This window comes from Leucopleurus acutus (assembly GCF_964270905.1).
Source record: "Leucopleurus acutus genome assembly, chromosome: 2".
In the NCBI taxonomy this organism is placed as follows: domain Eukaryota; kingdom Metazoa; phylum Chordata; class Mammalia; order Artiodactyla; family Delphinidae; genus Leucopleurus; species Leucopleurus acutus.
In genome coordinates, this window is record NC_139143.1 from 44225096 (window position 1) to 44297184 (window position 72089).

Sequence of the window (72089 nt, forward strand, 5' to 3'; positions counted from 1 at the left end):
CACACTTCTCCCTATTCCTCTGGCTAAATACTTCTAAAACCAGTGAACATCATATATAAAATAAAAATCTGAAAGGTAAAGAGAAGAAGGTTAGGGACCTCAGGACTCAAGGAGTGACATGTCATCAAGGTAGTATCAGCAGAGACCTAGGGGGGATGCTGAACTTCCACTCTGTTCCAGCAATAATGAGGCACCCAGCACTCCACAAGTGTCAACAGTTGAATGGGGATCCTGGACTTTTACCCGCACCTGGTGGTAACCAGGAGGTACCCCCCGCCCCGTGCAGTATGAAAGGGGCCCTGCTGAAACAGATCCAGAGTTTCATAACACAATACCCAGAGTGTCCAGGACACAATTTAAAATCACCCGTAATGCCAAGAACCAGGAAAATCTCAACTTGAATGAGAAAAAATAATTAGCAGATGCCAACACTGAGACGACAGAGATGTTGGAATTATCTGACAAGGATTTAAAAACAACGATTATAAACATGCTTCAATGAGCAATCATAATATGCTTAAAATAAAGGAACAAATAGAAAGTCTCAGTATAGAAATAAAGATACAAAGAAGAATCATATCCTTTGCTTGGGCCTTAAAAGAACCACTCACATTTCTGGAATGACCAGTCTCACTTTGTGCCTGGGCCAAGGTGCCTACCTCTCCCTGGAACATCCATATCTCCTCTTCTCCTTTTTAATCCTGCTTGTCCCTCAGGGTCAGCTGAGATGTCACCTCCTCTGGGTAGCCTTGCATGACTTCCATGCCCTTCCTCCTCAAGGCTCCCTACACCACAGCACTCACACTCAACGCTAATTATTCTGTCATCTGTCCCTCCACACCCACCAAGTGTAAAGGCTTGACAGAGGGACTGTGTCTTATCCCAGGCCTTGCATAGTACCTGGCTTAAAATAAGCACTCAAAAAATTTTTGTTGAATAAATGAATAAATCAATGAATAAATGGAAACTCTGCAGTGGCCCTCTCTCTTCTAATGAATAAATCTAAACTCTGTGGTCTGGCATTAAATACTTTACACAAACAGTGATACATATCTTTCTGGTACCCAGCTTCCCTCCATATATCCTACTTTTCTGCCACACTGGAAAACACAGTGTTTTGAAAGTACTTTTTACATATCTGTATCCCTATCTCCACATACACATATGTATGTACTTCTGTCAGCCTCAAATATCCTCACCCATTTTTTTTTTTAAACAAGATGTTGGGGGTAGGAGTTTATTAATTAATTTATTTATTTTTGCTGTTTTGGGTCTTCGTTTCTGTGCGAGGGCTTTCTCTAGTTGTGGCAAGCAGGGGAGACTCTTCATCGCGGTGCGCGGGCCTCCCACTATCGCTTCCTCTCTTGTTGCGGAGCACAGGCTCCAGACGCGCAGGTTCAGTAGTTGTGGCTCACGGGCCCAGTTGCTCCGCGGCATGTGGGATCCTCCCAGACCAGGGCTTGAACCCGTGTCCCCTGCATTAGCAGGCAGATTCTCAACCACTGCGCCACCAGGGAAGCCCTCCTCACCCATTTTTGCCATCAAATTCTTATCCATGTTTACAACCCCACTCAGATATCACCTCTCCGTGACCCAGCCCCTGATCTCCCCCACTAGAAGGGGTCCTGCCCCCCTCTGGATATTAGGCACCTCATTTAGTCTCTTGAGTTATTTCTCACTTTCTGCCTTGCATTCATTTTTGTTGGTTTGTTGGTTTTTTGGTTTGAATGCACTTGTAGTATTCTCTCCAAGATTTAAAAATCTGTGGGGTTGGGACTTCCCTGGCAATCCAGTGATTAAGACTTTCCTCTTCCACTGAGGTGTGGGTTTGATCCCTGGTGGGGAACTAGGATCCCGCGTGCGGCACAGCCAAAAAAAAAAAAAAAATTTGTGGGTTCAGGTGAACTCATATTTTGTTCATCTTTGCCTCTGCCACTGAGCCCCTAGCACAGTCCCCTGTTACTCTCTGAGTTTCCATTTCTTTTTCTGAGATCATGGTACCTACTTCATAGGATTTAATTTAATTTTTGATACAGCATCTCAATGTTGGTACAGTCAGTACTCAGTAAGGGTTAGCCATTATGATGATGATGATGATGATGATGATGATGATGATGATGATTTGAAGCAATAAATGATGGAGCAAGTCCTATTGGCTCTACCTTGAAAACATCTTTTGAATTCCACTTCATCTCCCCACTTCCACTATTATCGCCCTGCTCCCAGCCATGACCATTCCTCTTGATACCATCACTATAGTCTACTTGGTCTCCCTGCTTCCCCTCTCTTGCCTGTCTATCTCTATTCTCTACTTAGCAGCCAGCACAATCCCTTTAAAATATAAATCAGATCATGTTACCTCTCTGCTCAAAATCCTCCAGTGGTTTTCCCCATCTGCTAATAAAGCCCAAACTCCTGAGGCCTCAAAGGCCAGATGCGATTTGGCCTGTCACCACTCTTCCCCTCACTCCCTCTGACACAGCCTCAGCCGTCTTCTCGTCCTCCTTCACCTAGAGCTTCTTGCACTTGCCAGAGTTTGCATCACAGGCGCCTGCACTTGCCCTTCCCTGTGCATGGCCTGATCTCTCCCCCACTTCATTCTAATGAACTGTGTTTTCAATTCTTACCTCCTGGAGGGTAACAACCACATGTAGATATCAACCGTTACTCTCAATCTATTTTATACTTTCCATAGCTCTTAATACAACCTGAAAGCATATGGATAGATTTGCTTAGATAAATGTGTTTGTTTCTCCTGCACTGGAATTGTAAGCTCCCTGAGGATTTGTTCACTGCTCTGTCCCCAGACTCTAGAATGGTATCTGGCACATGGTAAGTGTTCAGAAGACTTGCTGAATGACTGAATGCTTGCTGTGGGCTTCTTGGGTGAGGGCTGTAGGAATTAGAAGCAGCAACCCGTTGCATTAAATTGCTCAACTGCTACTGGGTTTACGTGAAGAGGAAAGGCAGGATTGTTCCACTTAGAGGAGTTGATGGGGGAGGGGGTGGGGGCAGACCTTTCACAGACAGGAGCACAGTAGCAAACCCCATGGAAGTGGAATTTCCTAACCAAAAGACACTTGCTTGTTTGGTCTGTTTTCTGTAACTTTTGCTAAATACTTTATACATTTTTAATGCTAAAAAGCTGTGTAAAAAGCTGTGTCTCCTCTAGCATTCCTCACCCCGGTATGAATGTGTTTACTCCACATAGCATGTCCTCCCATCCTCTGGCTGCCTAGGTCAGTAAATACAATCGATGTACTATAATTTATAAGTAACACTATTGAAACTCTGATCCCTATGGAGGCTGTAATCTGCCCTTCCCACCCTGTCCCCACTCTCAGCCCACCCCCGTAGTTGCATTTGTGTGTATTCGTGCCAGAAAATTAAATGTTTCAAAGGTTTAAATTTTAAAGGTGTTTGCTATATATAACTGTTCTGCATTATTATAAAGCATTTTCAGCAAAAAAAAAAAGGGCCACTCCATCGCCGACCTTTTTATCCAGGCTTAGGGGATCCTCCTCTTTATCCATTAAATGAAAATCTAGCAGAAGATACATCTAGGTATGCTTTTCCATAATGAACTACGTAAGAGTCCAGGGTCAATTCTCCAGGGCTGACTTCAGGCACAGCAGAGTGAACTAAGGTCCCAGGACCTGCCTGGCTGCCCAGGCCTGGGAGAGCACCCATTGATGAAATGCTCCAGAGGTGAAGCCCCAGACCTATCCTGACACTGTCCTCTCCAGCTTCAGGACATCCAACTGGAGGAACCCTGAGGTCCCAGCAGAAGATTGGGAAAAGCTTCGGATCAGGACACCTGAATTCTACATGATTTGGGCCAGCTACAGCCCCTCTCAGGGCCTTAGTTTGTCTTTAACTGTACCATAGGGAGTCTAGTTGAAAGTATCTTTCAAGTCTCCTCCAGCAGTGACCGTCTATATTTAAATGAGCTTCAGGTGTGGGGCTGCTTAAGGGCAGGGCAGTAGTGGAGAGAAACCCAACATGGAGGCAGTTGAACTGAAGCTGAGCGGTAGGACCCCAGCATGGCCAGCAGGTGGAGCCATTGCCACACTAGGATGCTCACACCAAAGGTGGGAAAGTTTGCTTTTCTAGAAAGCAGTGAGTCCTTCAGGGCAAGCTGTCCAGCATGAAAAAGAACCAGTCGCCACCCAACCCTCCCCCCTAACACACACACACACACACACACACACACACACACACACACGCACACACCCCTTCCTCCCAGAGCCTACACACTCTGACAAACTCGGGGCAATATACCCAGCCTCTGGGCCTGAGGCTGAAGGCGTTTCAAAGACCCAGCTGCCTTTTCTCCTCCTCCCTTGTTTCCTGGGAGTCTGTACCCTGTACCACCAGCCTGACCTGGCCAGACTCTCCTCCCGTCCCTCTCACGGCCGGATGTGTGACCAGACAGAGGCCAACCTGACTTCTCTTTCTGATTACCATCTTCCCTTTGACCAACCCCCAGCCATCACCTTCTAGGGAAACCTCAAGATTTCCTCCCTTTGCCTCCCCTGAGTCCTGGGGAGGAACCTCTGGTTAGAACAGTTGGAGAAAAGAAAGGGGGAAATGGGGGTAGGGCTGCTGAGGGAAAAGGTCTGGCTTTGGCCAGATAAGAATCGAAGGATCCTTTGTTTGGCCCCAACTGCTGCCACCACTGTTGACACACTTAGGAACGTTTCCTGAAGCTTCTGATTGTCCAACAGCTCTCCCTCCCCCACTTCCTATGGTAGGGGCTGGGGGTGGGGTGTCTGGGCGCTGGGGGTAGGGGGGCTTACAGATGGTTTTGCAGTTAGGCTGCTGTCTTAAGGCAGAGGTGGAAAGCATCCCCTCCAGGAGTTGGCAGCCAGATCTCTAGAGAGAAGTTCCCATACTCTCCTTCACTGTTCTGCCCCCAGCTGGGGATGGGGATGGTGTGACTATAATAGAGGGTGCACAGGCCCGGGCTCCTTCTCTTTGTTTGGCATCTTTTACACATGGTGACCAAAATGTGCCTCTATTTCAGAAAGGTGTTCATGAAGGGTACAGCTCCTAAGTCCTCAGCACCCTCCAATCTGAAGACCCCGCTGCATTCTGCCTGCTTTTCTTTCTGCGACTAGAAACATCAGCTTCCCTGAGGGCATCCCTGTCTCCCCCCCAGAGAGGGGAGTAGTTAGTAGGCTTAGACAAAAAGCAGCATCCTGGTTGGTACCTGTGTCCCCTGAGCTGGTCCCACCTCTTCCCTGGCTAGCCCCTCCCTACCGGGTCCCTGCGTAGTCTGGCCAGGTCTCATGGGGAAACCGCTGCTCTGGTCTTCAGGCACACCCGGCTGGGACAGAACCACAGAACAGATATGTTTCAGTATCACTTTAATTACAGTATTTACACACACCATTTTTTATTCAGGAAAAAAAAAAATCCACCCCATCTTCCTATCTCTGGAAAGTTCTATTTCCAACCGTCATTGAAACCAGGATCCCTTTTCACCCCTCTGGAATAAAACAGAAACAAAAACAGGACCTGGGTCACTCACAGAAAAGGTGGCTTGTGGTGAGGGTCCTCTGAAGACGTGCTGGGGCCCTGACCACATGGGTTGCAGAGCAGTAAAAGGATTAAGGGTTGGGAAGGCAGAGACAGAAAGGAGTCTGCTGGGAGGCTGAGGCCACAGCTCAACCCAGGAGTCAGGGAGAGGAGGGAGGAAGCCGTTGAGACAGAGGTTAAGGTCAGAACCTAGCCTCCGTGCACGAGTCTTCCTCAGAAGCACACAGGTCAAGAGGCACAGCTCAGAGATCTGGTCCCACGGTCCTGTCCACTCTGAGCCACAGGGAGAAGCAGCAGCCCAAGCAGAAGCTCTGCGTGGCCCTGCAGAGATAAGGGCCAAGCTATGTGCCCTCACCCATTTGTGTCCATGTGTGTGCACGTACCCCAAACACACAGACACAGGACATGGTTCTAAAACTTGGAGGTGGGGGCGGGCAGGGCCTGTGGAGCTCAGGGAACTTGGAGAGCAAGAGGGGAGCTGGTGACAGAATCCACAGTGCCTTAGAGGGGGAATGAGGGAGATGGTTTAAGACAACATGATTTTCTGGCTATATCATTACAAAGGAGCAGGTGAAAGGGGTTCCTTTGGTTTCCCTAAAGTAGAGAAAGAAAATATAACGAAGAAAGAGTAAAAGGCAAAGTCTCCTGGGAGGAAATGACAACCCAGAAAAGCCTGTGCTTTCCCCTGGGAGTTCCTATAATGAGGCAGAGAGGATGGGGAGGGAAGGGGCCCCTGTGTGGAAGCTGCAAGCCCTCAACCCCCCCAAGGAGTTTCTCTGCACCTTGGCTTTCCCTATCACACCTTTACGCAGAGCAGCCCAGAGGCTGGGTGCAGGGAGCTGAATGTGGAAAGGGCAGGAGCTACCTGTCTCTCCCCAAGGTGGCGAGAACCCCTTGGCCTGGAACAGGGCAGGGTCCCAGGAACGGCCTCCGACGGGGTGTGCAGTGGGAAAGGGTGGAGGATAAGGGAGGCTCCCCCAGCAGGGAGACAGCACGTGCTCAGGTGCAGGGAGGGGCTCCTTCCCCAGACTTTGCCCAGTCTCGCCCCGCCCACTCGCCCCCTGTCACAGTTCGGTATCAGCCACCACGTGTTGTCTCGCTGAATGGCCGTTTCTGGAGGTGGCCTGGCCGGTGCCGTTCTCCTGAGCCCCTTGATTCACACTGGCCTTTCCCTGAGCCTCAGGGGAGGCCCCAGGGCCTGAGCTATAGCCCTGGCCTCCACCGTTCTCCGTGTAATAAGGGTCTTCGCCCTAGATGGTGTATAAATAAAGGAGCATTATCTCGTAAGCAGGGCAGCAGGAAGGGGGGGTGGGAGGAAGAGGAAGGGAGTGGGAGGGGAAGATGGAGGTTGCAGCTGCATGTGCAGACTCCTTTCTTCCTGAAGAGCGATCAGGGTTCCAGCTCCTAGAGGAGAAAGGACAGAGGAGAGGCACCACACCGTGCCACGGCAGTTCAAGAGCCAGCTCCCGGCAGAAACTAGGCAGTCCCCAGGGTGCAATAACCTCCCCAGAGAAGGTAAAGGGCCAACCCTGGCCTTGTCCTCTCTCATCCGGAACACGTCAAGAGTAGATTTTCCCTCCATGTGTCCCCTTGTGAGCCACTTGGTGCCCGTGGGCTTTTAACATGCTTGCAAATAAGTGGCTGATTTAGCAGCCTGTTCTGGTTTGTATCCAGCTAAACTATCCCAGGGAAAATAATAAATAGATGACACGAACCATCTGCTACCACAGGGACCAGGGCCCCAGTTAGTGCCCCCTCCCCAATCTGCTATATATTGTTTTGACTTGTCCATGGATACAGTAATGTGAATACACGCATATTCCCTTGTGAGGGCACAGAGTGCCTTTTCTGGTATTTCTCCTCCCCTTCCATGGCATTCATGGACCTCCCCAGGAGACCTAGTTTCCCATTTTCTTTGCCCTGGACCCTAGAACTGACCAGCCTTTCTCCTGTGGGGCTCCAACTGCGGCGGTTCATCAGGAAATAGCCCGCGGTGCCCAAGACAGCCAGCAGGATCCCCGAGGTGACCAGTGCAATCAAAGTCTTTCGGGAATAGCTCTGGTGGCTCCCGACATCTTGTTCAGTGAAGCCTTGGATGCCCAGCTTGAAGAGAAGAGACAAAAAAGAGAGCCTGTCATTTGTGGAACATGGGTTCTAGACAAGGAGCCCAGACCATGCTAGACCCTGTGTGTGGTTCAACAGTGAATAAACCCAAGAAGACATGGACCTCAGGGATTTTCTAAACAGGACTTAAGACTGGAATCTCTTAATTAAGCTGCACTGTAACATTTTGTTTCAAACATAGAAGGGAAAAGGACTATTGGAGAAGGGTGGAGAGGTAGGAAGGGCAGGTCTGGAGAAGATAATTACTTTCTCCTCTGCTCCAGTGAATTCCCCTGAGACCCCTCATCTCACAGAGCTTACCTCTTTCAGGTCAGACTGGTGCTTTTTCAGAAGTTGGAGCTTGCTGGAAAGTTCTAGAATTAGAAACAGAGGTTGCTGGATCTAGAAGCTGGAACAGCTCATCCTGTACTATTCTAGAAGATGCTCTGATGGTGAGGGTCCATCTCAGGAGGGTCTTTCCCAAACTCAGCATAGCCCTGCTCCCTAGCATCTGTGCTCTCTGAGTGAAGAGGCCTGATTTCTACCCAGGATCCTCTAACCTCAGCCCCTCTTCCTCCCTAGACTTCAAGACAGATGTGCCCCTTACCTGTTCTGTTGGCCAAGACCAGCAGCAGGCAGTGAGGCCTCACCTCAGACTGGGCCAGGAGCAAGGAGCACACCCCGGCCCTGGCCTCACCCTGCTGCTTCCCACACAGGACTCGGGTCAGTTCCTCTCCATTGTCCTTCTTAAACTCCTCCTGGGATGACAGAGAAAAACGGTGAGAAGGAGAGGAGGTTACTAGTATACTCTGAACTGCATCCGGAGTCTCAGGCAATAATTCTGATTAAAGTTACACTGTTACCCTCAAAACAAGAAGAATCCTTTTTTTCTAAAATTCCAACTGAAGAAAAAAATCTCGCAAACTTCTTATGTGCAAAAACATAAGAAGATAAAAACTCCAAAATCTTCCAGGACCAAAAGGTGGTCTTAGGTGGCACTGTAAGATGTCCGAGGATGAATTTAGGAAACATCATCTCACTGAAGGATTGCCCAGGTAAACATATACTATTCAAATTAAATTCAAAAGAAATTACCCAAAACAGAAAATATTAATAATGCAATACTAATGAAGAGACAATCCTCTGTTTCAAGGTTACAATAGCCCCAAATATTGAAGGAAAAGCTAAGGGAGGTGAGGAAGAGAGAACAAATTTATGACTATAGACGCAACAGGATCCTCGGTCCCTTCCCTCTTACTCTCCAAGGGGTCTCCCAAAGAGCATGGCTCAACCTCAAGTGGTGTTCTTGTCTAGTCTTCCATTCCCCTTTCCCACTAGAAACATGGAACCCAGTTTTACAGGAGGGCGACAGATTGCTCCAGGTTGCCGACATAGGACTCAGGCACTCAGACTCAGAAGACAAACTCTTGATTATTCTTCAACAGTTGAGTCCCAGAAAAGGGATGAATTGGAATCACTGACTGTGCCCCTCCAGCACCCTGTGCTCAGACCTCCAGGATTTATTTCAATAGCCTCCAAAGGGAGTGGCCTCCCCTGCACAGAAAAGGAATCAAAACCAAGACTTTCTCCTCTGTCCAGATGGCAGATGGCAGGGGAGGAAATGCCTGAACGGCTCTGACAGCTTTCCTGTTAGGGGAAAACTGCTGGGGCGTGTGAGGGGCATCAGAACTGAGCCTCCGTGGAGAAGAAAGCTTCCTGTTTGTGGAGCAAGACTGTTCCTCAGGGCAAGGCCAGAGGGCCCTCCCAGCTTGGAAAGCAGCCTGGGTATTTTCTTACTGCTATGGCCCGAGGCAGGAAAACCCAGGCTCCTTTGCTCCTGCACAAGACAAGGTCAAGATTGGCCTCACGGGGCTTCCCTGGTGGCGCAGTGGTTGAGAGTCCGCCTGCCGATGCAGGGGACACCGTGCCCCGGTCTGGGAAGATCCGACATGCCGCGGAGCGGGTGCGCCCGTGAGCCATGGCCTCTGAGCCTGCGCGTCCGGAGCCTGTGCTCCGCAACGGGAGAGGCCGCAACAGTGAGAGGCCCGCGTACCGCAAGAAAAAACAAAAAAACAAACAAAAAAAACATTGGCCTCACATCCAGCTTTCTCCTGCCAGCTAGAAATCGAGGCTTTGGGGAGGCCAGAGAGCAGGGCTACCTAACCTCCAGATCACAGAGAGAAGCATCCAACGGTAGCCTCAGAAGGTCCCCAAGAACCAAGGTTACAGAGAAATGAATTCTCAGGCCACGGCTGCTTCCCCCTCAGGAAAAGGATAGACGATGCAGGTGTCCAAGGAAGTCCTTGGATAGAGGCTCTTCACAACAGCATTTGCTGTGGGGAGTCTGGGCTCCACATTTGATGTGATCAGCTGTCTTCTTCCTCTCTGGGCTCGTGTCCCTTTGGAGAGCCCTGCCTTGCCTCTCCGTGAGCACCTCACCCTCCCCAGCACCGCGCCTTCTGGATGAGGTGGAGGGAAACTCCTGCCTGGATGATTCTGGGCTTCTGAAGTGTCTCTGGTTGACATGTGTCTTGTTCCTGAGAGAGGCAGAGGGACAGGGCTCCTGCATAATCTAAACAAGCCGAACAAGGCGGCACCTCCTCAGTCTGCTGAGTCCTCAACCAGATTCTGCTGTTCTGACAGTGACCGCGACCCGAATATGAGACACTGTGTGAAACCCTCTGCGCGTGTGTCAGGTAGGGGGGCGGGGGGGCGGGGGGTACAGGTGTGGCAATGAATTCCACGTGATCAGAGCTCTCACTGTATATGCACGGCCATGAAGATAAACGATGCTTCCTATGTCTCAGGCCCTATTTAACTGCTTTACGCATGGTGACTCATTTAGGCCTCACACAACCCTACGAGATGGATACTATTATTCTCCCCATTTTATAGATGAGGAAACTGAGGCACAAAGAAACTAAGAGGTAACAGAGCTAGTTACATGGTAAGAACCCTAAGAAAGGCACAGACAACTGCTATGGACATTCAAAGGAGGGTGAGCTTACATCTGGTTTGGGGTTATCAGAACCATCCTGAAGAATGGGTAGCATGTATGCAGAAGAAGCTGGCAGGGAAGGGCCTTGGGAGTGGGGGTAGCACCACAAGGAAGCCCAGGAGTGTGTGAGCCTGTGACCTTCACAACCCTGGTTGCAATGAAGAACATGGCTTTCCCCCTTGGATTCCCATCCTTCAAGACTCAATTCCAACTCACCTACTCAGGGAAGCCAGTCCTATCTTCCCTTAGACTGGGTATCAGCCCCTGTTCTGCTATTAATTAGATTCTTTGCAAGTCATGCAACTCATCTGAGTGTCAGGCTCCTCAGCTGAAGACTCAGTAGGGGTGGTGACTGAAGAGCTGCTGTATGAAGAGTGCCTGGCAAGGTGCTTGGGACCAAATCGGCACTGGATAAACGGCAGCTGTTACTATTACTATTAATAATAGCAATACCTCGTAGACTATATTGTCCACACGTCGATGTTTAATCACATTCTGCCTTACCGCTACTGTCATTTCTCTGTGACTAGACTAGAAGACTTCTTAGTGGGCGGAGTGAGTGTACATTACATAATTTTGAACCCAGACTGCTCGGAGCATAACACCAAACAAATAAGAACTCAGTGAATTGTTGTTCGTCTTAACATCCCAAGTGGTTTGGCTTCTACGCAGGGTTCCTCCACCCCTTGTTTAGTTTCTTGGACTCAATTCAAGGGAATTGAGCGCCCAGCCTCCCTCCCACTCTGCAATCCAACAGCATCAGTGAATTGTGTTTGGGCCTGGAGAGGAGCAGGTGGATCCTGAACAAAGCACAATGCTCCTCCGGATGCTTGAAATAAACATCCTCCCCCAAGGGAGGCTGTGGGCAGACATCATGGGAGAGCAGGCAGGAGGAAGCCACAGCCTCACCATTTTGCTCATGAGAATCAGATTGGTGGACCCCTAACTACATCTGCTTGCACATGTTACTTTGTAAAAATAATAATCATAATAAAACCACCTAACCTTTCTAGAGTAGCATTCTCAAACTTTGCAAAGACTCTTAACATGTTAAAGAAGCATATTAAGTATGGGAGTTGGGAGAGAGAGGGACAGGTATTTTTCTAAATGAACGTTAAGATATTTCCCAATGTTAAGATTCTAGGCTAAATCGCCTCTCTCTGTCCCTCCCACCCTCTCTTTCAATAAATGTATTGACTGTGGTGTGAGTTTGACAATGCAGCTAAAACACCTATTTTCATATAGAGACTGGAGTCATTAAAGGACCTGTTACAAGTCACACAAGTGGGCAGCTGACCAAAAGTTAGTCTGTCCCAGATCGCAGGCTCTTTCCAGAAGACACACTGTCTTAATCAGTCCTCCGTCTGTAAGTTATTTTTTCTGCATGGAAACTGACCTTTAGTGTTGGGGCAGAGGGCAAGGAAAGCGAGGGCTGGGGATATTATCTGGAGGCTGGAGGCAACCTGCCTCCAATGAAGCAAATGTCACAGAACAAGGGTGATGTGAGCTAGCGGAGAAAATACAACTTCTGCATATAAACATATGTGTTTCTGAAGAAAGGTAGTTCTGAAAAACAAACTGGAGGGCAAAGGACTTGAATAGAGATTTCTCCAAAGAAGATATACAAATGGTTAGTGAGCACATGAAAGGATGCTCAACATCATTAATCGTTAGGAAATGCCAATCAAACACACGTCATGCCCATTAAGACGGCTACTATAACAAAAGCAGAAAATAACAAATACTGGTGAGCATGTGGAGAAACTGGAACTCTTGTGCCCTGTTGCTGGGAATATAAAATGGTGTAGCTATTGTGGAAAACGGTATGGCGATTCCTCAAAATTTTAAAAACAGAGCTACCATATGATTCAGCAATTCCATTTCTGGGTATATACCCAAAAGAAATGAAATAAGAGTGTTGAAGAGATATTTGAACAGACATGTTCATAGCAGCATTATTAACAATAGCCAAAAGGTGGAAGCAACCCAGGTGTCCATAGGTGAATGAATGGATAAACAAAATGGGGTATGAACATACAATGGAATATTACTCAGCCTTAAAAAAGAAGAAAATTCTGACACATGCTACAACATGGATGAACCTTGAGGACATTAGGCTAAGTGATATAAGGCAGTCACAAAAAGATAAATACTATATGACTTTACTCATATGAGGTACCTAGAGTAGTCAAATTCATAGAGACAGAAAGTAGAATCATGGTTTCCAGGGGCTGGGAGCAGGGGGGGAATGGGGAGCTGTTTAATGGGTGGAGAGTTTCAGTTCTGGAAGATGAAAAGAGTTCTGAAGATTGATTGTACAACAATGTGAATGTACTTAACACTACTGAACTGTACACTTAAAATGGTAAATTTTTATATTATGTGTATTTTACCACCATTAAAATCATTCTTTGGTAGATTCCCCTGGACCAATAGCTATAGCATAAGAGAATAAAGTAATCTCACGTTTTGGAAATTATGTGGGAAACCACAACCACAAAGACTAAATTAACCTGATATTGCAGCGGAGAGAATGAAAGTCAGACATAGGGTGGCGCGTTCTGCTAATGAAGATTCTGAGATGTGGTAACAGGTGCTTGACAGGAGAGTGGGATTGCCTTCCCTCCCTGTGGCTGAAATAGGTGATTTCTGCCTAGAGGTGAAGTATGAGGAGCAAAAGGAGAGTAGTTGGGATAGAAATGTCTACAGAATGCATGTACAGAAGACAGGCCTAAGTAATCCCCATAGCAAGAGCTAACAGGTAGGATACTCACTATGTCCAGTGCAAAATGAGTGTCTGGATAGCTGAGAACAATGCATGCATACTTCTGTTATGGGAATATACTAGATGGAAGAGCATAAGAACATTACATAAGTACTCAAGGATGTGATGTTAGAGGAACCCATGTCTTTCATGCTTCTCGTTAGGCCTGAGTTTCCCTTGATTAGAACCGGTGTGGTAAGGCTCTCTGACACCAAAGGTACAAATGCAACTTAAGGAAAATTAGGAGACACTACACCGCTTTGGAACAGATTGATTATCAGACAAGCATGCAGTAGGACTCAAGGAAAAGGAATCTGGGACACAATCAGGAGCTGTGGCCCAAAATTCTGGAACAAGGACTGCTGACTGAGGAAAATTACCTTGGGAGGCAATGCTACTTGGGGGCTGGGGAAGAGGAACCCTTAGGAAGACAGGGGTATCGACGGTGGTGGAAGGAAAAGGAAAACAATAGCACTACACAGGTGCTGCCATAGAGTTGATTCATCATGGGCAGTGCAGAAGCCTTCTTTAGGATATTGGAGGAATTGCTATCTTTTCACATCCCTACTTGCAGATCCTCTCCAAACTGAGTAGAGTGCAGACCTTAGCTGTGGCACAGAATAGAGTAGACAGTAAAGACCTCAGAGAGAAACAGACTGCAGCACAGAAAGAGGAGTTATTTCTGGAGTAGCAGTAAGTTTCTGGCACTTGTCTTGTACAATGACCCTCGTTAAATGTGAACTTTGAAGAGCAGTGGACAGACATTTAGAATGAATCCTCTGCAGTTAGCTCTAAATCGTTCGTACAAGGAATTAGCATTCTGGCACAGACCGCTGTGATGCACAAGAAAATAAGTGCTCAACCAAGATGATACAAAAAGAGAGCGAGAAGATGGTCATTTTTCTTGGCTATAATTAGCAAAGTGTTGGGCAAAAAATTTTTTTTAAATGACTAGAGTTGAAAATCAGCGTCAGAAACACACAGAATGTTACTTGTAGGTTATATATTCATGCTTAACTATTGTGCAGATTGCACTTAGTTATTCCATTGTGTGAACCTATGTCTTCAAAATTTGTGTTGTTTTTTAAAATTGTAAGTTAAATAATTTTCTTAAGTATTATTTTAAAAGAGCTGTGAGTCACAATGACCCAACTGATAATGATGAATAAGATACCGATAGTCAGAGTGGACAAAATAAGTAACTTAATGCCCTCTACAGACTACAGTATTTGCTCAGGCTCTTTCCAGTCTATGCATGTCACACATCATATATATGGTTCCCTTAAATGGATTCCCACCTTGAAAGAAAACTTTTTTTTTTCTATGAGTAAATACCACTCTTCCTGTCATCTTATCCTTCATCCAGGAAATTGTTACTGTCAGGAAATTGGATTTACTGAAACAAAGCAAGGAGGTCTGCTATCATCATTAAAAATTAACACCATGCTGTACAGTTTACCAATGCAATAAGACATGAAACTGAAAGAAGAGGCATAACTACTAAAAAGAAGGAGAAAAGCAACATATTATGAGAAATAACACAATAGCTTATGTTAAAAATGAAAAATAATCAGCTAAAATACTCCTGGAATTAATAAACAAGTTAAAGAAAATGACTAGACCCAAGATAAATATTAAAAACTCAACAAACTTTCCAATATACCAGAAAAATCAATTGGAATATATCATGGAAAAATCTATATTATAAATAAACCTTAAGAAATCCATAAAACCTAAGGAAAAACATTTTAAAAACTAAAAAAAGAAGATACTGAACAATACCAAAGAAAACCAGAAAAAAATAGAGGGATTTTAGAGCAGTTCCAATTAAAATTTTAATGGTTTTGTGTTTTTTTTGAATCTTTAATAGGTGTTGCTATAGTTTTTCTAAAAGAATAGATGAAAAATGCCTTTCATTTTTATAGTGTAATAAGCAAAGACCTGCTTGGCTGGATATTAAAAGTGCCATAATATAAAAGTATAATAATTAAAAAATTTAAAACAGGCCCCCAAAAAAGACAAACTAAACATATAAAATCTCTCTTTAGAACATGCCCTAGGACATATAAAAACTTAATACAAACTAAAGGAAGCATTCCAATCAATAAAGGAGAGGATCATGCAATAAATAATGCTAGGGGAAATGGTTATATGGAGAATGCAGCGTTTACAGCAAAAAAATTCTTTGTATATTAAAGAGTTATATGAAAATAATAATAAATAAATTGATATTTTAGGTGACTAGTTTATATTTCATGAAGAATTTCTTAACATAAAAGCAAACTTAAATCTGAATATATATATTATATATATATATATTATATATATATATAAAATGTACAATAGAGGAGGGAAAAAAGTAAATTTAAATAAAATTGTCTTTGCCTTCTTTGTCCACCAGATGGGGCCTCTCACTCCTTAAATCCAGAGCTCAGTATTCAAAGTAGCCTGTCCATGTTAAACTCCCCCCACCCTCTCCCAAGTCGGTCAGTCCAAGACTTGCCTTCAGGACATTCAGAGGAATTTTGGGAAGAGAGGGAGGGGTAAGGAATTGGGGATGGAGGTGGGGGCTTTGACTTACACAGCTGGAGGTCTCATTTAGCTCCAGGCAGATACCTTGGGTCAATTTCACTTCTTTGACTCTGGAACATTTTATTTCTCCCTGTATTAAAAAAAAAAAAAAAAAAAAGTAAATAAGCCAGCATCTTTGCCGGGCATTTCTTCCCCACCTCTTTTCTGGTTTGATTTCTGTGAGATACTCTTTAAAGAGGCTTTAAAGAAAGGGAATTTAAACATTTTGTTAGGAGACTAGGAATTTATGTCATATTCTTCTTTTACCTCACTTCCTAACCCATCAGATAATCAAAACTTTTGTTACTAGCCTGGGCTTGCAGGCAAGTAGCTATTTGTGACCTTGGTAAACATTTGCTTGGATGGCGCAGAAATGGAAGAGGGGAGGATCTTTTCCCCTTTGAGCTGTTTTCCCTCCAGTGAATTACACACTTGCAGCGAAACAGATAATGAGGTGGCCAGGTAGATCCTGGTGACACTCATTTTCCTCCTGGTCCCTTAGAACTCTCCAGATTTCTATTCTGGCTCCTTTAAAAACAGAAACCAGGCAGATCCCCCATGCCTGCCCCCAGGCTCCATGCCCTCACATTTTCTACTCTTCCTGCTGAAAGCTGTTGATAGCCACAGGCCCAAAGGCTGAGAAAGGCAGGTTGAGCTCAACACCCCTGTTCTGCCTAGTTCCTCACTGCCTCTCTACTCCTGGCATACCACCAAACCCTCTTGCATAGAGGAAATGGTATTTGCCCTAAACATTTTGGGAAAAGCAGAGCCATTAAGTAGAAGATGGTTTCCAAATATGCCCAAAGGCGAGTGGTACCCTAGTCAAAGATTGGACCAAGAGGTACTGGAAAGAACCACAGAGAATTAGATGGATTTCTGAGAATCCTCTTTACTCTCTACTTCCTAGAAATATAGTACCCACGGCACAGATCAGCCTTGCTACCCAACTCTACCCCTCTCCTCCCTTTTCTATCCCTTCCAGCAATATTTATGCTGCACATTTTTCACACTAACTCCTATACGACCCAAATTCATTGGTTGGGATAAGCAGAGGTTAAGGGGAAGAGAGAGCTTGCATACATATGAAGTGAGGGGGCAATCTGTCATTTTTGGCCTGATTCACCCACCTTGATGGTACTTGGGATAGGAGAAAATGATGTATAGGGGTTAGTGGGAGATGTCACAGGGCTGGTACTATTGTATGGGGAATCTGAAATATTTCCAGGTAACATGCTGGGCTGCAAGGTCATCTCTGAAGTTGTAAAGTTGATGGGGGTAGAAGACACTGTGGTGGCTAAAGAGGTCTGTGACTGGACAGAAGAGTTCATGGTTCCAGGGACTGGGGTGATCCCAGAGGTAGATGTGAAATTGACTGTAGGCTCTGGAATTGACCAAAACAGAAGTGTGAATATATGCGCATTGGCATAAACACACACACACACACACACACACACACACACACACACACACACACACACACACACAAACACATCTCAGTTCATTGACATAGGCACAGACTTCAACCCAGAAAAGGGAATTTGGGGAGTTAAGAGTTACTTCATGTCTTAACCCTTACCAACTCATTTCCAGCCAGCTGTTGGAACCATAGCTATAATCACAGAATGTATTAGAGATGCCCTCAGGGCTCTGAAACTGAACTGGAAACTGGTCCACCCTAGAGATGTCAAGACCCCCAGTTTGAACCTGTACACAGTCTGTTCACTTAGAAGAGCTCAGAGATCTCTACAGAGTCCTCATCAGATCTTTATTTTATCACTAAGCTGAGCTCAAAGGGTGCAAGGAGCATTATAAATCAGGATCAGCTGCCAGGGTGTTGAGAAAGCTGTCACTACAGGAAGAACTGTCTAGCGCTTACTTCAGGGTACCCTAAGCACGATACTCAAGCCACTATTAAAAGGGGCTTGTATGCTTCCATCTGTGGCGGGAAATAGAGGGTGGGGGTATTTGCAAATAACCTAATGCTTTACCCTAGTGCCAGCAGCATCCTTCTGGGGCCCGAGACAAACACTCTTTACCTGAGATGGCTGCTGTGTTCCCATTGCTGTCCTGAGAGACAGCGTAGAGGCTGATGTTTCCAAAAGTACTTGATATTGTGCTTTCCTGGTTGGGTATAGTTGTAGGGACAGTTGAAGATATTCCTGGGGTAGATGTCTTTGTGGCAGTAGTAGTCAAGTTCTCTGTATTTGTGAACCCAGAGGCTATAGAGAAACAAAGAAGAAATATCAGAACTCAAATCATCCTGGAGCCTCATGGCATCACCTGATTCAATTTCTTGGCTTTAGGTAGAATCCATCTAGAACATCCCCTGCCACCCCTGGCAACAGAGCAGAACAAGGACATCCTCCTGGACATGTGACTAATTTCTCACTAGATTTTTCCTAAGGAAAGAGAGAAGGAAAAGTTTGCGTGCACCAAACATCTAGTATAGTATTATTTATGGAAGGGAAAAGTTGCAAGCAACTAAATGAATTACAATAGGTTAGATGTTATATGCACTTAACATACCATAATCATTGCAAATAAAAAAATGCAAAAACTATAGCAGCATAAGAATATGAGGCAATGCTCATAACATGCTAAGTAAAATATTAAAATTTCAAATTACACCTGAATAAGTATTGCCAAGATCTAAAATGTGGGGAAAGATGTGCCTCTATTTCCTTTTTAATGTATCCTTCTCTTCAGCCAATGTATTAACTCTTGGAATAATCACTAGATTGACACCATCTCTATGTAATCCTTTAAAAATCTTCTATCCTCCCTAGATTCCCCCATTCCCCAAATCCTTTCATTCTTTCCTTTTATTGAGGAACTGCAGCTAGCAACCACAAGATTTCTTTCGGGAAGCTCCGACCTAGGAATCTAGCTGATGGACTAGAGAGCATAAGGCTTGGTTCCTCAACAAATGTCCTGGGAACAGAGAGCTTAGTCCTGGCTCTGTCAATAACTCTGTAATTTAATGTGTGTGTGTCTCAGTTTACTAATTTTTAAAGTGAGGGGTTATTGGGAAAATCAATGAGATAACAAATGTTAAATTGCTATAGTATAATGTTCCTGGAACTAGTTATTCTCTGAAAATTTTCCTGCAGGTTCTTACCCTTCCATGTTTCCTGTGGTACCCAGCAGTGCCATCCTTAGACCCAGAAAGGAGAAGCTACCTGTCTGGACCCTGCACTTTAGAGCCTACACTCTGTTCCTCTTCCTGCCCTCCCCGTCCCCAAGCTACGAGGAGTCCATGGGGCCAACAGAGGTGTACCCTCTCTTCTAGATCATGTGTTGGGACCAGAAGTCCTAGAACTTCTTGCCCAAATGGCTCTTTGCTCACTTAAGGACCTGCATGGGCCTGTTCTCCCAGTCCCTCCTTCCAAGGGTGAACTGCAGCACCAGGGTGTGTGCCTCCAAGGCCCAAGGGTGGCCAATGGGTGGCTGTTTGCAGGGAGAAGGGTTAGAGCCTAAGATCTAACCCCACCTTGTAGGTGGGGTGTCCCTTGCCTGCATGCAAGATCCCTTACAGTATGGACCAGAGCCATGAGTAAGAAGAAGAGAAGAGGGTAGGCAAGGGCCGAGGACCACCTCTTCCTGCTAAGCCACATTGTGGCATTGAACTCCAAGGCTCTGAGAGTCCTAAATTCAAATCTGGCCTTCCAGGTGGCCGTGAAGGTAAGTTTTTCAAGGTAAGAGGATAGACGATATTTTATTTACCATATGGTTGGCCTGATTTATAACTTTGAAGTATTTAAAACCTATAATATGTGGGCCTCCATTGTATTCTTAGCTTGAGCCCTGTAAGTATTAGGGGTAGACTTGGTATTCAGAGCTCATACCCGGCAGTAGCATCCTCAAGGAAAGGCACCTGAAGGGCCCAGGCCACCCTAAAGCTTGTCTCTAACTTTACTGATTGAAACCTAGGCCTGTATTTTACAGAAGTTTCCGGGTAAATAGCAGTGCAAAATGACCCCTCTTCTTTTCCTCAGCATCAAGGCGGATGTTAGGCATTAGTTTCAAGGCAATGAACCTGAGGCCAAAAGTCTCCCCTAAAGGTGGTGGCAAGTCTCACTCTCCCTCATCTGCCTCTCTTCCCAGCCTGCTGCAGGTAGGTTGATACTCATGGTGAGTACAAAACTCATATCTCAAAATTATAGGGCAAGTGTGCAGGAGGAGCAAGTGATATTACTATCTCCGTTTTAGAGAGAAGAGTTTTGGCCAAGAAGGAAGGCCATCATTCATGCAGGGCAAGGAGCAATGGGGCCACTGAGGTTTAGCTGACTCTTGAGTAGAAGTCGCAAGATGGTCAGGGGGTCCAAACTGCCAAAGATCAGGATGCATCTTCCATATTTTGGAGAGAAAAGTATGGGCTCCTCTCTGGCTGGGATAGGGGGCAGTAGCGGGGAGGGGGTAGTGGATTTATCAAAATAAAATAGGTGGGGAAGCAGATCCAGTCTTCTTTTGTCCTTAAATAAGTCCCTCTCAGCAATCTGACCCTAAGGTATGAGTTCAGTTCAGGGGGCAGGTGGTGGGAACATTTGGACACTGAATTGAAGGACCATCCTCTCAAGGTACCATATTTGGAGGCACCACTGGAACTCCCCCTTGACATCACTCTTCCTGCCCACCCTTTTTTCTTCTTCCCACCAATACATCAATTCTTGGTAATCCCATCTGGCCCAACCTGGCCCAGCCCTCTTCTCTCCCCAGAGAAAGCTGGGCCTGGCTGAGGTGATGTCATGCTTTTGAACCCCCTCCCCCAGGGCCTCCTTCACCCAGACAAACAGTTTTGAACTTTTCCAGATGTGAAGAGAGACCTGCTGCTAGCTCTGAGGACAGATGTGCCTGTTCCAGATGAGTGAAGCAATCCTGGACCCAGGCCAGCTACTGAGCCACTAGGGTCAGGCTCCCGGCTGCGGCTGCCCCCTCCCACCCATCCGTCAGCCAAGAACTGAGGAACAGGTTGCAGGATCTGTCTGCAAATGGAAAGGGAACCCCAATCTCAGATTTATGTCCCTGAGCCCAGGGTGAGTGGGGAAGCCTCTGAGACCCTAGAGAAACAGGACAAAAAGAGAAGGCAGAAAGGCAAGGCTGAGCAATGGGGTACATATGAGCTGGCGTAGGGCAAAGGGACACCTTGGCAGAACCCTGGGGGCCAATCCTGACCTACACTGCAGCACAGAGGCTGTCAGTAGAGACTGGAGTCTCTTGTTTTCACAGTCTCTAGGGCTCCCTTTCTCGTGCTCCCATGAAGAGATGGGTCTTGGAGGAATGACATTTATAAGAATCAAGACTGACCACAGATTTGTTCTTATCCTATATTGCCCCCCACACCCATGGCATTAAACCATCCAATACTGATCTTTCTTTATCTGAGCTTCTTATCCCCAACTCTGTATGGAAGTCATAGCAGCCTACCAGCCAGGTCCAAGAGACAAGCGATGAAACCTCCACCCCATTCCACTCTACACTGGAAGAACAGCCCTTACCCCCAACCCAACAGAGCATTATACTACAATTTAAATTTGAATGGAAGGCTATCTTCTGTTGTTTACTTCTCACTCCATCTTTATTAACTGCGTCTCCCTAAGTACCCTATTTGCCCCTACCTACCCTACTTGATCTCAACCCATGAACTTGGGACAAAAGGGGACAAGGTATCAGGAAGTTAGCAAAATGAGGATTCCAAGAAGCCAAATAGATGTCACAAAATTCATGTTGTAAAAGTCATGCATTTAACTTACAGGTACTTATTTCAGAGGCAATTATTCTTGTTTTACACACAATTCTAACAAACTTGTTTATCTGATATCCTAGCTAAAGCTAAAAATTAGAAAGAGAAGCAAACAATAGAAGCAAACAATAAGGAGAAGCAACAGTTGAAAATGAATAAGCAGCAATAAATGAAAAACAGACATGAGTATCAAAAACCACGCTAGTCTGGAACCATTTATGGTAGGAGTAAATGAAAATATACACCTTCGTAGGCATTAATGATGCCACTGAGTTGCACCATAACCGAATTATTTTCATGATACAACTGAGTCTGAAGGTTAAAGCCCTTTTTTTCCTGATACACTAAGAAAGCAGAAACATAGGTAATATGTTTTTAAAAGATTTCTGCCTACAATTAGTAAATTAAAGATTCTTTTAGTCTTTAAAGGGGGTTTACAAATCCTCAGAGATCCAGAAAGTTCTGCTAACTAAATTACTAAATTCCTGTACTTTAGGAGAAGGTTTTTTCCCCCTATATTTGGTCTTGTTTTTCACAGACCCTCTGAGTTTTAGTTTGTGCTGGTGCTGTTTTTCTTATCTCTTAGTCAGTCAGCACCGTTCTGCCCATCCTTTCAAATTCTAGCACCTGGCCCAAGAGGAATTTCTTGGAGGAGATCCTGGGTAACTTAGATGCAGTACTAGGAAGAAGGAACAAGCTGGCCTCTGCTGGGAGCCCACAGCCTGCGTTGATGGTTGATGAGAAGACAGGAAAGCCTCAAAACAAAGAGCTCGGGCTCTGTAATTGGACCCTGTTGAAAGGCTCCTCTACCGAGTTCTAGCTACATGGCCTCGGGAAGCTTCTTCACCTCTCTATACCTCACCTGTAAAATGGAGATAAAAATAGTGCCTACCTCCTTGTTGTTCGCAGGAATAAAGGAGATGGGGGTGTAAAGCAGTTGCCTGTCTGGTAAATGCTCAAGAAACAGTGGTTATCTTTAGGACAGGTCCCTTTTTTCCTGCTTCTCAGAGACCTTAAGATCATATATGCTGTTTCCTGAGTATAGGTCTTGTCACCTTGGTTACATCATAGGTTTCCTGAGTGCTGGAACCATCTCTCATACTTGTCTGTATTACTCAGGGCACTGAGCACAATCCTCTGAGTTCACAATAAGCACTTGGGTTGAATGGCAACTGCACCAGGAGTGTTCACACTGACCACCTCTACGTAGGACAGTGTTCACACTGACCACCTCTATGTAGTACCATGCCATTCAATGCTATATTTTAAGAGGGAATTTATTTAATTAAGGGCGTGCCCATGAGATGATAACCAGAATTAGGAAAGTTCTAGAAACCAAGTCATATGGTTGAGAGTTTAGTGCTATTTCATCTGGATCAAGGGTTGGCAAGTATAGCTGGTGGACCAAATCAAACCCATGGGCTGTGTGCTGTTTGGCCAGTGAGCTAAGAATGGCTTCTACATGTTTAAAGTGTTGTAAAATAAAACAAAACAGAGTATGCATCAGAGACCACATATGGACTCCAGAGCCTAAAATATTTGCTATCTGGCCCTTTACAGAAAATTTGCTGATTTTTGATATAGAAAGGAAGAATTTAGGGAGAGAGAATAAATACCTTTCTTCAAGATTCATTTCACTCGTTCATTCATTCTTATCTTCCCGAAGCACCACCAAACTCAGCATTGTGCGGAGCACAAGCTAAGAGAAGATACCTTTCTACTGCTCGGTGTTAGTGTCACTAGAATTTAAATGAATCCCTGCCCTCAAGGAGCTTATAATCTAGTGGAGCAGACGAGCAAGGTTGTTAAGGATTGTCATGAAGAAAGATCAGATTAATTCTGTGAGAGTTTAAGGAATATAATTGCAGTTAATGATCAGAAGATATATAAAGGCTAATTCACTGCAGTACAAAAAAAGCTAATAATCATGGGATTTTTTTTTTTTTTTAATAGAATGAACTACTCTGGGAGATAGTGAGCCACCCATCTTTCCTGGGAGCATTCAGGAAGCATCCCTGCTATGGGTCTCGGTGGGTTTGGGTCATGTTGAACTAGATCAAAGAACTGGGCTGATGCCTTCCTACACTGCAGAGGCTAAACTGAGGTGTGAGCATAAAAAAGTGTCTGTGGCCTGAGTGTTCCCAGGGTACTGAGACTCCCCTTTAGTATTCAAATAGCATGTCTTGGCCAACATCCACTTCCTGTGGGACCCCAATATCTTGAGCTTTCCCTGGGGGCTACGTCTCTCCCAGTCACCTCTTTCTCCATTTTCCTAATTGCCACCGACCCCTGTCTCACAGCTCTGTGCCTCTCTGTCCTTAGGCTGCAGGAGTTCTCGTTCTACACTACTGCACCATGGGCTTGCCAAACACCCATTCCTTTATTCCCCCCACCCCACCCCAGAGCACCACTAACAGTGTTACAAGGTCAGCGCGTGTTTACTGAAGGTTTGAGATCATGGAGGGAGATTACAGCACAGCCCAGAAGAGACAAAGGCATAATCTTGAAATCCTAGGCTAGACATTCCTATGCTAAACAGCCGGGCCACACCATAAGGAATTTTCCCAGACAGGTCTTTTCCACCTTCCACTCACTACTGTTCCCTACTGCTCCCAGCACCTCCCCTCCTCTCTCTATGTTCTCCTGGCCTCTGGAGTCCTTTAGCCTTTTGTCTCTAGGGCCCATCAAATACAAAGTTCTACTTTATTTTATCACGCTCAGCAATTCAGCCTCCTGTCTGCCACTGCACATCAAAGGTTTGTGCAGGAGTCTAGGTTTTTTCACCCAAAGACTCATTAAGGCATTTTCTTAAATAATGGAGCTGGCTACCTAGAGATGCTGCTCTGCTAAGAAGGTATCAGTGGTGGGTTCTTTGGGTTATTTTCCCTCTTAAACCAGGAGCAAACTTCCCAATCAAGCCAGAGGTTTTTCCTTTGTATTCCAAAGGGAAGTGATTCATTTCAGTGGTCTCCGGAGTGTAGGTCCTAGGAAGTACACCCTGGTATACATCCCTATTTATTTGTATCACATTCTCTCAAGATGCACGCGTCTTTCTCCTTAGCAAAGTCTAGGGCCTTCGGGACTAAAAATCGTAGATACTGTGTTTTTATTTCTTAGCTGAGGAAGGAAGAGAATGTTCTCATTAGGGAAGTCAAAGCCCAGAAAAATATGGAAATTCTGCCCTGGCGACTCCAAGCATTTTCTTTTGGAGGGTGTGTTTTATTCTTTTTCCACACCTTCACATTTTCAGTTCCCCGCACTCGGGGCCATTTAGTGACATCCAGCAAAGTCAGTGGGAGCAGGAGGCCCAGGCACCCTGAGGGTGGAACTGGGTAACCATCCAGCTCTGAAAGTAAGTCCAGGCCCTCCTGCCCAGGATCTAAAGGAAATCAGGCAGTGAGATGGTAAGAAGCAGAATTTGTGGCTCCTTTGCATTTGTTTTTGTAAGACTCTGAGCCTGAGTTTATCTGTTGCACTTTGGCACTTCTTGCCCTGAGCTTTTGGAGACAAAGACTCAGAGAAGGAAGGAGATGAGAACTAGTGAATGAACAGGCCCAGGAGGTGGAGCCAAAGGGATAAGAAAAAGATGCCCAGGCTCGTTTTATCAGTCAAACAGGAATGTTGCCGAAGATTTGCATTTGCAAAGGCTATGCCAGCTGGGCTGGCCCTACAAGGGGGAGAACTGGGGACCACGGAATTAGTCAGAGGTCCCAAGGCTGCTCCTTCTTGGTCGCCATGTGGCAGAGAGTCAAAGGGTGGAGTCCTCTCCCCTCCGGAAAATATCTGATAAAATTCTTTTCCCTTTTCTTTTTTCCCCTCTTACACGTAGCCCCAGACAGGATATGGGTGTGGGGTCAGCAGACACGAAGGACCCAAAGGAAGGAGAGGAATGTGAAGGGTGGTACTTGTTAGGGAAAAAGGAAGGACAGCCTTGGAGGGCTTGGAGGAAACAGATACCCTGGGGCTGACAAATGGGGTTCCCTGATTACCTGAAAGATTTCTCTTTCCAGCTGGTGGTGTGGCAGTGCTACCTGGTGGCCTCTCAGCGCCCACCCTGACTCTGGTCACCACCCAGAGCCACCCCATCTACAACAGAGAAAGTCCACTTTTGGTTGGCTGCTGTACCCAAGCCCAGGCTAAGTTCTCACAGCGACAGAAAAAAGACCTTCCCAGAACAAAGCTCTTTGGCAGGGTCAGTGAGGAGAAAACCACAGAACCCTCTTCTGCCCTAAAGTTCACAGTAACAATGGCACAGAATTTCTGCAATGCTCCTTTGTTAGCATTTCAAGGTACAGTCACTCACTCATTCCAGTCACCCCACAGTATAATAGAAAATGACTCCTAGTATTATATAAAAACAAAAGCTAGGAAGCTCTTGGGGAATGCATAAAGCTACACACTGGCCTTAGCAGTCTGGCAAGATTGAGCATAGGGACCCAGGCCCCACCGCTCATCCCCAAAGCGGAGACACTGAAATTCTCAGCATATCTGCCCAAGGTTTTGCAGAGGTTAAAATCGCCCTCCCCGTCCCCACTGCTGCAGGCCAAGGCGAGACTGAGACTGGCCAGCTGAGGAAATAAGAAAAGGGTGGGCCTCACTGGGCCCAGGACCAGGTCATCATGAGCTGTGAAGCCAAAGGAGAGTGGAGCATCGGATAGGAATCTGAGCCGCTGGTCAACTCACCCCATTGTGAGGTGGAGCCAGCCCTCAGGGCAGTTCCCCAATCTAGGGCTTCAACGGACACTTTACTGACAGCTTTTTCCCTGCCCCGAAGGGCATGTCTGGGACTGTCAAACAGGTCAACCCAGAGTCTAACTTAGAGCTTTCTCCAGCCTGGAGTCTCTCTCCAACTGGGTGGACCCAAAGGGGGACAGCAGAGGAGACTGAGAGCAAAGAGGCCTAGCTGGCTGGCCCAGGTCACTCTGGGGGGCCATGGTGGGTGGCCTTTAGGATGCAATAAGAGTAGGGAATTGGGAGTCCTAGAGGCCTGGAAGCAGAATCTGGAGCCAAAGGGAGAATAACTTACAATGTTTAAATCCTTCTAAGTGCAGTGAGATGAGATGGAGAATGTTATCCCCAAATGAAAGCAATTAGGAATAAATATTTATTGAGCGCCTACTAATTTTTCTTTTTAACCAAAGTGAGTGCAAGAGCTTAAGAAGTCAGGGCGGATGTGGATAAGCCAAGGAGTGTCCACCAGTTTGCTGATCTGTCCACTAGTTTTAGAATTTGGAGAAGAAGGGCAGGGGGAGAAAACTCCAAAATGTAACAAGTCTGAGTTTGTGCCAGGGTGAGGGGTTGCAGTGGGGAGAGGAAAGCAGGGCACAGAACAAACTCCATCTACCCTGTGCCTTCTCTCCAGTGGCATGGAGAAGAGGGTGTCAGAAGACGGAGCGTAACTTAGCTTTGCGATCTTAAATGCAAGAATATTTTCACGGACTGTTCTTCATTCCAAACTCCCCATGTCACCTAACTCAGCCTGCCTCCTGGGCCTCTGGACCTCGGACCTGGGTCCTCATCCCAGGTTGGCTTCGCTCCGGTTCCTTGAATGTCCAGTTCTGACTCCCCCTGTCCTAGTGGTCGGTGGGCACCAACGCTCTCTTCCCAGGAACCGCTCTCTTCCCAGGAACCGGCTCAGGCCGCAGCTTTCTGAATCAACCGTCAGTCACGAAACTTTCCTGCTTCTCTCCTCCCCTCTCTCCTGGTTCTGGCTCCAACTCTGCACTCTGCACCTTTGGCAACGCGAAAGGACACTGGCATCTTCAAAGAGCTTTACTTTAGAGACAACTCGAGAGAGCCTCATTGACTCTGGGAAGCCTCCGGCGCGACCTCCGATTTACACCTGGGCTAGTTCACGCTCACAGTGTGGTCGCCTTCCCGGCGCGTCCCACCCCCACCCATTCCCAGCGGAGGCACCAGTGCCCATTGGGCTCTGTTCAAGCGGCCCCGGTCCCACCAAGCCAGGAGCAGCCGTGGGCGTGGGGGCATGGGGTAGGGCAGGGGTCCCTTCGCTCCGCCTAACTCGGCTGTACGCGCTCTGCCTCCGGGAGAGCGTCGACCCTCCCCCCCACCAAGTTGGTCGGGCCGGGCGCGCGGCCCATACTCACGCAGCAAACTCAGCAAGCAGAGCGCGGTCCAGCCCCGCGGCATCCCGTGCCCCGCGCGCGCGCCCCTGCGGACGAGCATCCTTCCCGCGCCGCTCCCGAAGAGATGCACAGAGCCCGAGACGCTGCTTGGCCAGGCCCGGACGCGCAGCTCCCGCCCCTCCGCCCGAGCGTGGGGTGGGCGAAACTTGCTTTTTCCCCTCCCCTCCCTCTTTAGTCCTGGCACGGCCAACCCCTCTCCTTGGCTGCCACTAACGTGAGCTTCCCGCTTGGTCCCAAAGGCGGAGGACGTTAGGAAGCAGGCTGGGGTTGCCGCTGTCGAGGCCAAAAAAGGTTTTGTGAGGGCCCCAGACGTCTTGTTCAACTTTATATAGAGGCCCCATCTTCTTAAAGCTCGACTTCACTTAACTTTAACCCCCTTTGTGTCAGCCTTGCCGGTGTCCAGGGCAGGGGGCAAGTTTCCTCTGATTTTTTTTTCCATTTCCTTTCCTTTTTGCTTTTCTTTTAAGTTTTAAGCTGAGAACAATCTTGCAGATGGAATCTACCAGTAAGGACTTGAGTTTACAAGTGTGAGCATTTTGCTAATCAGGTACAATTTAGCACATGTCAAATCTGAGGCATTTAGTGATACTCTACCAGAGACTATGCTGTGTTAATGATGCAGAAAGCCTGAGCAGGACATATAAATGACAGTAATTACTCACTTTCTTTTAATTATTTTTCTTACAAGATCTATTTATTTTAATTTGGAGGGTTATTTCCTGTTACCGTCCCTATTTTCGCACATAGTTTGATCCTGTCACCATCATCATAAAGACAAAGGACTCCCCTAGCACCTGGGGTGCCTTCTCTCCAGTCCTGGGGCTGAGACTCTAGGGGCTTCCTCCTGCTCTCTTATCAGAAAAAAAGACTTCCCCTGACTCCACCCTCTTCTACCTAATTGATCCTGGAGCTGTGTACTCCTCGTGAGTTGTTCTGGTTGTTGGTAAACTGAATTACAGAAACTTTGAACTGGGCAGTCAGCCTAGTCAAGGACTGGATTGGGGAGATGGATACTGGAAGACAGAGGAGCCAGGAGGAGCAGATGACGGCACCAGGTGGGGGGGGTGGTAAGAGAAGGCACAGTCTTGGAGACTATGCCCTGAGATCCTGAGTGGGATCACATGATTACAAATACCCAGTCCAGTCTTTTCCATGATGTCTGTTCCACAGAGCCAAAAGGGAGAGAGAGGAAAGCCCAGCACTGCTCTTTTCTGATTTACTTCTCCGCAGACCCCCTAGCATTATGAAAGTAGAAGGGTGTCCAGGTCTAAAAGCAACCCGAAACTCCCATTCTGATCATGCTGCCTAACTTTCCTTTGCAGAGGAAACAAAGCCTTTCATCACATAATGAAACCAAAGGCTTCTGATGCAGATTTGGTAGAACATGGTGGTATGGTATGTATCTGTTTCAAAGTGCAAATGGTGATTCAGATCTGACCACACTGTGATCTCAAGGGCCTGCAGATGGGGACGGAAAGGGTTACAAGATACATTTTTAAAATCAGGCTTTTGTCCTTGGAACTCCCAATTAACAGAGAAAAAGAGTTGCCCTCCGCCGACCCCCAGCTCTCTCAGCTCCAGGAGCTGGATCTGCTTAACCCCCAATGAGAGGTTGTGAACAAAATGTGGGGTTGGAAACCCCATACGAAAACCAATTTGGCCCTCTCGGCTCTTCCTTCATTCTTAGTAAATTCGTCTGGTTACTTCAAATGCCCTTTGTCTGCCCTAGCTGGAGCACGAACTTGTCCCTAGCACCTGAATTTCTTAACTAGCTTTGGGGGCAGAGGAGACAACGATCCTATGGAACTGAGCTTCTCAAAGCATGGTCTACAGAGAATCAAGGGTAAGGTCTGCGGATCTGCGCTTTTAATAGGCACTCTCTTCTATACACGCTAAAGTTTAAGAAGCCCTGGTATAGAACAAAGACAGGTTAGGTACAAAGTGGATGGCAGACTTCAGGGAGGGAAACAGGAGTAGGAGGCACTGGAGGCTGACAAATCACTTCCTCTGGGAAACCAGAGCTCTTCTTCTCTGGCCTACAAGACTATAGAAGACACCAGAACCATGACACTAGGTGATAACTGACCACTCTTTCTATTTTCCAGGGCCACTGAGACTCATGACTCTAAGCACACATGACCTTGCCCTGGCCACCCACAAACTCAGGTTCTGGCCATTGGACACATGTCTGCCCTGGGGCCCCAGCCTTACGTTTCCTCACAGGCCACATAGAACTGAGCTAGCAAGGGTCTTCAAAGCTCTAGCCTTTTCTGGCTATTCCTCAATGTTTCTGCTCCCCTACTTTGTCACATGAGCTGTTGCTGAAAGAGGATGTTAACTACACCACGCAGGGACTTCCCTGGCAGTCTAGTGGTTAAGACTTCGCCTTCCAACGCAGGGGGTGCGTGTTCAATCCCTGGTTGGGGAGCTAAGATCCCACATACCTCATAGCCAAAACATAAAAAAGAAGCAATATGGTAATAAATTCAATAAAGACTTTTAAAAAAATGGTCCACATCAAAAAAAAACTTTAGAAAAAAAAAATAAACCTACACCGCACTCTGTGTCAGATGCAGCAGAAATCTATAGAGTGAGAGGCTCTGTTGGGCCCTGATAGACTTCTAGGTCATGGCCACCCTTACCATTGAACATCCCCCACCCCAGCCCCAAAACACACACATGTCGTATCAATCCATTTAAAATAGACCCTCATCCCATGTTAAATATAACTACTTTGATGTAAAAAATATAAGGGAAATTATTTACAATTTTTTTGAGTTTTATGATATATTCTTCCTTTTGTTCTTGTGATTCAAGCTTTATTACATTTATATACTGATATAAGTGCTAAAGAGTTGAATTGCAGTTTACAAGTTGGCTAAGTTTACCTTTTAGAGGCATTTAATAAAACATTTGTTCATTTTGATTTTCCATTTTTGTATTTTGGAAACAAGACGTTTTTCCCACATTGCTAACTTGTCTTGGGTCTTTGAAAGCTTTCAGGGTTTGGAGCCCAGTTTGGCAAGAAGGGATGCTTGGTGGTGGATGTGTACAGATATTAGAGGGAGGCGATGAGAACCTGAGGTCAGAAGTAAACCCTTTCTGTCCTCTTCCCATCTGCCAGTCTCTCTCCAGTGCTTCCTCTTGGCAGAACATAACCAGAAACCAGCTGACAAGGGAAACTGGGAGATGTGGCATATAGATTCCCAGCCCTAGGGTCTTGTGGGAAATTGGCTGCATGCAGTGGAAACCTCCAGTGTGCTCTAGGCAGGCTACAGAGGCCACAGACCAAGAAGGCTCAGACCAAATTATGGTAATCAAATCACGAAGGTTACTGAATCTATTTAAAACATACAGCTAGAACCAAGAGGAAAGAGTTGGGGTAAGTTAACCCACTTGCGATGGGTACAAGCAGGGTAAAAGGACCACACATTCTCTGAATCTTGTGTTTTGCTCCAGTAGTGCAGTTTTGAGGACCAGCATTGAGGTTAAAGGATCAGTAGGTGGAAGATGCTTGGAACCAACATATACTTGCTCTATTGGGAGATGCAAGGGCAGGTTGGTCGGGTGGCAGGTTTATGCACACAGCTCGTAAGTGTTCTTCTGGGCAGCCATCCCTTCTGTCAGCGTTTATGGGCCAGAGCATACAGGGGCCAGAATAATGTCTACCAATAGGTAGACAACTTAGGGATGACCTGGCTGTCAGCCCGAGGAGGCATGCTCTCTACACTTGGTGACTCATGACTTGATTTTTCTATTCCTTTCTACCTGTAAGTAACACTTTTGTTTGGTCCCTTCTTTTTATAATATATTCAATTTATTCCATTTTTGCATGTCTCACAGATTACAAATTTGCTCCTACTTTTAGCACATGTGACTTCTGCCTATGTCTCACAAACCACTTGCTTACTTATCCCCTATAAATAGTACATCTGATGAAATTCACCCATCCTGTCTGCTTTCCTTGTCCTCTGTAGCAGAACTGAATATTCTCACATATAGAGCAAACACACATTATAACCTGCATTCTAGAGAAGAGTATAGAAGCGTGGGGTTGGTACTGAGAGATGCAGGGTGAATAACTGTCACTAATCCAGTTTCATGTATTTTTTTATACAGAGAAACGCTTGCCCAGCTCTATTTACTGCATAGTCTATCCTTTCCTTACTCATCTGGAACGCCATTTCTGTTATGTGTCAACACTTCATATATATGTGCCTGTTTCTGGGCTCCCTATTCATTGGTCACCATATGTATCCCAGGGCCTTTAGCATTGCCTCATTTACTGCAGCTTCAAATAAGTCCTGATATGGTTAGGTCAAGTGAAAACTCAAATTTTTCTCAGAAAAGTGGCCTGGCTATTCTCGGCTCTTTACTCTTCCATATAGATTAGAATTTGCTTATCAGATTCCTCCCCAAAATAACCTTTTGGATTTTGATAAAAATTTCCCTGTAGATTAATTTGGAGAGAATGGAATCTTTCATTCAGTGAAGTTGGCATAGCTCTCCATTGTTTGGTTCTTCTTTAAAGTTTATGATCTTCCCTGTAGTGGTTTTAATTCATCTTTTGTTAGATTTATTCCTAGGTAATTGACGTCCTCTAATACTGTTGTAAATAGTATCTTCTATTTAATTATTTTTGTTGCTGGTGTGTGAAATGACAGTTCATTGTTTTATATTAATCCTCTATTGAGCTACCTTGTTAAATTCTATTATTTCTAAGTATTTGTAGATTCTTTGGGGTTTTCTATGTAAATGATCATATCAACTACAAATAGTGATAATTTTATTTTTTCTTCTCCCTTTGAATTCCTTTTTCTTAAGTTAATGTACTGGCAAGAACATCTGCTACAAGAATGAAAGATGGGTGATCTTATACATTCTTACCTCATTTCAGATTTTAAAGGGTAATATTATAATGTTTCCCCACTGAGGACTACATTTGCTTAATTTTTTTATATGTGCTATTTATATCATGCTAAAGAAATTCCCTTCTATTCCTAATTTATTAAAAGAGTTCTTTTTAAAATAATGAATGTATGATGTTTTAAAAATATCTACATCTAACTGAAGAGAAGTATAGCTTTTCCTCTTTTAATATGGGAGTTCAGTGAATTACCTTTATAGGCTTTTGAACATTAAACCAACTTTGCATTAAACCCAACTTTGTCGTGGCTTATTATCATTTTTATACACTGTAGAATTTAAGTTGCTAATGCAGTCTTCTATTTATGGCTTTTGTTTCTATATTCATAAATGAAATGGGTCTGTATTTCTTTCTTCATCATTGTGTCATTGTCTGATTTTGGTATTGGGGTTATGAAGTCCTTATAAAGTGAGTTGGAGAATATTTTCTTTTTTTATAGTCCCAGGAAGAGTTTTTGTAAGATGGGGATGATCACATGTTTAAAGATTTGTTAGAACTTTCCTATGAAATCACTTGGGCCTGATATTTAGTGTGGGACCGTTGAAAAATACTATTTCCATTTTTTCTAATTGTTATGAGAGTTCTCAGTTCTAAAACATTTCCTCTTGAGTAAGCTGTTATTTTCCTAGGAATTTATTTATTTACTAAAGTTTTCAAATTATTATGGATAAAATTCCTTTTATCTTGTTAATCTATACTTTAATATTTAGAGTGTATCTTCTTTCTCATTCATATCATCACTTTGTGAATAATTTGTTACAAAAATTTAAATTACAAAAGTTTTCAAATTGCATATATATATATATATATATATATATTTCAAGTGGGGTTGGAGAGTATTCTTATGTTGGGATGACATCCCTCTCTTGCACTTGAGTAGGTGGGGCTGTTCCTTAGAGGGGAGTGAGCTTGGGCTGATCAACCAGTGCAAGCGCCCAAGATAATCTGTTGGCATCTTTCATAGGCCCCTTGGGATATCATTAAAGGCAAAACTGTAATGATGTTCAGTAAAGAAGCATAAAATGCAATGCTTTGTTTCTCCCTTCCTTCGACGTTGGCCCAGGACTGCCATCCCAATTTTGCTTCCTGAGAGACAGGCTTCTCAGTAAGAGAGAAGGACATGGTGTTTCATCTAGACTTGCACATAATCCACAGCTTTTCTGTGCATTGCTATAGCTATTAAGAGCTGGTGATGTGACATGTAAGTGAGGAAAAAGCACATCACGGTGTGTTGCTATTTTGTTGTGGGAAGGAAAAAAGGTCAGGGTGTGAGGGGATAACATGCATCGCATACATACTCAATGATCATCTCTGGGTGGTAGAGTTAGGGGCAAATGTCACTTTTTCTTCTTCACCTCTGTGTGCAGCATGGACCTTATTTTATTTTACAATACCTGTGCGTTACTTTTACAAACAAAAATAACAAATAAAGCTATTTTCATTGTGAAAAGGAAAAAGCTGTGGCAATTATTAATTATTATAGTTCTTGTCTTAAGATTTGTTAGGACCTGCATCGTCTGAGGGAGCGGCCACGTGATAGCTGAAAACAGCTTAGCTAAAAGAGTGGATATGTCAGTGACGAGGGCAACTTGGGTAAAGAATTTTTAAGCCCTGGGAAGCAGCTTTCTGAGAATGGGTCAGAAATCCATGGTCTGTGAATGTGAGTGTGTGTGTACTTCTGATATTGCCTCTGCTTATTTCCCTTCTGTCTCTTCTAGACTTTCAATAAATCTTCCTGCAAGTGCAGGCCTATCTCAGCTTCGCTCATGAGTGCTACCAGACAACATTTATATTTCCATTAAAGCCAGAGTACCAAAGCGGGTCCAGGCTACCCTGGGGGTTGGGGTGTAATGGATTCAAGGAAATTCCAACATGAAGGATTTATTTGGAGTAACAAAAGTGGAGCTACTTGGCAAACTGTGCTTCCTCATTTGGAAATTCTCTCTCTGGTGCTACCTAAAGGTAGGAGCAGGGAAGTAATTTCCTTCACTAGAGGGTCCAAGAATTGCCTCAAGGGGCTGGAATCATCTTGCACCCGATACTGCATGTAGTTCATGGGCCAACAGGCTGTAAAATCCAGGAACCTATCAGTCTTTGTCTTTGGAAACCCAAATGGACGGTTTTAATGACATACATTTGATGGAGGCCAAAACAGAGAGGGTGGTTATTTTTACCCTGGGGCAGGAAAATGTGGCTGGAAAGGAAACATCTGTCCCAAACTATTGACTGTTGCACTTTATATAGAGGTCTTTTCTGTCTTGAAATCATCACATAAAGTAAGGTGGTTGGTCGGGGTCTGACTCTGGGAACATTCCTCCCTTCTCCCTTTTCCCACTGCTTATCTTCTGAGTGAGGCTTATGCCTTGAAGAGACCACCTTGGAGGCAGAAGGTGGGGGAATGGGTCAAGGACTGCCCAATTCCTGTGAATTTTTTGGACCCCTCCTAGTCTGACATCTTCATGCAAGATGGCCTGCCCTTTAGGGTACACATTTTGCAGACTCCCCAGTTGGGGGGTCACTGGAGGTCTTGCGCTGTGAGAATCAGACCTCTGAGTGCCAGAACACTTTCCTTGGCATTTCTGACTTCTGGTCTCTGAGCAGAGAAGTCGTTCTTTCTTCCAGGTCAGCAAAATCATTCCCTTTCGTTCAAGACATGGCAGCCTCCTGTGTGTCTGGCTGGGGAAGGAAAGGGGCAAGTGTGCCCACAAAGTTGCAGGGACATATTTTTGTCTCAGCAGAAGCATTTTCCATCATTTCTGAGCACACAGAGCAAGGCTGAATGTACCCACAGAGCCTCAGGATGGATTATGTGATGGGGGCAGAGGGGCAACATGTAGCGCTCTGGTCGAGCACTGCACGGACCAGCAGCGCTGTTTACACAGACCGTGGGGGCGTAAGTGGCTCCTCCAGGAGTGGCTGGCAGTGGAGAAGGGGAGGAGCGAGACCAAGTGTGTAGTTGGTTGAGGGGTTCCCAGCCTTCAGTCTAGGAAAACTAACCAGAATAGTGCTGCTGTGTTCTTTCGGTCCCTCCTCTCTCTGTCTCTGTCTGGCTCTCTCAATTCCTTCCTGTTTTCAGCCAAAGACTGGACCTGGAGAGAAACAATTGTGTTTTCCAGATCGAGTAGACAGTTGCCAGGAGAAATGACAAGGGAAGAACAAGAATAAAAGAGCCTACATGAATCCACTCCTTTCCTCTGCTGGTGCAGTCCCAGCAGAGCAGTGTCGGAGCAGCAGGGCTTGGAGGGTGTGAAACAGGATTGCCAAATTGCATGAGTCTCTAAAAAGATCCATATGTCTGGGCTGCACCAAGCTTCTGAGCTCAGGGAGGGGCCGATAACATCATCTGCTGGATGGGTGTACAGTTCTCTTCCTTTGGGGAGGATAGGATGTCAGCTTGACTAGATGCTGTTAGACTCGTCATGACCCAGGTTGGGAACTCGGGGTGTAAGTGTTTGGGGTGAGGAGGAAGGGAGAGGGCCAGATAATAGAATCAATAAGAAAGGTAAAGTTTCTAAGCTAGAGTCTGTGAAACATTTAGTAGGAAAAGAGTTTGGAAACCCCAGCATATTGATTTTTCTTTAAAATTTTTTCTCATGCCAGACGAGTTTTGGGGGAGCCACTGTGCAGACGGATGTCAGGTCATTTGCCTGCTTTGTGGGAAGTCTAGATGCTTATTCCCACAACTCACCCTCCAGAGCCAAGGAAGAGTCACTCTCTTCCTCCTCACGTCTTTAACCTCCAGACTATCGCTTCCTTTGGGGTCGGGGGTAGCAGATGGTACACAGCTGTGGGACGCATCTGATCTTGCAGGGATCAGAGGAAGGCACAAAGGACAGTTGGAATCCCAGTGGCTACCCTGGAGGCATGGCTCCAAACATTTGGGGTGGTACCCCGACACTCTACCCAGATCCCATCTTGGACAGACTTCATGTTTTTCCTTAGACCTCCACGCCTATTCCCCACTCTGGCTTCAACTGCCTCAGACAGAGATGATTCTGTGAGAGTGGCCAGGCAGCTGCTTCCCAGATGTGTGTTTTCTCCAGAGATGGCCATATCCAAATGGAAGAACTTTGAGAAGATTCGACGGGGACAGTAGGGTTGGGGCCTGGGAGATTCCTCTGAGCATGTATTGACCTAGGAGAGCTAGCCCAGCAACCGTCTGAAGACCCCAGAGTGAAGCCAGAGGATTAGAACTGGAGAAAGAGTGAGAAGGTCCTGAAGTGTTGGTGATCTTACCCTAATTTTCTTCAGTTTACTGAGGGTTGGTGAAAATGTCACAGAGGGCCCACGTCTTCTGACTGGTATCTGGAAACCTTAGCCCAATCTCATAGCTCCTACAGCCTATGACCCCACCCAACACTGGTTAGATGTTCAGACCCTAAACATCCAGGTGGACCTGAACGAATCCCTGTCCCTCTGTGGGGCTCAGTCCTGGCATCTGTAGAGTGATAGGGGTCAGTGAAGGAACCAAGGCACCTCCTGGCTCTAACTGTACCCAGAAGCTTCCCTCTAAGAGGGAGGCTGAGCCATGCCTGCTGCTGAGGGGACTGAGGGGGTGGCCTGTGTCTGAGCCGTAAGCTGCTGTCGGGTAGGGGGAGCGTGGGGGTCGTTTCCTTGTGTGAGGGGCAGCCAAGGGAGAGAGGGGAAGCAGCCGGAGTGGGTGGCCAGTTCCTGTCTCTGACCCTTGGGGCAGAGCCTGAAGCTCCTGCCAGGCTCCCACACCTTGGCTAAGAATAGTGCAGCTCCTTCCTGCTGGCCTTCAGGCCTCCGGAGCCCAGAGGAAAGAGAGCTGGACTATATAACCTCAGGCTGGGCTGTCCCTTCCGGTGATTCTCTCTGGAGATCAAAGGGCCGCTGGGATTGCAGTTCTAGTTTCTGATGCTACTACCTAATAATAGAGCTCTGGTGTGTGGGGAAGGTGGTAGTCAGGCCACCGCTGAAGGCTGGTGGGAAGCAGGAGGTCTGGAACCTGAAAACTAACAATTCTAGGTGCACAGGGTTGGAAGGATGTGCGCTTGGGGGCACAGAAGGTTATCAGGGGTCTTCAAGGTGAACTAAGGTTACAGTAGAGAGTGTCTTAAGTGTCTTAGAGTGACTAAGACCCTGAGGGAAAAGGCCTCCTGGTTCTGAGTGATGAGGACCAAGGTGGGCCCTGGACACCCACGTGGATACCCAGCTCCAAATCTGGCTGAAGCAGTTGATCTGAAGACCACACTTTGAGAAACAACCAATGACCGATGGCTTACCAGTCCAGAAAGCAGCTCCCTGCATGACGGGCTGGCCCTGTTTGGGCTCCTGAAGTAACTTTAGGACCATCACTAGGTCCCAATGACTAGGGGGACCATATAATTTAGCACCCAAACATGAGTGTTTCTGACAGTGAAAGAGGATGTTGTTAATAACTACGCCAGGCGAGCAAGCATAATGGAAACTGTCCCTCAAAAAGCAGACATCTGGTTGCTCTAACCACCAGACTTTGCTTTGTCTCCATGCTCTTCTCTCTCTAGATTTCTCAATAAGAAGAGTTGAGATGGAATACATAAAAGAGAACTTTAGAAACTGAGGGACCACAGAAATCTGGGGATTATGATCAAGCTTCTCTGTGTTTCACAGGTCCCGTCCTTCATAAATCATGTGGAGGTTAATTATAGCCACAGAGAAGCTGGGCTCTGAAGCTGGGAAAGAAAGGAGAACTTTCTCAGGAAGTCCATTGCTTGGCTGGGGCGGGGGGCTGCCTGGATGGAGAGATAAGCTTCACCGACAAGCCAAGAGCAGCAGCTTTGTGCTTTGGTTTTCTGCAGCTGAAACCCTGGGCTTGTAGCAAACCCCAGAGAAAACCCTTGCATCTTCTTTTACTGAAAAATAACTTCAGCTTCCAGTTAAGTGTCCATAATCTATACAACTCACTTGAATAGACAGGTCCATTTGTTGATTCATTAATGAGCACGTAAGGAACAAATCGTATGTTACATGCCAGCTTCTGTGTTAGTTTCTAGAGGTGGAAAAACAGAGCAATAGTCCCACCTCTTAAGGAACTCTCAATCTAGCAGGGGAAACAGAGGGCCAAATAATTTGCGGAGTGATGGACTAATACTGCTTTGGTAGAGAAACCTGTCCTAAGAGCAGAGCCTCTTTCTCAGAATCACTGAAGACTTTCACAACCTCCCTTTAAACAGATAGCAAAATCCTTGCTAATACGATGATGAAATTTACTGAGGGGCATTTTGGAGCATTTGTTAAGAGCGCAGGTTTTGGAGCCAGTCAAACTTGGATTTGGATTCTGCCTCTGCTAACTCACAAATTATGCACTCTTCAGCAAGTTTCTCCAGGCAGATAGTAGCAGTGCCTACTTCGTCAAACAGTAGGTCTAAAACTTTAACGTGTCCACGAATCACCTGGGGGACGTGTTCAAATGTACATTCACATTCAAGAGGTCCGGGCTGGGGCCCGAGATTCTGCATTTTTAATAAGCTCCCAGGTGATGTTGATACTGCTGATTTGAGACCCACACTCTGAGTGGCAAGGGCATAGAATGCTAAAAGATCAAATAAGTGCGGAGCACAGTGCTGACGAATGGTAAGTGCTCAAGAAATGTGCCCTATTGCTATTCAAGTGAGATACTAAAATGTTCATGGATCTCCATTTAGATATCTCCCCATCTACGACATATTATCATAATCTCAAAGAAAATTTCTTAAGTCAGGGAAACACTCCTTGTTCTATCTCTTGGGTACCACACGAGGCCAGTCCTTTACACAGTCTATGCCAATGGGAAAATTCCAGAAGAGAGGAATGGAAGATTTAGAATTTGTTTCTAATATCATCCCCAAATCCTCCTGATGTGAAGGGCGATGGGAAATCTTGTGGAGCTGTCACATCTCTCCTGCAGAATGGATTTAACTATGGATACTACAAAGGTATCACTTTCAGACCCGATACTAACAGTAAAGAGAGAAACAAGCATGCAGATATCAAAAACATGATTAAAGTCTAGACATTTTTATGAACTTTGGTGGTTTTAAGATATGCCCCCAAATTTGTTGACACTCCTACCATTGAGAGCAGACTCTATGTCCCCTCCCATTAAAGCTGAGCTAGCTTGTGACTCGTTCCACCAATAGAGTATGATGGAATGGCTGCTGTGTGACTTCTGAGACTGGATCAGAAAGGGCCCTGCAGCTTCCTCCTGTTTCTCTGGGTTGCTTGCTCTCCTGACATTCTCCCTCTCTTGGAAGCCAGCTACCACAAGCTGCAAAGAGAGGTCCGATCTAGGCTCTCTGGTTGACAGCCTCTGTGGAGCCCCGCCTGTCGGTCAGGAACCAGATCTATAAATGAAGGAGTGTCCAGACACTCCAGTCTTCCCAACTGAGGCCCCAGGCCTGGTGGAGCAGAGACAAGACCTTTGGGCTGAGCCCTGACCCACAGAATTCACGAATATAATCATATACTTGTTTTATGCCAATGCATTCTGGGGCAATAAATAATTTCAACTATATATATATATTTTTTAAATTAATTTATTTTTTTGGCTGTGTTGGGTCTTCGTTGCTGCACGTGGGCTTTCTCCAGTTGTGGCGAGCGGGAGCTACTCTTCGTTGCGGTGTGCGGGCTTCTCATTGCAGTGGCTTCTCTTTGTTGTGGAGCACGGGCTCTAGGTGCATGGGCTTCAGTAGTTGTGGCTCGTGGGCTCTAGAGCGCAGGCTCAGTAATTGTGGCGCATGGGCTTTGTGGCTCCGCGGCATGTGGGATCTTCCTGGACCAGGGCTCGAACCTGTGTCCCCTGCATTGGCAGGTGGATTCTTAACCACTGCAACAACAGGGAAGCCCTTAAAAAATATTTTTATTTAGAATAAGAAAATATAGATAAGGTGTTTAAAAAAATTAAAGTTTATCTTGAACACTTATTTACAAGTAGTAAATATTTTTTTCTATAAAGTTAATAATTCATTTGGTTTTAAAAAGTAAACATCAAATCTCTAACAAATTAAATTTAAATCCCATGATTAACTATTATGTCACTAGACAAGGAAGAGTAAATAGTGGGGAAAAAAAATCATGCTTTGGAATCTGGATTTGAATTCCAAATTAAAAACTTGCCAGTTGTGTGGAAGACAGATAGGCTTACTTTTCTATGTCTCATATTAATAATATATTAAATATTTATATCACTTAATAATATAGTAAGTGGGATAATAATAAAATGAGAAACTAAGCAATCTGTGGTGGGGAAGACAGGAAGGTTTCTGATGAAACTGCCCCCTAAGTTAATCCTTAAAATGAGTAAGAAGGGCTTCCCTGGTGTCTCAGTGGTTGAGAGTCCGCCTGCCGATGCAGGGGACACGGGTTTGAGCCCTGGTCCGGGAAGATCCCACATGCCACGGAGCGGCTGGGCCCATGAGCCATGGCCGCTGAGCCTGTGTGTCCGGAGCCGGTGCTCTGCAACGGGAGAGGCCACAACAGTGAGAGGCCCGCGTACGGCCAAAAAAAAAAAAAAAAAAAAAAAAAAAAAAGAGTAAGAATAACTAGGTTAGATATTCTGAGACTTTAGAATTTCTGAAAATTTTTGGGGTAGATTTAGGGGGCAAAAGCCTTCAAAAAAGGCAATATTCTAAAATGTGTGTGAAAATTTGAAGAGGCAATAATAGCCAAGCCAATCTTAAAGAGAAATAAAGCTGGAGACCTTATGTTAGTCTAGATCAAGATGAATTATAAAGATACAGTAATTAAGATAGTGTGGTTTTGGACCAAGGATCGACAAACTGATGAACGGAACAGATAGAGAGTTCAGAAATACTCCCACATGCATTTGGTCTCCTGATTTATAACAAAGGTGACAACTCAGAGGTTGTGAAGAATACAGCAGCAGAACAGAGAGGTGTGAGAACCAGGAAAGTAGAGCATCACAGAATCAAGGGACGAAAGAGCTTCAGGGAGAAGGCAGAGATCAGCAGCGTCAAGGACAGCAGAGGTCTATTAAACTGGAAGGTTATTTTGAATTTGACTTTTAAGCAATTGTTGAGACCAGAGTGTGAGCTCTTCTGCCAAAGTGGACAGGAACCGGATTGCAGTGGTTTGCAGAGTGAGGGGAAGTGATGGGTTAAAGAAAGGAAGTACAGGCTGCTCTTCCAAGAACTCTGGTAAGAGGGGAGGCAAGGAATTCACAGCAGGTAACTGTGATAGGAATTCATTTTTTAATTTATTAAGGATAGCGGAGGCTTGAGTATGTTTGTAAGCTAAGGAGACTGTGAAAGTTGAGAGGAAAAATTAGAACATACATCCCACTGAAGATATATTACATTGATAGAGGAAATTCAGTGTATTTCTGGGGAGAAAAGAAGATTAAGAGTTGAGAATAACACATGGATATACTACATTTTATGAGTCTTTAAATGTCTCCAGAAACTATTACATTAGCATTTCAGTTTAAAATAGGCCAATTCTTGGACATCCTCAGTTATATCTCAAAGGCCTTTTAGCTGCTTAAAAATATATTTTGAAATATTTCAGGCATAAAAAAGGCTATAAAGAGTAATGTAAGGAACTTGTGAGCCTCCACTCACCCTAGGAAATAGAACATTATTAATACAGTTGAAGACCCCCTTTTGTACCATTTGTGTGTATGTGTATGTGTGAATGTAACTGTGAGTTTTAATACATTGCTGGCTTCTGTTTGCTAGCATTTTGCCTTGAATTTTGCACTTCTGTTTAGCAATAGGTTAATATGTTATTATTCTTTTTCTTACTGTCCTGGTATACTTTTGCTTTAAAGTTGTATTAAAAATATATAGTAAGTTGGTTAGTATTGCTGCCTCTTTGTTTATTATCTGGAAGGGTTTGTATAAAATTAGAATATTTTGCTTCTTAACTGTTCTATAGAACTCACCACTAAAATGTCTGAGTCTCATGAGTGATACTGAGTATGTGTGGGGGTCAATTTTTAATGATTCATTCAATTTACTTAATAGTTAGAGTCATGTGCCAATTTCTTATTTCTTCTTGAGTCAGTTTTGGTATGTAATATTGTCCTTTTCATCTGTTTTTAAACTTAAAGGGATATAATTGTTCTTATTATTCTCTTAATATTTTAAATTATCTCATATCTATAGTTATGAATGATTTTTAAATCCTAATATTATTTTCCTTCTTTCTTTTTTTAAAAATAAATCTAATCAATTTTAAGATTTTCAGAAATACCCACTTTTGGCTTTGTGTGCATTCTGTTGTTTTTTTGTAATTTTTTAAGACTCTTAGCTCATTAATTTCCATTCTTTCTTATTTTCTAAATAAACATAAAAATCTGTAAAATTCTCACTAATAACAACTTTGCTCCTTACATATATCTTGATATATGCTATTTTATTGTCCTTTGAATTTATGCATTTTCCAATTTCTACCTTGGTTTGTTTTTTGATCCATTGAATTTTCAGAAGTTTGTTTTCGAATTTTTCAAACATATTGAGTTTGTTATGTTATTTGAAAAATAATACACGTAATTCCATTTCAGTCAGAAAACATAGTGTCAATGATATGACAGCTTTCCCACTTATAGAGACTTGCTTACCAGCCTAATGATACAAATTTAATTTTCATAAGTGTTCCATGTGTGCTTGAGCACAATGTGTATTTGCCAAGGGTTGGATTCAGAGTTCTATATACAGCCTTTGGAATAAGTGTGTTAATTATGTCATTCAATTCTTTTATTTCTAGCTAATTTTCTTACTGCTTGATTATTTTTGGAGGGAATTGTACTAAAATTTTCCACTGGGTAGGTGAATTTTGCTCTTTTTGTAGTTCTATCAGTTTTTGCTTTATATATTTGAAATTATATTATTAGATATAGAAAAGAATAGAATTTTTATATTTTCATGGTGAATAAAACATTTAATCTATTTAATCTTTAGTAATGCTTTTTGTATTGAAGTGTGTTTTGCCTGATATTAATGTAGCTACATGAGCTTTCTTTCTATTAATATTTGCCTGAAAGATTTTTCTTCATCTTTTTACTTTTGACATTTCTCTGTCTTTACTTTAAGGTGTGCCTTTTGTAAACAGTATAAAGTTGAATTTTCTTAAGTCCATTTTAATAACCTCTGCCCTTTAGTTGGTAAGTTTTCAGTCCACTTACATTTATTATGATTTATTTCTATCATCTTATTTTATGTTTTCTATTTGTACTACTTTTTCTTTTTTTTTTCTCGTTCTTTTAGATTGGTCGTTTTTCTTAATTCCATTTTTTTTTCTTTTACTAATCCTAAACTTGAATCTGCTCCTGTCTGGACTGGCTGTCCCCAGTGCCTGAAGCACAGCTCTCCTACTAGGCTCTCCCTTCACCGTCACCCCAGGGATTCTCTTGTCCTCTCCTGTGCTGGATTCCCTGTTTCCTGTGCCCCATCTCCCTCTTTCTTAGTTTACTCCCTCATTTGTAACAGGCACATTCTTCACCAACTTTCTGAGAATCGACATACTAGAGGCAAACTTTTTCATACCTTATATGTTTGAAATTGTCATTATTCCACTCTCACACTTAGTTTAGCTACAGATAGAATTATTGATTGTAAACTGGTTTCCTTTATAATTTTGAAGGCACTGCTCCATTGCCATTTAGCTCCCAGCGCTGCAGTTAAGAAATTCATAGCTATTCCAATTCCCGATCTTCGGATGTAACATGTTTTCTCCCTGGAAACTTGTAGGATATTTTCTTCATTCCTTAGTACACTGAGAAGCCTTAATGTACCTTTTGTGGGCTATGTTCAGCTATAATGCTGGGTTCTCAGTAAGTCCTTTCTCTCTGGAAACATGTAACATCCATTTGGGGAAAATATCTTGAATTATTTTGTTCTTTCGATGTTGGACTTTAAAACAAGTCCTCTGGCTTTATCCTTTCAATAATATTTTCCATCTCGTGTTTTTAATCCATTCTGGGTGATTTTCAACTCTTTTATTACATTTTTAATTTCTACTAGAATTTTTTTTTCCAGTGTACTTTTTAATTTGTTTTCTAAATGTTGTTTCTTTTTTTCTTTTTGTTTTTTGGCATTTTATTTTTGTTTTATGGGCATAATGTCTTCTCTTATTTCTCTGAGGATATAGGGGATTGTTCTTTTTTATTTTTTTAAATTTTCTTCTTCCTGCATGGTCTCCATTTCCTCCAAGTTGCTTTTTTTTCTTCTTCTTCTTCCTGTTTGTTTATTTGCTTTTTTGTTTTGGTTTATGTCATTCATGACAGAGGCTTTCTTTGCTATCTGATATGAGTGGGGCACCAGCAAGCTGATTGTAAGCTGTGAGAGAGAGGGTTTGGTTTGTCACCTGTGGTCTCTACTGTGGGAGTGCTCTGGCTGGGATGTATCTTTGGAGAACCCAAAAGATACTGGCATCAGTAGCGTCAGACCTTCCCTCTTGTGTTTGTCAGAGGCCCCAGAAGATTTTCCATCCTCCTGCCTAGAGTGTTTAATCCTAGCTACCTGCAACCTGGGAATTAGTGGGAGAAGTGAGCTGGGTGAGCATTCCACCATTCAATTCATGCCCCTATTTTCAGAATGATTCACTTGTCCTGAACAAGGGCTGGTGTCTGACAGTCTAGAGACTCTTTGTTTTATATCCTTCAGTCACCAAATCTCCAGGCATCTTGCTGTGGTTTAGAAGGGGCAGTCTCTCATGGTATGGTAGGATGGGACAAGGGGGGCAGGATAAAAATTTGGGAATCTTCAAATTTGTGGTTGCTTCTTCAACCAAATTGATCTTCAACCAATCATTTCATTTTTAAAAACTGTATTTTATGTATAGTAGTTTGTATTTGTTAACCCCATACTGCTAATTTGTCCCTCCTCCCTCCCTCCCTCTCCCCTTTGGTAACCATAAGTTTGTTTTCTGTGTCTGTGAGTCTGTTTCTGTTTTGTATATACATTCATTTGTACTATTTTTTAAGAGTCCATATATGAGCAATATCATATAGTATTTGTCTTTCTCTGTCTGACTTATTTCACTAAGCATAATATTCTCTAGGTCCATCCACATTGCTGAAATGGAAATATTTCATTATTTTTTATGGCTGAGTAATATTCCATTGTGTATATATACATATAACACATCTTCTTAATCCAGTCATCTGTTGATGGGCACTTGGGCTGCTTCCATGTCTTGGCTATAGTAAAGAGTGCTTCTATGAATATTGGGGTGCATGTATCTTTTCAATTAGAGTTTTTGCTTTTTGCAGGAGTGGGATTGCTGGATTGTATGTTAGTTCTATTTTTGTTTTTTTAAATAAACCTCCATACTGTTTTCCATAGTGGCTACATCAATTTGCATTCCCATTAGCAGTGTACAAGAGTTCCTTTTCCTCCACATCCTCTCCAACATTTGTTATTTTTAGACTTTTTGATGATAGCCATTCTGACAGATGTGAGGTGATACCTCATTGTGGTTTTGATTTGTGTTTTTCTAATGATTAATGATGTTGAGTATCTTTTCATGTGCCTGTTAACCATCTATATGTCTTCTTTGGAAAAAATGTTTCTCTTCAAGTCTTCTGCCCTTTTTTGATTGGATTACTTGCTTTTTTGATGTTGAGTTGTATGAGCTGTTTATATATTTTGGATGTCAACCCCTTGTTGGTCACATCGTTTGGAAATATTTTCTCCCAGTCTGTAGGTTGTCTTTTTGTTTTGTTGATGGTTTTCTTTGCTGTGCAAAAGTTTTTAAGTTTAATTAGGTCCCACTTGTTTATCTTTGCCTTTATTTCTTTTGCCTTGGGAGCCTGACCTATGAAAATATTGCTACAATTTATGTCAAAGACTGTTTCACCTATGTTTTATGGTGTCATGTCTTACATTTTGAGTTTATTTTTGTATATGGTGTGAGGGAATGTTCTAATTTCAGTGTTTTATGTGTAGCTGTTTAGCTTTCCCATTTGTTAAAGAGACTGTCTTTTCTCCTTTGTATATTCTTGCCTCCTTTGTTGTAGATTAATTGACTATAGGTGTGTGGGTTTATTTCTGGGCTGTCTATTCTGTTCCACTGATCTATGAGTTTCTTTCTGTGCCAATATCACACTGTTTTGATTACTGTAGCTTTGTAGTATAGTCTGAAGTCTGGGAGGATTATACCTCCAGCTTCGCTCTTTTTTCTCAGGATTGCTTCAGCAATTTGGGGTCTTTTGTGTTTCCATATAAATTTTAAGATTTTTATTCTAGTTCTGAGAAAAATATCCTGAGTATTTCGATAGGGATTGCATTAAATCTGCAGATTGCTTTGGGTAGTATGACCATTTTAATAATATTGATTCTTCCAGTCCAAGAGCATGGGATAGCTTTCCATTTCTTTGAATCATCTTCAGTTTCCTTTATTAATGTTTTATGATTTTCAGCGTATAGATATTTACCTCACTGGTTAAGTTTATTCCTAGATATTTTTAAGTTCTACTTTGCCCTGCACTTCCTAGAGATTTTGCACACCAATTCTGAGCTTTTGGAGGCTTTTTGAAGTAAAAATTCTGTTGTTTCTCAGTTTTCCTTAAGGCTGGTTTAGGACTCAGTCTTCTAAGGATCTCCTAGTCAATTGCCACTTTTCCATATGTTTTCAAACTTCCAATATTTTACCATTACTGATTCTTTCCTTCACTCATTGTTCTTGTAGTTTGTTCATTAAAAATTCTCTTTGTTCTAGTTTTAGTTGAGCTTCAGAAAGGTTACCAGTAAATGATGTATTCGTCCTCCATATACACCCAGGAGTAGAGTACATTTTTTCTGATTCTCCTTCACCAAGAAAATAGTCTTTATGTTTCCACCAACAGTGCTTTCCAGGGGTCTCATTTCCAGTCCCACATTGAGGGGAGACTTGGCAATGTGGTGGGAACTTGATGATTGGAAAGAAACATTTCAATCCAACATGAAAAGAAATGGGAAGTTGATGTTTCCTCAGCCAGAAGCTATTACAATTAAATAGTGTTTTGCTAGAAAATTCTGAGAGCTTTGTGCTGACCACTGGAACAGGGAGGGATAGGGATAACTAGAGATAAAGAAACCAGCTAGGAACAACCACAATGGTCCATGGACCAGCTATGGCTTCCACACTCAATTTTTTTTCTTTTAGGGAGAGAAGAGTTTGTAAAGATATCAAAAATTTCAAATGTATTTAAAAAAAATTATTTAGGATTCCAACTTTATTTCAACATCACAGGACTGCTTTGAAGTTCTGTTTGGAAATTATCTAGAGTCATATATTTGCCAAATATCTCTAAATAACATAAAAATATTAAGTTCTTTGTAGTTTAAAAGCCCTTTCTAGATAAGAAAACTCTAAAACAGATTTGTTCATAACACCATCTAATTCTGTTTTCACTCTGTGACCTCAGGCATCCTGTGTTAAAAAACACAATTTATTCCTGAAAATATTTTGGATATTGAATTTCAAATAGCTTGAGCCCATATTTTATGATTTTTAAGTGAGAAAAAATTTTAAAAGCATTTCCTGAAACCCCAACCAATTTCCCCCATTTACCCCTAAAACCCTCTTAGAAATCTATATAATAATCCATGGAGGATTTCTGAAATATAAAGATAAAGGATTTAAAACAAAAATTGCATTTAATGAACTCATTAGTGAGTATAGACTAACACTCTGCAACCATGTTGTTCAATAGCCAATACGTATTATGTTTTCCTTTCTACATGCTTAAGTTTTCTATTCATTCTCTTTCTCTCAAAATGCTTTTTCACTCTCAACTCTCTTTTTAGTGATTGGGTTTTTCTAGGCCTCTTTGGTTCATGTACTTGGTTCACAGGCTTTTCCACTTTCTTAGAAGGCATTTTCACTTAACAGTGTGGGGAAGATGATGGCAATAACACACAAGTTTAAACAATGCAATCAACTGTGCAAGCAGGAGAGAAATGTCTTTCAGAAAAAACAGCTAAGATAGACTGCAGGGCATCCTGAGTCCTCTTGCCCAGACTTGTGTCCAAATGATGAGTTTTTACTGGCCCCAGCATGCAAATACTTTATAGAAGGTTTTCAATTAGAGTAATGTATGTAGGGTAAAAATGGTTCCAAGTCATTACAGGGAATATTTGGAGAGTGAGAATTCAGGTAATAAATGCAATGTCTGTATTATGTCCTATGTACCCACTGTCTTTTCTAAAAAAAAAAAAAAAGGCCTAACAGTAAAAAGGCTTTTATAATTAAGAAAACAAATTCAAACACAATACAAAAATACACAAAAATAAAACCAATTGTATTTATTTAATTTTTCACGGTTTGCATTCTGTCTTTTGATTAGACAACAAACCTCTTTGTGGAAATGACCTCATTTTATAATTCAGTCCAACAAATGATGCTAGCTACCTACATGGTGGCAGGCACTGCGCTAGGCAGAGGACTGATTATGACACAGACAGAGCACCATGGCTGAGTGTGTAAACTTGCTCAGAAAGTATTTGTTTCCTCCCAGTTTCCATGTGCATATTCTATGTATCTTCCACCAGGTAAATGGGTTATTTCTCCATAGCACCCTACCTCCCCAAACAAACAAAACCTTTTCCTAACCATGCCAAAGTGGCAAACAATCTGATCATTTATGCTGATATTCCTCCAAAATGTGATTATTAAAATAAGAGCATGAATTATTAGGTCATGACTAAAATCACTAATCATGGTGTATGATTCTTGTATATTTGAGAGAAAAATAGAAAGAAATAAAAAATACACAAGGGCAAATTAAATATCCTTCTCCTATTAAACTTCAATTTTAATCCTAATCACTTCTTCACCTAACCCCACTTTTCTTATTTTGCAAAAACAACCTTTTACTTTCTTAGATGAAGTTTCCAGTGTTAAAAAGGGTCTGAGACGCTCAGAGTTTCTCCCTTTCTCTGCTTCAGGGCTTCTGACAGATCTGGGGTCAAAAAGCCTGTAGCGATTTACTCACACTAACTAGGGTAAGGGCATTCTATTTCACTCCTTGGGTCTCTGAATAGACTGACGTATTTTAACTGGCCAGATAGACTTCCAGAGGAAATCTGGCTTTAAGCTTCCAGAACTGACCTTCCTCTTTCTTTTCTTTTTGTGGTTAGAAGAGGAAAGAGCAGAAAGACAATGGCAAACACTGACAAACGCTATATACCCAACAGGGCAAAAAGTTCTCCCAGTAGTCAGGGGACCTGTAATTCACCCAGGCTGACTCCCTCCCCTCCTCGCCTTTGAGGCACCTAAGTGCAGTATTTATTGAGGAGGCAGTTTGCAGACTCCCCCGGGCCACCACTGCCTGATAGAAATGTATTGTAAGTCACATATGTAATTTAAAACTTTCTCGTAGCCACATTAAAAAAGTAAAAATAAGCAGGTAAATTAATTTTGATAACATACTTTATATAACACAATATACTCAATCATATAATCCATATAAAACATATTAATGAGATATTTTAGTTTTTTCTCTTCTTACTACGTGTACTTTACACTTATAGCACACCAAATTTTGATGCTCAGTTTTTATGAGGAATAGGTGAAGTATATGATTTTATGTAATTCACAGTTGGAAAAATATATTTACATATTTAAGGTGTTCCAAACATAATTAAATTTTTCCCTTAACTGAAAAATCATTGTCCTTTAATACTTGCAACCACATTGACAAAACTGGTCTATCTTTTTAAAAGTAATTGCTTTGACTTCAAAGCAAAAGATATCAATTTCAGATTTATGTCTAAGTTTAGTAAATTCATTAACTCTTGTGTTAGCTCAGTATTTTTAACATTAAACTCAAAATGGTATTGACAGATTGAAAAGCAAGTCTTTATCAGTATTGAGTTCTTCACGTTTTTCTCGTAGTGCTGTAGTCAATTTACACCTAATGCTATCAATTACAATTAAAATTGTCTTCATATTTACGCATATAAGAAAACTGTAAAATCATTATTAATTAATCATATGATGAAAAGTTTCAATTTCAACTTAAAATCTTGTATTGCTCTAGCTAGGTCACAGATAAGCTTTTCTTTTTCTTGGAACTTCAAATTTAGCTCATTCATATGCAGTGTGATATTAGTGTGAGAATGTAAATCACACTGCTGTTTTTTCTTTCTTTGATTATTGGATATTTGGCAAATATTCCTTTATTTTCAAGAAAATATTGAATTAAAGTTAACAGCACAACAAAACTCTCACAACTCGACCAAAGAACATTGGCAAAGAAGTCATGAGACCATTAAACTCACTGTCTTTTATTTCTTTCAACAGTTCTATTCGGTTGTAATCATTCATTGTATTAGCATATATACACTGAATAATTTTAACAGCTGTATCCATGACAAATTTCATGCAGTCTGCTTCAGAAAATTGAGCACAAATATTTGTAAGATGTATCATACAGTGAAACAAAGACTTAAAGGAAACATCATTTCCTTTTTAAAAATTCCAATAAACTGGGTTTTTGGCCTAACACAGGTGAAAAACTGTTTGTTGTGTTAGAAACTAATTTTTTAATATCTAGCCAAAATTCTTCTTTGACATATGTAAAATATTAAAAAATATGTATATCATGAGTTTGATATTTTAGGCCATGAATGGACAATATTTCTTGTAAATTAAAAAATCTTTGGAGACATAACATACCCAAAGTACTAATTGGACAGTGTCTTTTATATCTTGTGATATAAAGCTATAAAGCTAACCCTACCCTCCAAAAATTTTTTTGCAGTTTTTCAGATTTTGAGTCAATTGATCTTTGATATTGTTAAAAAGATCTTGTATTTTATAAGCAATAGTTTTGGTAGCTTAATTGCAGTTCTTACTTTTCATGAAATATCTTTTTAGTATTTTCCTCTTAACTTTCTAACAAAAATTTCTCTAATTGAAATAATAGTTTCTTTTACCATCTCTCCATCTAAAAATTTATGTGTATGTGTATATGAAAATCAAAGCAATTTTATATCTGGTCAAAGTGACAAGCTCAGATTCTATTAAAAGTCTTAAAAATTTGGGACAACATAGATAGATCTGGAAGACATTATGCTAAGTGAAATAAGTCAGTCACTGCATGATTCTACTTATATGAGATATCTAAACTAATCAAACTTGTAGAAGTAGAAAATAGAATGTTGGTTGCCCGAGGGTGGGAGGAGAGGAAAATGGGGAGTTGCTGTTCAACTCATATAAATTTACAGTTATACAAGACAGATAAGTTGTGGAGATCTGCTATCCAACATAATGCCTATAGTTAGCAACATGGTATTGTGCACTTAAAAAACTTTGTTAAGAGGGTAGATCTTATGTTCTTACACACACACACACACACACACACACACACACACACACACAAAGGGACACAGGGAAACTTTTGGAGGTTATAGACATGTTTATTACCTTCATTGTAGTGATGGTATCGCAGGTATGTATACATATGTCCAAACTCAACAAATTGGGTACATTAAATATGTACAGTTTTTTTGTCTTAGATATTTAATTCTGATTTCAGGTAAATAATTTCATCAATTCTTTTTCAAATATTAGAGGAAATGTATCTAATTCAGTATGTATTTTCTGAAAAGTCTCTTAACATCATATACTTTATTATCTCTAAAATTTTTTGTATAACAATCTTTCTCATTTTGCTCCATGTCAACAAATTACAATGGTCATTCATTGTGAAATTTACAATATACATTTACCAATCTTTTTTTAGAGTTCCCATGATAGTACCAGCTCTTGCACCTGTATGCAATTCTGCATCAGTAATCCGCCATCATTTTGAATTAAAAAACTTGCTCTTTCTTATTTTTTTAACTAGAAAAATAACTTAATTGTGTTACAATTAAAATAATAATATTTGATTTAATCACCAATTATGACTTATATAGGTATCACTGGAACTTGTGCTGTCCGTATGAAACATTCAAATAAACACATTATAATTGTACTATGGTGTATAGAAAAAGATCACTGGAACTGAAATCAGTGCATAGACACTAACTCTGTCAGTGAAGTGTTTACATGCAATACTAGAAACAATGCATATGATACCAGTAACGTGAGAGTAAAGTTTCATGGTGAAGGTGAAATGTTGTCCTGCCAAAATAATCAAGTTGTGTTGTTAGAAAAATATTTCACACTGCTTCAGTTTTTCAATGTAAATCATTACAATTAAGAAAAATTAAAAGTGCGGTACCACAGTAACACATTTCAAGAGCTCAGTGGCCACATGTGGCTGGTGGTTACCGTACTAGATAATCAGCCTCAGATTATCACTAACTAGACCTGGTAGACACCTAGCTGAATCTAAAAACCCTCCATAAAGGGATTTTGATTCCATTTCCCTAAGTGAATATTTAAAAACACACATGAATAGATGTTTAAAAAATATGCTTATGCTATAATTCATTGTGACTCTTCTAAATAAGGATGTAATGAAGTAATAATATACATTAAGAATTTAAAAATCTCACCTTTCAGAAATCTAGCTTTCACACGTTCCACATTTCTGTTTATATTACATATTACATTAGATAGTCCATGTAAATCATTTAACACAATGCCTGGAGCATAATAAGTTACACATTTATTTGTTTTTTTCCCCTCTGTCATCTGATTGATGATTCTGAGCCCTAAGAGTTTGGTGCTCTTGCTGCTGCTGGGGGTGGGCGGGTGATCGAAGGTGATGGCTGAGAGCTGAGGCTGGGCTTCTAAGGGAGCAGTTGTCCTTGTCACCATCTTTCTCGCCAACCCTTGACCCCAGCCCTTGACTGCCAGGGTCTGGAGTTTGTTCACCACATGAGGTCATCCCCCCAAGCTGGTATCTTGCTAGGCCCTCTCCTCTCTGACCACAGGGAAGGCGGGCCACTGAGTGGAGGACCTTACTCATGGGTGAGCTTGGAGGAAACAGAAGATCAAGCCTTCATTCAGCTACTGTTTTGGAAGCAAGGAAAGAGATCTCCTTTCCCCCACCTTATCCTTTGTATCCCTAGTGTCCTGTGGCGGGGATTTGGGGGCGGGGGGATGGTCAAGGAAGGGGGCGGCATGGCTCCCTGATCCTATGTGTTACGTAGCCTTGAGCTCCTCTCCATGATCACAGCTGCTCCTGCCCTGGCCAGATGGGCCTGCTAAAGATTTTCATATGTTCCAGATCACTGGAGTTTAAATGAGGCAACGTCTACAGGAAGCAAAATTAAGGACTTTCTAATCTTTTGCATTTGGGGAAAATACCTGATCCTGCCTAAAAAGATGTAAGCCTGTTGTTCAACTTCTGAATACGGCACTTTCAAACATTGTCAGGATCTGTTGTCAGAAGCACTGTGAGAAAAAGGGTGTTGTAAGAGTAAAAGCTAAAAATATTTATTGAGAGCTCGCCATATCCTAAGTATCTCAACTGTCTTTATCTGCAATTTTGAGATGATGAACCTGAGACAATGAGATGACACATAACCTGCCCAAGAACATAAAGGTGGTAAAGGGTGAAGGTAGGATTCAAACCTAGGCAGTCTGATTCTAGAATTTGATATCTATATTTATATATGAAACATGCCTAGTTTTTTTTTATCACTTCTATTTGATACTTTCTGAACAGATCTCTTAAATATCTATACAGTGACTTACATTTTCTTATAATACTTACCCAGTAGTTTTGCTTTTATTCCTGTTGTTGAATTGAATGAACTATTGAATTTTTTTCATTTAAGGTGGAATGTTGTAATGCCTCTTATTTCAGAAAGGACTCAAGATTAAAACACGGTGCAAAATAAGATAATTCACAGTAAAGTCCTGAGGTGCACAGCTGAAGGATGCAAGGAGAGGGGACAATCAGGCAATTACATTGAACTGATTGGCACATGGGCAGTAAGCTGGCTCTAAACTTTCTGGCTGCAAAAGCAAAAGCTAAACACATTAGATTGCATCGTTTTCATTTCCTAACAGAAGAATAAAATTCAGCTACAGACAACTCAAGTAGGAATTAATGTACGAGCCTTTAAAAAAAAAAGGGAATTGGGCTTCCCTGGTGGCGCAGTGGTTGAGAGTCCGCCTGCCGATGCAGGGGACACGGGTTTGTGCCCCGGTCCGGAAGGATCCCACATGCCGCGGAGCGGCTGGGCCCGTGAGCCACGGCCGCTGAGCCTGCGCGTCCGGAGCCTGTGCTCCGCAACGGGAGAGGCCACAACAGTGAGAAGCCCGCGTACCGCAAAAATAAATAAATAAATTTTAAAAAGGGAATTAAACAACAACGTGGAAAATATCCAACCCTGGTTTTATGACACAAAGAAAAGTCATTCAGATAGTTGGTTGTTACATTGTTCTTAAGTAAGAGCAGATGCCCTTACACACTAAGCTGCTACTTGTGAAAGCATCTCCACAGGCTGAAAAAATGTGATGCCGTGTTTCCTTCAGGGCTAGAATTACGTGATTAGAACTTGGAGACTCTCTGATGGGTGATTTAAATGCTTTGACTCTCTCCAATACCAGACACCTAAACAATTTCTGGGCATGTGCTAAATGGCTATAAATAATGACCAAATCCTCTAAACAATATAGATTTTTCTGAACTGTTTATTACAATGAGAGCTATGAACTATAGATACAAGATGGGAAAGAAATAAATGTGCCATTCTCTGTTGGAATGTTAAGAGCTGGACAGGCTTCTCAGACAGGCTGCCCACTTTAGGAGAGGCATGAGCCACTAAGGCTGGGGCAGGGGGATGACTAGGGCTAGTAGGCAGTTGAATGATGTGCTGGGCACTGTTCTAGATAACTCAATAGGGAGATGTTACTATTCTCTACATCCTTCAGATGAGGAAACTGAAGGTCAGAGAAATGAAAGGCCATATATAAGACCCTCTGACTGCTGAGTACCGTACTGAGCCAAGAGACTTAAGAAGTCTAGTCCATACTACTTGGGAAAACAAGACTTCCCCTTGACAAGTGATTAAGCTGGATGTTACCACCTGTCTACACCTCTCAAAGCAAACTTCTCTATGATTCTGTACTTTTTTCTGAAGAAGTTGTCTGTTGGGTGCAACAGACAGGCAATAGTGTGAAAAAGCCACTTAAATAGCAGGATGATTCAAATTAACCAGTTAGAGAAAACTGTATAAAATTGTACTTTTGGGCTTCCCTGGTGGCGCAGTGGTTGAGAGTCCGCCTGCCGATGCAGGGGACGTGGGTTCGTGCCCCGGTCCGGGAGGATCCCACGTGCTGCGGAGCGGCTGGGCCCGTGAGCCATGGCCGCTGAGCCTGTGCGTCCGGAGCCTGTGCTCCGCAGTGGGAGAAGCCACAAGAGTGAGAGGCCCACGTACAGGAAAAAGAAAAAAAAAAAAAAAAATTGTACTTTAAAATTTTGATGAATGCTTATTTATTTCTATGATTTAAAGGTAGTATAATTAATATTAATTAATGTTCCTTTTGGCAATGGCTAAACTACAAATTCAACCACTGCTTAAGACCTATCTATTTATCTATTTACTATTTATTTAAAAACTGAAGTATAGTTTTTTTTAAAAACTAGCCTTTTATTATAATTACCACCTTCTCCATTCTAATGATCATATGTTACCTAAAATATGTAAAAGCAAAGTATAATTACTTTACAATGTTGTGTTAGTTTCAGGTGTACAGCAAAGTGATTCAGTTGTGTGTGTGTGTGTGTATATATGTATATATATATATACACACACACACATATATACACATATATATTCTTTTTCAAAAACCTCTTTATTGTCAAAGACAATAAAACAAGGCCACTTGTTCAAAGGAGAAAGGCTGACCTTCCTGTTTCCTATGGCAGAGGGACATGTCCCTAATTTTCCTAGTTTTATAAAGATTAAAAAAGGAGCAGTGCTAGGTCATTGCCCCATTTGATGTCATTTAAAACTGGTACTGTATCTGCTATGAGAACCTAACTATTTTAATAATGCTTTTTATCTGAGGCACTAGAGAAGCAGAGGCTAGCCTGAAGTCTGTGCTACATATTAAATGATGTTGAGTTGCCTGGGTGTTCTTGATGATTTCACAATGTGGAGGAAAACTTATTCTTTAATCGAGCTTTGTTCTTACACAAAACCCTTTTTAGTAGTAATGGTAGGAATAGGAAAGTGGGTATATATAGGAGTCAAATTAGTGGACTAAGGGACTGTAGAGATTTGAGATGATGTGAGAGTCAAAGGCGACAAGCATTTTAAGTTTTAGTAGCTCAGATGATGGTACTACCATCAGCAGAAGTAGGCGAGTTAAGAACCAGGTAGGTTTGGATGGTAGAGGGATAGGGATCACGTGTAGGAATCTATTTGAAGGTAGGTGGTCGGAGCCAGTGAAGTTTCTAAAAAAACTAACAGTCATTCTACCTCCCTAGTTTGAGACCTGTGCTGTCACTCTTCCCCACTGATATTGACACAATGTCAAGGGTCCATAACTGTCTGATAAAGGCCTGAAAAGGCAAAAGGAACTGATGTTGCCATCTCACAACCTGATGCGATTTATAGAACCAGTGCCAGGTCATCCGTCCACCTATTCTTTCATCCATTCAAGTTCATTCATCTATTCAACTAGCATGTGTTTCTATGAGTCAGGCACTTCAGGTACTGTGCTAGGTACTGGGGATGAAATGGTTAACAGCACAAGGAGCTTATGATCTCACTGGAAAGATGATAAGAAAACAGGCAATAACAGCAGAGTCAGTATGCAGTGGTAGTGATAGGAGAAAGAACGTTAAGCCAGCTCATGGGAGAAGCATCTAACTCAGCCTTAGTGAGTTAGAGAAACCCTCCTGGAAGGTTATTATGTCCAAGTGCAGAAAAATAGGGAGGAGAGAGCCAGGTGAGGTGGTGAGGTGGGGAGCCTTCCAGACGGAGCTGTGAGCAGGTCAACATTGTTGAAGCATAAAGGGTGAGACGAAGTGTGGTGAGAGTTGAGAAGGGACTAGTAAATGGGCTTGATCAGGAGGTGCCTTGTAAGTCTTATTCAAGAGTTTGGACTGGATTCTAAGGGAAGTGAGGTGATATTACTGAAGGGTTTAGAATTCTCTCTCTGCCTATAGTGGGAAGGGTGGAGTGGGCTTGAAGCAGAGCTTCAAGGAGTACTTTGTTGTTTCCTGGTCACCTGGGGGTGAGAGCCCAGGGCAGCAAGCCCTTCAGTTCCCGTCTCACTGGGAGCATCTTGGGAAATCAGTACGAGCGCAGCAAGAGCTTTCACCCCAGCACCATTCCACACTCAGTTCTCTGATGCTCTCTACCTTCTGCTACCACTTTAGTGGCACTTCTCAAGGAATAAGAAACTATACTCCATAAGCACTTGCCTTGTACCAGTCATGATGTAAGAACTTCACAGCTTCCTTATAACAACCCTATGAGGTAGGGATTATTTTATCTCCATTTTACAGAAGAGGAAACTGAAGCTCAAAAATTTGCGTACCTTGCCTCTGATGGCACACATGGTACGTGACAGAGGGGGCATTTTAACCCAAGCAAACTGACTCAAGAGCCCACCCTTACGACTGCAGGGGATATGAAAATGCTAGTAGCGTTCATTTCTCTAACTTGGAGGGTCTGAAAGATTGAACCGCACTTTTTTTTTGGTGGGGAAATTATTACTATAACTAAAATATGCCATTTTAGCCAATTTTGAATGTACAATTCAGTGGCATCAATTGCATTCATACTGTTGTGCAACCACCTTCACAATCTGTTTCCAAAAACATCTGTATCATCCCAAATAAAAACTCGATACCCATTAAGCAATAACTTCCTCTTCTCCCTTCCCTAGCCCATGGTAATCTCTACTTTCTGTATCTATGAAATTTCCTATTCTTTATATTTCATATAAATGGAATCATACAATATTTGTCCTTCTGTCTCTGGTTTATTTCACCCAACATAAAGTCATCAGCGTCTATCCATGTTGTAGCATGTAGCAGAACTTTATTCCTTTTTATGACTGAATAATATTCCATTGTATATACATACCACCTTTTGTTGATTCGTTCATCTGTTGATGGACACTGGGTTCTTTCCACCTTTTGGCTACTGTAAATCATGCTGTAATGACCACTGGTGGCCTAGCATTTGTTTAAGTCCCCACTCTCAATTCATTTGAGTAGTACATAACGAGGAGTGGAATTACTGGGTTGTATGGTGATTCTATGTTTAGTTTTTTGAGGAACTGCCAGAGTATTTTCCACAGTGACTGCACCATTTTACATTCCCACCAACGATGTACAAGGGTAGAAGCATAAGACTCAAAAAGGCAGAAAGGATCCTGCAGTGTATTTAGTTAGTTCCCTTATTTTACAGCTGGGGAGACCGTAGTAGTTTAAAGATTAGTTACCATTTTTGATCATTGACTATAAGCCAGCCGTTTTATATATATTATTCCACTTTGTCCTCTCCAAACCCCTATAAAGTGTTTATTATCTCAGTTTTATAGAGGCTAATTAACAGGCTCAGCATCTCACACATGACAAATGGTAGAGCTGAGCTTTGAACTCAATTTAGTGTTAAATTAACTCAAGATCCTATATACATGGATCTTCTCTGTGGCATGGGATTATCTGGTTTCACTTCCTGGAATTGGTTTTCAGTTTAATCCATCTCTAAAATGAGTACAAGATTTTGTATGCTTGCAAAAGCTTTTAATTACTTTTGTAAATTGATCTGGAACTTACGTTTTTCACATTACCTGGGTTCACATTTTAAAAATGCAGCTTCAGGGACTTCCCTGGTGGTGCAGTGGTTAAGAATCCGCCTGCCAATGCAGGGGACACCAGTTCAAGCCCTGGTCTGGGAAGATACCACATGCCACGGAGCAACTAAGCCCGTGCGCCACAACTACTGAGCCCACGAGCCACTACTATAGAAGCCCGCGTGCCTAGAGCCCGTGCTCCGAAACAAGAGAAGCTACCGCGAACACCAGTGAAGAGTAGCCAGTACGCGCAGCAACGAAGACCCAACGCAGCCATAAATTTATAAAAAAAAAATGCGGCTTCATTGTCAATGAACAATGGAACAGGCAGGAAACAAAACACTTTGTTGTTATTGTTGGGTAAATATAGCATCGTGCTGGTTTTCCTTTTCTGAATTTTCTCCAAAGTATTTCTCTGTAAAGCTACTGTAATCTGATCCTTAAAAAAACATACTGCTAATGTGGAGGCTGTTAGTAGTTGTAGAACTCGTTGGATGATTTTCACATCTGTCTTTTTGTTCTTCTCAGGTGTGCTTATCACCCGTCTCTTGTCTGATTTTCTTTGTTATGGATTGGATTTCCATATGCTGCTACACAGTGCCTGTAGCCTTTCTCTCCAACGATCTCTTTCCTGTGTAAGACGTTTCCCTCGCCATTGTTAAGCACAGGCGTATTCTGTCTTCAGCCAATGATAACAGTTCCTCCAAGAAATTTCCTTCTGCTTCTCCTCTGCTTTATAGGTGTTTGATTTCATTCATTAGTTCTGTTTACTATCCTCATTATATAAATTATTATACTGTGGCTTCCTTTTTTCTTTGCTCTCTAAGCAATTTTGTTGGCCATTTTGGGGGTCATATTACTTTTTTTTACACCTACAATTTGAAATCTGGTTATTGCTGATACTGAGAATTGGTCTGGCGTGTTTCTCAGTCCACTCCTCTTATTTGGGGAATGCAAGTACGCTCGGGAGAAGAAATAGCCCTTGTAGCTACTTCCCAGCACCTCCTGCGACGGGCTCTCTTTATTAATTTTCTCGTCTCTATTAGGATTCTAGATTTTCTAGCTAGATTTTCACTGCCACTGGCTCACCTGGCTGCCCCAGGCACCCTGCCGGTTGTTCTGGCTTCATAAAAATAGTAGCTTGGGGCTTCCCTGGTGGCGCAGTGGTTGAGAGTCCGCCTGCCAATGCAGGGGACACGGGTTCGTGCCCCGGTCTGGGAAGATCCCACATGCCGCGGAGCGGCTGGGCCCGTGAGCCATGGCCGCTGAGCCTGCGCGTCCAGAGCCTGTGCTCCGCAACGGGAGAGGCCACAACAGTGAGAGGCCTGCGTACCACACACACACACACACACACACACACACACACACACAAAAATAGTAGCTTGCATCTGTACACAGTTTCATATTTTATAAAGCACATTGGAATACATTATGTGACTCGAGTCAGACTTAAATGCAGTAAGTAAACATTATAATCCCTGTTTTATAGGTGAGAAACTAAGATGTTAGGAAGGCTAAGAAGTTTTCCCAAAGCCACACCAACTGAGTGGCAGAAGCAGAATGCAGACTTTATATTTTTCTTATATTGTCATATATTGTATCAGCACTTCGATATAGTCAAATTCTTTCTGGTTCTTAGTGATCAGATTGTGACTTTAAAAAATCATAAATAAGCTAATGGAAAATAAAAAGGAAACAAAGGTGGGAAGAACCAAAGTATACATAAGATGAAGATGGACACATTTCTAAGTCTCAAGTCTGAACCACATATTTCTTCATTGATCTGCATAGAATTCATCACAAACATAGAAGCATAAGACAACACTCACTTATTATCTCACAATTCAGGTTTTGAAAGTAGTATAGAATGGTTGGATTCCTGCTCAGGATATCACAAGGTTAAAATCAAGGTGTTGACCAGGCTGGGCTCTCATCTGGAGACCTACACTGAACTTGTGAGTATTCTCAGAGATCTAATAGACCTTTCCCGACTCAAGTCCCAAGAATCCCCAAATATCTTTCACCACTCCCTGAAAGGTCCTTTGGCTCCCCAATCCTGAAAATCCCATTCCCACTGCTGTCCCCTGTCTCAGTGCTGGGCGGCTTGACTCACCACCATTCACTGACTCTTCACAGTGGCCTCTGCTCCCTGGTGAACTTGAGCTTCTTCCCCAGGTTCCCAAGCCAGCATCAGGCCTGGCTCCCATTCCACTCCCCATGTAGCATCAAATGATGAATTACACCTGGACTCAGCTCTGGACGCGACTGTGGCTTTCTCTCCATTTCCTGGGCAGATTCACTTTAATGAAAGTGTCTCCTTCCCAATATCCCACCACCCACTTTGCGCCTTCTAGCCATTTCTTATTTCTGATCTGATGACCACATTGAATCCCAAGCTCATTTGCTGAGCTGGGTCACAGACATCACAGGACCCAGTCAATACCATGGCCTGGAGCTTTAGAACTATGATTCTCTCAAAATAATCCCATAGTCCACTTGCCTCAGGGAAGGGGTCTTTTAGGATGACACCTTTAAAATGTTATAATATTATGTGCTCAACACTTTCTCAGGTGTCTTCCTGTATACAAGAATCCTGGCAATCCTATGAGTGAAGTATTATTAGACACATTTTACCAATGAAGACTTTGAGGCTCAGAAAGTTCAAACAATTTGCCTAAGGATACAGCACTAATCGTTGACAGAAACACCTCAGTTTGCGCCTCTTCCATGCCTGTGATTACTTGTTCTTAAGGAAAGAATGGCACACCTACTATCAGAATGCCATAAACACAGCGGAAGCAGTATCACGCTCTCACACTTGGGCTCGTAGGTGCTTAAATCCCTTATGCGTTTTTAAAGCTTTGATTTAGGAAACATTCTGCTGCTGTGGGTGCCCTCACTTCTGCCCCTGTTCCATCAGTGCTGCTGCTGCTCACACAGCCCACGACGTTATTTCACCGTGACTGAAGCAACAAAACAACTCTTACAACAGTTGCCGTAAAGTACCGTATGGAAGAGCGTGTGCGTCTTGGACAATAGCCGTGTGTCTGCTTCCTTTGCGGACGTATGGGTGGGTGCATCTGGGGTGGGGATGTTTTTTGAGCAGTGTGACTGTGTGTTTGGGGGCAGATCTAGGACCTGGGCAGGCATTTTGGTTGGGCACCCCTTACTCTCGGGTATATAACAGATCTACAGCGGAGAGGGCTTGCGGTGGGAGTGGATTCCTTTGCTCCAGCCCTGGTTGGCTCAGCACTGCCATTTCATTGTTCCCCATGAAGGCTGTGCTGGCAAGTCAGTGTCGGTACCTGCCAAGAGCATTGTTTCCTGCTAAGGGAAACTTCCCAGCCCACGACCTCGGCCTCAGACTGACTGAGGCTGGCCATGCTCTGCATGCACCCTCCTTTGCATGGCCGATTAGACAGGACTCTGATTCAAGGACAGTCAACCCACAGACTGACCGGTGGCTGATGAGGCGGCCTGGCATGAAGAGCTCTTCCCTGTCTGAAGCAGTGGTAGTTAACAAGGCCAATGGGGTCTCATTCTTGGAAATTTGAACTGGAAATTATAGAGAGTACCAGCCAGCTGGTAGAAAGAGAAAACAGCAGACACAAAAGGGGGCAGATAGCAAGAGAGTAACCCATTAGTGGTGGCACTGGGGACTCCCAAGGCAGAAGTGGGAGACAAGATAATCCAATGCTTAGAGTTGCCAGAAGTCCCCAATGTCCTCCTGATAACTCCCTCTGATGCCCTATTTTTCTCTCTGCTTGTGTATTCCAGTGAGATTCTAATCACATTAATTGTATTAAGATGATTTGGGCAGCAAGTAATAGAAAACCCAACTAATAGTGGTCTAAATAAGAAAAAGAATTTATCTCATTTAACAAGAAAATCCCAAGTGTTCCCCCCACCTTCCCATCTAAACCCCACACCCTAGCCACCACCCAAGGTCAATTAATTTAGCGGTTCAAAAATGTCATGACGAGCCCAGGTGTTTCCTGACTTTCTCCCCTGTCACCCCAATATGCTGCTTGTCCTTCTAGGCTAATTTCTTCCCTGTCTAGGAAGATTGTGGCAGTCCAGGTAATGACATCCGGAGACAAAAAAGAGACACACTTTTCTTGTGTCCCTTTTAAAGAGGTAGGAAAATTCTCCATCAACTCCCCAGCAATCTTCCCCCATCTCTCATTGGCCAGAATCACACCTGATGCCCATTCCCAAGTCAATCACTGGGGCCAGCAGGGAGGAACACAGCCTCCCCTGACTCTCTGGCTGGCTCTATACTTTAACCCAGACAGTGCCACCTTTCTGTTAGACAGGGGGACGGACACAGCAGTGTCTGCTCCACTTCTTATCTCGTGCACCTAACAGTGAAGTTCCATTTCATGAAATGACCTGGTTGCATTTGTTTCAACTCAGAGTCAGCTAACATCCAGCTCGTCCTTAGCCAGTTGAGGGACTGGTCCACAGCAGGTACACTTAGAGAGTGTTAGGGAGTTCAGTGAGTTTGTAAATACAGTTTTGTATGGGATCCCGAAAGTCTCCATTCTTTCCAATATTTTATGGGTACACACACACACACACACACACACACACACACACACACACATACACACACACACACACACACAGAGTTAATAGAGACTCTGAGGAATGGACTTTCCACACTGCAGCTAACCACTGGACTTCCCAGGTCATTTCTTGCCTTCTCGGGCCTCTAAGCAGTGTGGCAGTCAGCCATTTGGATGCAGGGCTTGCCTCTAGCCTATAGAGAGTCTCTTCTGGACCAGTGGTTCTCCAGATTTCAGTGTGCATCACAGAATGGGCTGAAGGGCCCCTTAAAGCAAAACTTGCTGGCCTTAACCTCCGGAGTATCTGATTCAGCAGGTCTGGGATCATGTGCATTTCTGACAAGTTCCCAGGTGATGTTCCTGCTGCTAGTCTGGGGACAAGACTTTGAGAATCACTGCTCTAGGGCCAGGAGTGCCAATCTTCCTTCCAACTGGGAGGGAAGTATCTAAGGAGACCACTCACGTAATTTCTTCTGCAATAAGGAGAACCTGCTTTCTTGTCACTTGCTGTCATCACCTCTCCAAGTAAGAGTGACTCGATGGCCTAATTCTCAGAGAAATAGAGGCCATCCTGTACAGTAATGTTGGAGGGTGGAAACCTGGGCCCCTGCCAAGGGAGTAAAAGGAGAAGGGACTTCGACCTTTGTTTGTTAGAGCCTAGCTGGGCAAACGGGCACAGAACCTCAGGCCTTTCCCAGCCCTGTGATTTCCCACCTGTGAAATGAACAGGTGCCAGCCCTGTCTGCTTCACGTAGTTGCTGAAAGGATAAAGAAGAAAGGTGGGTTTAAAGTACCCAGTAAAATGCAAAGCTCTTTATGATTTACAGTCTTATCACAGGAAGGTAAGTCAGGGCTGTGTAAAGGCTCCTGGGGAAGGGCAGCATAGGTCTGTTTCTGGGTCCCTGTGCCTGTCATCCTGGTAAAGCAGGTGCTCACTTTCCGCAAGTTTTTACCCCTCCTCCCTGTGCACACCCGGCCCTCGGCCATCCTCCAGGGCCGCCTGACCTGCGTGTGCGCGGGTGGATTGCACAAAAGAATGAAGAACAGACCTGCGTTTCCTTTCCTTCCATAGCCTACTCAGGGATCCCCATCGCACGCCAGGGCTGGGGAGCCCCGAGGCGACAAGTCGGGGGAGGAAGCCCGCGTTTCCCGCCGTCGGGGACCGAGAGACCCCGGGATTTCGCCGCAGCTGGAGAACACGGCGCAGGCCGCTTGGCCGAGCCGCCTAGGGAGGGCCCCTCCAGCGCGGCTCCGCGGAGCCCTGGGGGCTGCGCCGGCTAGTCCAAACATTTTTCAGCACCCCGCGTCAGCCTTGGCCGCAGCCCCTGGCGCGAGCCGGCCGAGTTTTGACCGCCTTGGCCCCGTCTGAACTCTGAGGGCTGCGGCCCAGGGCGGGCCCAGCGCCGCCGCGCCGGGCCCCTCTCCTGACGCCTCCCGGCCGCCCTGGACGGCTTCGCGGGCCCTCTCTGGCCCGCACCGGGTTCCTCCGGCCCGGCCCTCGCGCCGATCGTCCACGCGTGCGAAAGCCAGAGCTTGGCTTAAGGGTTTGCGGACGTGTGCCCGACCGGGACTCCTTGCGCGCCTCGCCGCTCCCCGCCGCTCCCGGGGCTGGAAAGGCCCGCTCCCCAAAGGGACGCGCTCCCGGAGCTGCCTCACCGAGACCGTGCCTGGCGCCGCTCAGGGGTCCACACTGACCGCGGGCTCAGTTCCCCTTGGCGCGCGGGCGGGAGCCCAGGGCCAGCGGCAGAACGGAGGAGATGCACGCGGCCGCCCTGATGCCTCCTGGCGCGGAGGTTTAGGGGCTCCAGACAGGCGGGGTTCCAGACTTTGCGCGGCTGTGTGAACCCGCGCGGCTTCCAGCGGGTTCTGGGTGAGGGCCGAGTTCAGAAGCAGCCCCTGCTTCCATCTGTGTAAGCCGGGTGAGGAAGCTTTTGCCTCGGAGGGCCGGCGCCTGGCCTCAGAAGCTGGGGAGTGAAGGGCCTTTAGATGAGAAACAGCAGACTTGGGTTAAGGATGGGGTCTTGGTTCCACCATTTATTTACCAGATGCCCAACCTTGAGAAATCCAATCCTCCGGTTTTCTTGATTATAAATAATAGAGCTATCATTTGAGTGCTTTTTATTTTCCATATATTATTTTTATCTTCCCAACGATATGCAGGGTAGGTGTTATCCACGTTCTGCAGATGAAGTGGGATCGCATCCAGGCAAAGTGACTTGCCAAGGTTACACCATGGGTAAGTGGGGACCTATGACTTGAAACTGTCTCTGATTCCAGAGACTGTACTGTCTCTGTATGTGAGAATGTTGATGGGAGACAGAGAATTTTTCAAACAGTGGTAGATAACATTCTCTTCTGACTGTCCTCAGGTCAGCTCCTGCAGTCTCGGCCAGAGGCGTGACCGTTCCTCCTCCCTACCTCCGCAGCAACACTTCCTTAGGACAGTCGGGGAAGAGGCAGTGGCTCAGAGTAGGGGCCCCTCACAGTTAGCCCTGCCTGCCTCCTGCACCCAGAGCCAGAACCAGAGGGGGCCTTTCCCTCTTCCCGTCCACATCCCTCAATGTCCTTGAGAAGCAAGATGGTTTTCTCTGCTGTGGAGTTTCCTCTCCACCACCAGTTGGGCAAAAGGATTTTCTCCTGTGTTTAGAGTGAGGAAGCAGCCCAAGGTGGTCCACACAGCAACTCTGGACCCCCAGTGTCAGGACCCCTGGGAGTCCAAAAGTGCCTCAGTTTCCTCATCTGTGCTCGAGCATTCACTTTGCAGATAAAATGGTTGGAATACTGGGGAGAGAAGGGCCTGGGTGTCAGAGAAATTTGGGGGCTAGTCTTTGGAAAATGAAAAATTTTAATAATAATACTACTGGTCTTGCCTGAGTCCATGAAAGTTGTGGTAAGACTCAAAATGGATACTGGCCACACCAGCCAGGGCTTTGGGAAGTGTGAAGTGCCCTGGGAACAACAGGGATATAGAGATGAATGCCATCTGGGAATCTTCCAGGCTAGCAGGGGAAATAAAAATGGCTATACAAAGAGTCAAAACATAAGACAGCGCATGCAAGTGCTACACGATATACCCCTAGGGTGCTGCCTTACACCCTTTTGGAATGACAAGGGATACGTGTACATCTGGGTAGCCTCTGACATTCCTCCCCCAACTGCAGGAACACTCTCTCCTCACAATAGCTCTAAGGTCCAATCATCTCCTGTCTCCAATGAACCCCCTTCTTGCCATTAAAGTGGGTCTATGGCAGGAATATTTCTCCTTCTGCGGGGGAGATTAGTTTTCCTATTGCTGCTGTAACAAATTACTACAAATTTAGTGGCTTAAAATGTATCTTACAGTTCTGAAGGCTAGAAGTACAAACTGGGTCTCACTGGGTGAAAATCAAGGTGTCAGCAGGATTGCGTTCCTTCTGGAAGCTCTACGGGAGAACATGTTTCCTGCTTTTTTCTACCTTTTGGAGGCCACCTGCATTCTGTGACTCATGTCCCCTTCCTCCATCTTCAAAGCCATCAGTGTTCGGCTGGGTCTTTCTCACACTGCATTCACTTCACCCTCTGCTTTCATTGACACGTCTTCTGATTTTGACACTCTTACCTCCTACTTGTAATGACCCTTCCGATTACATTGGGCCCGCATGGGTGGGCCCAGGATAATCTCTTTAAGATTCTTAACACAATCACATCAGTAAAGTTCCTCTTGCCATGAACATATTCACAGGTTCCAGGGACTAGGACCTGAACATCTTTGGAGGGGGCCCACTGGGGGGAAAAAAAACACAAACTAGGGCCTCAGACAACAAAAACCTTCTTCTATGGAGAAATATAAAATGTTCAACTCTCTCTTCTTCAATTGAGAAGTAACATAGCAACTTTTCCTATAGATGTGACAAACTTTGAAAAAACTACCTCTCAGTTCCTTACTGTATCCATTTAACATCAGATTCCCTGCTATCAGGGAAGAAGAAATAATAAAGAACAGCAAACATAGACTCCATATAAAAGAAAAGGGCAAAAGCTCAGTAGGTTGGCAAGTTGTAATATGTGCTTCACTGGGAATGGAGGCTACAGCCCTTTGAAATGATCAGCTGCTAACGATTGTTCACAGCTCTTCAGCAGCTCTACTTTGCAATCCTTTGGTGCCGTAGATTCCTAAACATTCTTAAATCATTAATAGAAACCTTGGCTTCTTTTTTTTTCCACAAGTACTACCTGAAAAAAGAAAAAATAATAAAAATGGTGCTGCTCTGACTGAAGTGGGCACATGGAGCCCCTCAAGCACTCAGTCAGATTCTAGGAACATGGTTTGAAATCTGTTTGGTGAGGTCATTTCTCTGAGTGAGATAACAAAAATAACTTGTTAGAAATTACCACTCAGAGTGCAGTAATAGGGAAAACACCACGTTGAAAATTACTCCTTGGCTGCAGAAGCAAGAAACACAATATTCTTCCAAGAATTGGCTCTCATTCTGAGACTTGGTTTCCCCATGTTTGCCATCTAGCATAGGTGCTTCCATGCCATAAATCTTATTTTAGTTATAAGAAGAAAAGGGCCAGTGGGCAATATGTTGAAAAGTACACAGGTCCAGAAACTAGATGGGCTGGCTCTGACCCATTCATTCACTCATATATATATATATTTATGGAGTCCCTATCATGGGCCCAGGACTGGTTTAGGTGCTGGCGGGGGCTTTCACAGTCTGAGGGGAGAATGGGGACTCTGGGTAAACAGGCAGGGAGGTTCTGCATGGGATACCTGAACACACTATTGGATAGGGTTCTATGTGAGAGGTACAGGGAAGGCCTGGAAAGCTTTCCAGAGGAAATCGTGTGTGAACCGAGAACCTGAGGACAAGTAGGAGTTAGCCTGCAGAGACGGAGCTTGCCAAAGCCAAAAGATGGAGAAGAGAAGGAGAAGAGAGGGGGGTATGTTGGGGAGTAAGCAGGGGCGGATGACGCAGGGCCTTGAGCTCCAACTTTCTCCCAAGAGCTAGAGGAACCATTACAGGGTCCCAAGGAGGGGAGTGACATGGTTTGATTTGCTCCTCGCTAGCAAACTCCGTAACCTTGGACAGTGTACTTTCTCAGTTTTCTCATCGGTGTCTAGCTGATCCCTGAAATCGTTTCCTGCGCCGACCTTGGAACTTTTGAAGCAGTAAGCGCAACTGGCCCACAGCCCCATTCCTGGAGCTCTTTGTACACTGGACGTTCCGGGTGGCCTCTGCCCACGCCCCGGTCCTCCCGGGTCTGTGCGACTTCTGAAAATACGAGATTGAGGAGACCTTGCTCAGCATGGAGCCAGATGGACGGTCGGTGGACCGGAGGAGGGGCCGTGGGGCGGCCGGAAAGTGAGAGGCCAGCCCTGTGGCCAAAGGCGGCCGAGGAATCGGCCGGGATTTAAAGGAGCGGCGGCAGCGCTGCGTCCTAGCCGTCTGGGAATTCTTCCTAAATCCCCGGCGCGACCGCAGCTTGCTGCCTCTTATCGCGTCCCTGGGGCCTTGGAACTAGGCTGCCCAGCCCGGAGGGCTGAAACTCGCCCATTGTTCTCTCCCGGGACCGCAGAACCACCGCTCGGGGTTGGGCGGGTGGCCCACAACGGCCTCCACCGCCGCGGCCGCCGGAAGCCCGGCTCGGGCGCGGGGCCAGAGGCGACCTTGGGTCTGCGCAGGCGCAAGCCGAGTTTGCCCGTGAAAGGCGGGCGCGGTCGGAGGTTCTGCGGCCCGCGGTTTCCCTCTAGTGGAAGTTGGGCGCCAGAGCATGGCCGCTTGCGTCCAGCCGCGGCCGGCGCTGGCCGCGAGGGGACAGGCAAACCCAAGCCCGGGAGGCCAGCCAAGCGCAGTGTTTTTCCAGGTCCTCGCGGGGCCAGGGGAACCTGCATGTTTGTTTGGTGGGAATGGATTACTGGAAAACTAGACGGAAGGTACCATGCAAATCGGTATTGTTTGGGAGTCAACAGCCTATAAAGTAAATGTCAGGTGACAGCAGTGCTGGGAACCACCGCTCCCTCCTCCTGGCCTTGGCTGCTCCTTGACCTTGAGCAAGGCTGCGCTGGCAAAACAGCTCTGCTGCTCAGGGGAGGGGGAGGAGGCGGCAGGGGCGTCAAGACTTAGAAGTAAGAACTAGTCTGGCCAGCCCTCAAATTCCACCTGGGTCTGTAAACTGGGGGATACCACCCACTCCTTTGCCCACCCTACAGACATAATATATATGGCCTAGTAACAATTCTGGAAAGGCAAGCTTTCTGCAAGGTGGGGGTGAGGATGGAGGGGTTGCTGGGGACTCACCCAGTCATAACAATGTCTGAAGGGCACCCAACAAGGAAGGCTTAGCTGAGGAGAGTGAACTCCCACGATACAATGAGAATTGTGTGCCCTAGTCCACTCAGGGAACCCCGCTACATACAGTTCTCTTTAAGTTCATCGTTGCTACCTAGGCAGGCTGAGTCCTCCCCTAATTCCTGAATCTGAGTTGTTCTTGATTTTCTATGGTCCCACCTTGTGCTTGTCTCGAGCAGTCACTTTGGAATGTGTTTTTTCTCCTTGGAGACTTCAAGATTAATCATAAAAAGTGTCACTGGCCCCTGCCCGGTTCCACCTGTATTTCCAGGACTGTGAGCTGGCAAACGGCTTCTTTAGGGCTTCCCCTGCTTTTCAAGCTCTCCCAACTGCCAACTCCATCCCATTGATGGACATCATCCAGTGCCACCAGAGGGGCTCTTAGTGCCTGGAATTTTGGTGGGAAGAGAGCAACTTCAGGCATAAAGGTATGAACTCACAAAGGTTTTACCACTTTTGCAGAAGTCATGCTTTCCATCCAAGGGCATTTCTTTTCTCTAGTCTCAGAACATTTGCCCTGGCTGCAGATAACTGTGTTTTACTATATAACCCCATCACACCTGCTTCTCCATAGGCTATCAAAGCACCTGGTGATGGAGGTTCCCATAAAGATGCTAGGGACAGAACATGGGTCTGGAAGACTCACAGCATGACTCTGTATGATGACACTGATGTTCCATGTTCTCCAGGAAATGTCTAGACTGGGTGACGTCACTGGAGATCTTTTGGCACAAAGCCCCCGGTATAGAGAGGGACAAATTGAGCCCCAGAGAGGGGAAGTGACTGGCCTAGGTTACTCAGCAAGCTGGTGGCTGAGCTGGAATTAGATCACAGGTCTGACACCAGTTCATTCATTTATTGCACACATCGGTTGAGGACCTACCATGAGCTGGGCACTGTGCTAGGTGCTAAGGATACAGCTGTGAACAAAAGGAAATGACTGCATAGATCTTGTATCCTCTGGTGTGTATGTATGGAGATTGTGAGTAAACAGAAAAGTTTATCCCATCATGCCGTGCAGTTAGAAGTGCTATGAAGCTCTGTGCTCTTTTTCCTCTATCCTTGGAGGGAATGGACTTGAGGCTTGGGAGGAGATGCTCACTCATGCATCCACTTGTTAAATAAATACTGGTGACATCTCACTGTATGCTGGCTGCTCTGGCGGACACACGCACATAAGAGCAGGACCTGCCTTCAAAAGCTGCGCAGTCAACTGGGCAGACAAGACAGGCCTCTTAGCATCTTTACATGCACTTCTATAGTTTTTTTTTTTTTTTGCAGTACGCGGGCCTCTCACTGTTGTGGCCTCTCCCGTTGCGGAGCACAGGCTCCGGACGTGCAGGCTCAGCGGCCATGGCTCACGGGCCTAGCCGCTCCGTGGCATGTGGGATCCTCCCTGACCGGGGCACGAACCCGTGTCCCCTGCATCGGCAGGCGGACTCTCAACCACTGCGCCCCCAGGGAAGCCCACTTCTATAGTTTTTATGCTTATTGTTTTCCTCTCCAGCTCTCTTCCTAAAAAGAGGCTTGTAGAAAACTGAAATGGTGCAAACCCTTTCCCCAGAAGGCATCTCAAATCCAGTTGCTGTTACTGACTTATTGATGGACATCATCCAGTGGCCCTGGGGGAGGTGGTGGGCAGCCCAACTGCGGCCTGTAATGAGGAGAGACAACCCAGCATCCACCCTGCAGTGAATAATAGGACAAAAAGCTCCTGACGCCTGCACGATCAAAGCACAGGAGCAGT

At 44.1% G+C, this 72089-nt stretch overlaps 1 protein-coding gene across 1 annotated transcript; it reads right to left on the bottom strand.

The window, feature by feature from the left end:
* Positions 1-6605: 6605 nt before the first annotated feature.
* CD34 (CD34 molecule) lies at positions 6606-27903 on the bottom strand (the record flags this gene model as incomplete). Its single annotated transcript, XM_082861831.1, has 8 exons — positions 6606-6791; positions 7480-7644; positions 7966-8018; positions 8252-8402; positions 15988-16068; positions 17105-17358; positions 18014-18196; positions 27825-27903. The coding sequence occupies 8 exons, from the start codon at positions 27901-27903 to the stop codon at positions 6606-6608; spliced, it is 1152 nt and encodes a 383-aa protein (XP_082717957.1).
* Between the last annotated feature and the right edge of the window lie 44186 nt (positions 27904-72089).